At 38.2% G+C, this 72,089-nt stretch overlaps 1 protein-coding gene across 2 annotated transcripts; it reads left to right on the forward strand.

The window, feature by feature from the left end:
• Positions 1 to 10,869: 10,869 nt before the first annotated feature.
• AGTR1 (angiotensin II receptor type 1) lies at positions 10,870 to 54,892 on the forward strand. 2 transcript variants are annotated; one of them, XM_032631679.1, is made up of 4 exons: positions 10,870 to 11,043; positions 20,244 to 20,328; positions 39,515 to 39,661; positions 53,744 to 54,892. In XM_032631679.1, the coding sequence occupies exon 4, from the start codon at positions 53,790 to 53,792 to the stop codon at positions 54,867 to 54,869; it is 1,080 nt and encodes a 359-aa protein (XP_032487570.1). In that variant the 5' UTR covers positions 10,870 to 11,043; positions 20,244 to 20,328; positions 39,515 to 39,661; positions 53,744 to 53,789; the 3' UTR covers positions 54,870 to 54,892. The 2 variants fall into 2 exon arrangements, with proteins under 2 accessions (XP_032487570.1, XP_032487572.1); XM_032631681.1 differs by lacking the exon at positions 39,515 to 39,661.
• Positions 54,893 to 72,089: the final 17,197 nt, after the last annotated feature.

The following is a 72,089-nucleotide window of genomic DNA, read 5'->3' on the forward strand; positions in this document are numbered from 1 at the left end:
CATTTTGTTTCTGAAACCTCTTTGGAAAAGACATCTTAGGTGTTTCTCTATTGATGAAGACAATTTGTGCCAGAACACATGTCAAGCGTCTGCCTTTAGCAGGAAACACAGCATAGAAAATATAACTGCAGGATTTGAGCTCAAAAGAGAAAAATTAGTGTATGGAAACATCATTAAATAATAATTAAAATAATATTAGTGTGCCAAAATATATATATAAAGTTGGATTCTGGGTGACTTTGGACTCAGGGATTTATCAGGGTAAGGGTCAAGGTTAGTGATTAGAAAGTGATGTCCTCAGGGATGCAGCTGGAGAAGTAGAAAGAAAGCAAGTCTAGGGCAGGAGGGAACAGGCCTAATGAAATTAAATGTAACTTAAAATAGAATCCTAATTAGAACTGAGAAATAATTCAGTCAAAGGATAATCCAGTCTTAATATAACATATTTGATTTCTATTACTTGAAATTTAGAAAAGTTCCATTATACCTTGGCATTATTTTTCTTTCATATGCAAGCACGTCAGAGACATCACTTATCTTAAGTAATGAGAAATGTTTAAAGCTTAGTGGGTTTGAGTATTATCCTTTTCTGCCAATTTTCTTTAACTTTTTTCTATTTTTAAATGAAAATGTGTTCTGAAGCTATACGAAGACTTCCTTTCTCTGTCAAACTCCTTTTCCCAACATATTTTTCTCATGACCTAAAATGTTTCCACATGCATTGTTTTTATGCTTGTTCATTTTTCCTTTTAAATGACTTTCCCTGGAGCCTCCTTGCCCTTCCTGGTTAGCACACATTAAGGACTCATAGAGGTGAAGGGTTTAGGAATTGTTCCATTGGTGGGGAAGAGGGGGAGGGGCTAGCCAAAGGAAACAGTTACTTCTTTGTCAGGTGAGGTAGCATTGTCTCCAAACTGCTGTGGATCTATGGAGGCCCTAGCAAAATTCAAACTGCAGGTAGAATTTAGTTTTTAAACATCCCTGCTTGTGCTCCCTCACTATTTTTAGATTATATCTCCACAACATTCCTCAATTATTTTGAAAGTAGAGGAAAAAAGGATGGAAAAAAGAATGTGGTGAATATTAAAATTATTTCAGCATAGGTTAAATAAACTCTCTCCATTATTTTTCAACTATTTACAAACATCCCTAAGTTTCTGGCAAATTTTTTTCACCCTCAGGAATTATCCATTTGCCTGCTATCTGTCTCATGGCTAGAAAGAACTGAGGGATAGCCATGCCAGGTTAACTGTCCTCCCAATGATGTCAGCAGAGCTGGTCCCTATGCATATATATAGGAATTACCTAATTACAATTATGTAGCTATGAGTTATAATTCAAGTTTCCTAAAAGATCTTAACAACTAGAATCCAAAACTAAAACTCTAATCTTAAAAGAAATCAATACTCATTTACGTCAGACTTCCAGAATAGAAAACTACAGGTATATGACTCCATTTTAACATAAGCCCTTAAATCAAAAGATCTCTAAATACCGGCAAATAGATGAATGTTTCATTCAAATCTTATTTAAAATACCACCACTAAACTCTCTTGTAGGTTGCAAATTCGCTTAGAAGTCGGAAAGGAAGCAGAATACAATGGAAAGAGAATTGGAGGAAGAATTAGCATGTCTAGGTTCTAATCAGCCATCTGTGAGCTAGATGTCTCTGGATACATTTACCTCTCGATCCTTGGGTTCTTCATGTGTAAAATGTAGAATGTAACGCCAGATTTATATGTCACACAGGATTATTTTAAGGATCAAACAGAATTCCTCTTAGCCTTCGTAGAAGCTGTTTTAAAAAACACCATTCAGAACAGGGATCACAGAAACGGATATGATGGCTTAGCCCAACTTCAACCGGAGGTAATCTTCCACCTGTGCACAGAACCCTATGTCCTCCTGTCTTCCACAGGATGTTTCTCTGCCAATGATCTCTTCTCTCCTAAACCAATAATCTCTCTTCTTTTTCACCTGGCTCCTTTACATTCAAAAAATGATCAAAGTTCCTAAATCCTAAAATAAGGAAACAAAACAAAAAAAACCTCTCTAGACATTGCCTTTCCCTTTAAAAATCACCTTAATTCTATCTTTTCTTGCCAAATTTTTTAAAAAGTCTCTATACTTACTCAATCAACCTCCTAATTATTCCCCAACCTATTTCAATAGGGTTTTTGCCCCTCCACCCTACTAAAACCATTTCTGCTGGGTCATTAACTAGCCCGCTCTTTGCAAGATTCAGTGGTATTTTTAGGGCTCATATGTCTACATCTGACACTTAACACCCTCTTTTTCTTTAAACCAAGGGATGGCAAACCACAGCCCACTCCCTGTTTTTAATGTAGCCCATGAGCTTAGATTAGTTTTCCAACTTTTAAATGGTTAAAAAAGTCAAAAAAGAATATTTTTGACACACAAAAATTATATGAAATTCAAATGTCAGTGTCCATAAATAAAGGTTTGTTAGAACATAGCCACATCTATTTGCTTGTCTATGGCTGCTTTTTGGCCTCAGAGGCAGAATTGAGTAGTTACCACAGAGACAGCATAGCCCTAAAAGCCTAAAATATTTACTACCTGGCCCTTTACAGAAAAATTTCACACATACCTACTTAAACTCCCTCCAGCCAAGGTTTCAGGATGCCTTTCCTGGAAAAGCTCCTTCTTCTCCAATAAGGCCCCCCAAGAGTTGTTGTGAAGATCACACAAGACAACATACTCGGAGTACCTAAGACAGCATCTCTCACAGTTTGTGTTCGAATCAGTGTGAACTGTCTTGTCTGCTGACTCCTTCCCCTCTATCTATCCCTTAGATGTGTGTTCCTCAAGATTCAGCTTTACTTTTTGCCTCTCTTTTCTCTTCACACTCTTTCTTATAAACCTCATTTCCTTCCATGGCCTCAGGCATCATCTCCATACTCATGACTCCCAAAACTACAAATCCCAGCCCAGCTCTTGCTTCACTTGGATGCCCTTCAAGAAAGCAAGCTGAGTACATCCAAAATTAAATTCACCTTTCCTCTGAAAATATGTTCCCTTTTTGTATTCCTGACCTCAGTTAATAGCACTGCCATCTACCCAGTCTCCCAACCCAGAAATCTCATCCTTTCCTTTCTATTTCTCTCTCAGCCTTCATTTCCAACTAGTCAATGAATCCTTTCCACTGCATTTCAGAAGCTTGTCCCACCATTCACAGATCCATCACTTTAGTTTAAGTCTTCTTTCTTCCTTTCTTGTCTGGAATTTCTAACTCAAATCAGCTTGCAGTCTGGTCCCATTTGGATTTATCCTGTACATTTCCACCAGAATCACTTTTCATCTTCTTACATAACAAATGGGATCCCTGCTCAATGACGCCTGTAGCTCTTATTACTCACAGGATGAATCCAAACACTTGAACTTGGCCTTTCACAATCTTGCCCTTACCTCCATTCATTCCTTCTACAAATATTCATTGAGCTTATACTATGTCCCAAGTGTTATGCCAGACTATGGACACAGCAGTGAATAAGATCAGCATGGTCTCTGCTTGCTGGGTGATTCCAATCCAGCAAAAGAAATCAAAATTAAACAAAGTACCACTGCATGTCTCTTATACCGATACCGGAAAAGGCACACTGTCATAGTGTCGTGACCTCTGTTTAGAATACCCTAACTTTCAAGGCAAGGCTCAAATACCTTCTCTGAGATGGGAACTTTAGGCAACTTGTGGCTCTCAGATTAATTCTGTCCTTCTTTTTATTATCTGAGCATATCTCTCTTATTTAAACACAATATTATACATCCCTGCTACTCTTACCTCATTGGATTGTGGACATCTTATATTCAGGGGTTGTGTCTTATTGATGTCCCCATGCCTAATTCAGTAGTCATTATCGGTGATTTGATTAGTTAGTTGTCTCTCTTCTGTGACTCAAGGCCAAAAACTGGCTTATATCTACACTATAATAATAAGCAATATTTGAAAAAATTAAATAGTAAAAAATATTTAAAGACACAACATATGTTGCTCATGTATAAATAATATGAATAAAATAGTACTTTATTTGCATATTTGAGTTATAAATTTTTAAAATTTGACTTTTATGCTTTGTTCATTCAGGAAAAGCCAATTTGCCAACAAAGTCATCCTTAGTTGTTAATGCTTATTTTATCCTCTAAATTGTTTCTTATTTTAGTGTGTTTGAAGTATATTTTAGTGAAATATAAATCTCTTTGCTAAGAAATATTTGAGAATATTATCCTCACAATAAGATATTTGCTTTATATGAATAATGTATGTACATCCTGTAAACCTTCAAGTCATAAACAATGCAGAAAATAGAAAATGATGGATGGGCTGCAAAAGATTCAAGAAAACAATTATAATAATAACTATTCTAATCTTTAAGATGTGCCAAAGGGGAGATCCAGGAAATTACCAAGAAGTTAACATCAATACTGGGAAAGAAAAGAACAAATAATAATAAAATTGATCAGGAAGTACTTAGGCAAGAACAATTTAATGAGCAACTGGCAGCATGAGTTCATGTAGAAAGAGCGTGGAATACAAACCAAACAGAAAGTGACTACAAGCAGAGTCAGCCAGAGAAACCTGAATTTGTCTATTTAAAATTATACCAATAGCCATGTGAAAAACTGGTTTCAATTAAAATAATCCTATAAGAATTAGTATAAAATTAACTTTTGACTGATATATTAGAAAAGACAGCACTTAATTTAAAAAACTTGCTGTTCAGAAGATCTCTTCAACTCAACCACGCCTCCACCACTGAACTCCAAATGATGCATAGGATTACCAGTGGCATTACTTCAACATTCACACTTCATCTCCCAAAAAACAATTGATCAAACCTTGCTAATAAGTGGTTTGCAAGCCAGCGAAATATGGACGGCTTTGTGAATGCCTCCAGCATGAAAACTAGTGTAGATGAAATCCTGACAAGATGACAGCTGTTAGCAATCAAGGCGTTGCATGTGAGTGAATACAGTTTGACTTTTTAAAACATAATTTACTTATGCGTAAGGAAGTATTTGGACTGCAGGGTTAACCTGAAGATTCTAAATGGGCCAGGAGAAGTTTATACATTAGTTGCCTCTAACCAAAGGAGCTCAGATCAGCTATAAACATCTCCGCTCTGTCAAAGACATGCCTTTCACTGATCAGGGAGGAGCCTTCTGCCTGGACCAGGAGGAATCACGCAGCTCAATCAGCAGGGCAGGAGTCTGCCCTCAGCCAGCAGGGGTGTCCTCAAGGTGGCCGGGTGCCAGAGAAGCGTCAGCCAAAGTGGACAGCTTGTTATCATGACCTCTGTAGTGAGTAAAGGACTGCCAGCATGATTGTGTGAATGAACTATTTGACAGTAAAGAAGGGACCACCCACCAAAATTGAACCAAAATAAGAAATATGGTGGAAAATATTTGGATTGTATTCTGAAGACAATGGGAATTTAAATAAAGCTGGGACAACCTCATCTCCTTATCTTTCCTCAGCCAGTTAAATTCAAACACAATTTTGCAAATGTCACCCATTTTTCTAGAATTTTTAATCTGAAAGTCTGCTGAGTTCTTTATATGGGTCAAAATATACCCCCTTTGCCATCCTAAATACCTACCCTTGTTCTTCCCAGATACTTTATTTCTCAGCACCTCCATTTTTTAGCATTTACCATATAAAACTTCCTTCTCTTAAAGTTAAGTGTTTATGAAATTATACAACTCTTAGTATATCAGTCCCTATATAGAGCATGATGTATTTATTCAATGTTTATTAACAATGATGTTCACAGATTTGAAACACTCACATATTACCACTTTCCAGTTGGGAATTATATTTGTGTGGTAAATAAAATGTTTCATACTTTCCTATTATCTATCAACATTTTATTGGTGAATACAGTAACTTTGCTTTTTTTAGAAAGTGAAATTAATTCTATACGAAATTGATCCATCTTCATTTACTACATCTGACTTCATTTCTATCGTTAACAATAGCTTTATTCCTACTAGTTTTCTCCTCTTTCCTCATAAGCATTGAAATAATATTAAAATATATAACTCATAGTTAAAGCAAAATATAACTTGAATAAATGTTTTATTCTTTTAGAGTCTTCCAAGCCTCTACAAATTTTATCACATTCACCAGCTTATTGGACAATATCTATTGAATAATATCCTTATGCGCTGGTGAGTTACAGAACCTTGCAAATATTCATTCTCCATCTTTATAAAGGGGGTGATAAGAAATAGTAGAAATCCTGTCTGATTAATGATCTATGAAGTTTAGAACTGTTTTTTAAAAATCAGTTAGGTTTGTAAAACAGAAAATAAGAGGGGTAAAGCAGCTGTTTACTCACTCTACATACTAGTTTCTGCAGTATACTATATGGACAACTGAAATAAATCACCTGAGATATAGACCCTCATTATAATACATGGCATTGTAAAACTCAGTTACACTTAATGAGGCGATGTACATGCCCCAGTCAAGAATGCTCGACAATTGTTGTTTGGTTGTCATATTCATCTCTTTATATTCCTGTAAAACTATTTAAAGCAGGGATACCAATTTTGGTAAAGTATATTGAGTAAGACAAATCCCTGTCTTATTAAAAGCATTTCTTAGAATAGTGACTGTATTTGAATATTTTGACATCATACATATGTAGAATTATTAGGGTTAATTTTTTTTAAAAAAAAGATAAAATGTATTGAGTACTAACTACAGACCAGGCACTGTTCTATTTGCTTTACATTAATTAATTTGTTTAACCCTCATCTACACTGAATTAAGTGCTATTCATACCCACATTTTGCTGATAAGTAAGCTAAAAGATAGGAGATTAAATAACTTGCCCAAATTCACACAGCTAGTAAACAGGATATTGGAAAACCCTTATTTTAAGGAAAGATCTAGATGTCAGCTGTCTTGGCCAAGCTCCACTGATGTCTCTAGAGATAATGGAAAATGGGCTCCGGTCTCTGAATTCCTAGTTAACATATCTTCCCATAAAATCATGCTACTTCATATATTCAAAAACAGTACAGGTATAGGTGCACTCACAGTGTTGAAGCCATGGGGACTTCAAGTTTAGTGTCAGCAAAAACTGTCCACAAAAGGTGCCCCCTGATGTTCCCTGATCTCCAAACAGTTCCTGTGCTAAGTTCCCCGCCTTCTTGTTCATTCTGCTAACTTTTTAATGGTGATTTAATTGTTATGTAAAATTTGGATAATAGAGACAAACATAAAATATAATTTAAAAGTATCCATAAAAGGGCTTCCCTGGTGGCGCAGTGGTTGAGAGTCCGCCTGCCGATGCAGGGGACACGGGTTCGTGCCCCGGTCTGGGAGGATCCCACATGCCGCGGAGCGGCTGGGCCCGTGAGCCATGGCCGCTGAGCCTGCGCGTCCGGAGCCTGTCCTCCGCAACGGGAGAGGCCACAACAGTGAGAGGCCCGCGTAACGCATAAAAAAAAAAAAAAAAAAAAAGTATCCATAATCACTACATTTTTTTTTTTTTTTTTTTTTTGCGGTATGTGGGCCTCTCACTGTTGTGGCCTCTCCCGTTGCGGAGCACAGGCTCTGGACACGCAGGCACAGCAGCCATGGCTCACGGGCCCAGCCGCTCCGCGACATGTGGGATCTTCCCGGACCGGGGCACGAACCCGTGTCCCCTGCATCGGCAGGCGGACTCTCAACCACTGCGCCACCAGTGAAGCCCCAACATTCTTCATTTAGAAGAAACCACTGTATACATTTTGGTGAATATACATCTAATTTTTTTTCTACGCATATGCATGTGAATGTGTGTGTATACATGTGTGTGTAAGTGTATGTTTTAGTTAATTTGGATAATAGTGTACATATTGTTCAATAAGCTGATTTTCGCTAATTTACATATCATGAATATTTTCCATATCACTAAATATCCTTCCACATTACTGTCAATGGCTAAGTTCTATTCTAGATGTGCCATAATTTATTTAACTAACCCTTTATTTAGGGGACATTAAAATTTTTTCCAATTATGTACTATCATGCTTAACAATGTAAATAACATCCTTGTACATAAAGCTTTGACTATACCCACGATTATTACTTAGAATAAATTCCTGGTTGATGAGGGTACGCAACAATCCTACAGTATCAAATATATATTTTTTTCTGCTTCTGAGAGTACCAACTTACCTACTACCTTGCAAAAATTGAATTCCGGTGTTATCTTTTTTCTTTAATCTCTGGTGATATTATAGGTGAAAAATTGCACCTTGTTGCTTTAAATTTCATTTTTCTTACTTTGAAGACTAAACATTTGTTTCATGTTTATTGGGCACTGCACTTCTTTTCCATGTCCTGTCGAATTTTTATTCCAGACTGATATTCAGAGTTGAGTCTTTCTTAGATGATCTAGAATCCGACATGAGCCAAGCCCTGGCCTCAGCAGCAGTGAGGCTCTGCATTCCGCCTTTGCTCACCTAGCGTTTCAACAGCCCACTGCCCTTTCCTTCTGTGTTCCCACTTCCAGCTTCAATGGTGATGGCTCACTCTGATTCTGCCTCACATGACGCATACAGAGAGGAAAGAGAGAAAAAAAGCCTACACCTTGGTCCACTGTATCAGAAGACTTCATTTATATCAAAATTTCAAATTTTAAATACCAGAGACAAATTTAATCCTTAGAAAGATATCAAGGAGTTTATCTCTTTTTTCAAAGCATCAAAAAGCCAATACATCCCTGACCAGTATGGAAAACTGCCAGTTCCTCACTAAAAATGACTGCCAATTACTAAGCACTTTACTATGTACCAGGCACAATAATAATGATGCCATTAATTTCTTGGAAACTTGTCCTTCTCATCTGATTGTGTCTGATGATGTAACATCCCAAGGAACGAACCCCACCCTTTTGAGAAATTTCGCCCAAAACAACTGACTTTGTAACAAACTTCCAGTCTTCAAAACTATTATTTCTAAAATCAAGGTGAAATTTAGTACAGGTGTGACTATGGTTAATGATTTCTAGCACTAAATAGGTTTAAAAATATAAAACTCTCCTGATTCTTAAATAATAATCACAGGAGCATTTCCTAATATCACTCACAGACTCTGGAATTTGTCACCTACTTTTGGCTTTTCTACACAAAGTCTTGTGATAAATGATTCCAAATATCTGATACTATGAGGCAAGTCCTCCAACTTTGTTCTTTTTCAAGATTGTTTTGGCTCTTCTGGGTCCCTTGCACTTCCACATGAATTTTAGGACCACCTTGTTAATTTCTTCAAAAGCAGCCTGTTGGGATTTTGATATGGATTGTGTTTGCTCTGTATAATACTTGGAGATTATTGCTATTTTAACAATACTAAATCTTCCAATCCATGAACATGGAATGTCATTCCGTTTGTTTAGGTCTAATTTAATTTCTTTCAACAATGTTTTCTGTTGTCAGAGTACAAGTTTTGCACCCTTTTGTTAAATTTATTCCCAAGTATTTTAATATTTTTGATCTATGGTAAATGCAGTTTTTTCTTAATTTCATTTTTGGATTGCTCATTGCTGATGTATAGAAATACGACTGATTTTGTATACTCTTCTTGTATCATGAAGACTTTCTGAACTCATTTATTAGCGCTAATAGCTTTTTATTGATTTCTCAGGATTTTCTAAATACAAGATCATGTCATCTGCACATAAAAATAGTTTCACTTCCTTTCTAATCTGGATGCCTTTCATTTCTTTTTCTTGCCCAATTGCCCCAGCTAGAACCTCTAGTACAATGTTTGATAGATGCGTTGAAAGCAAATAACTTTGTCTTTTTCCTGATCTTAGATGCAAAAACATTATCTTTCAACATTAAGTATGATGTTAGTGAGTTTTCATAGATAGACTATACAGTTTGAAGAAGTTCCTTTCTTCTTCCTAGTTTGCTGAATGATTTTATCATGAAAAAGTGTCAGATTTTGTCAAATCCTTTTCTGATTTATTAAGATGATCCTGTGGGTTTTGTCCTTTATGAATATGGTATATTACATCAATTGATTTTTGGTAAACTAATCTTGCATCACTTGGATAAATCTCACTTGGTCATAGTGTATTATCCTTTTAATATGTTACTGGATTTGATTTGTTAATATTTTGCTGAGGATTTTTATCTACACTCATATGGAAGATCTGTAGTTTTCTTTTCTCCTGACGTCTCATCTGGTTTTGGAATAAGGGTGATACTCGCTTCATAGTGTGAGTTGGAAAGTGATACTTCCTCCTTTGTTTTTTTGGAAGAATTTATAAAGAATTTATATTAATTCCTCCTTAAATATTTGGTCATACTTTGTTTTTTAACTTTTTCTATTTTTACATTAAAAAAAAATGTAACTCCAATAGCATGTCCGATAGGAGGAAATGAATGTCCACCCATTCACTCTGTAACAACCCTGAGGTTAATCTATGGATCTATGATCCACAATGGTATTGTCAAAGTTTGAGTCACTCCCAGGGAAGAGAAAGAAGTCCCCTAATTAGTCCTTAGAAGTTTCCCAAGTTTTAAAAAAAAAAAGTAGAGGAATGATCTCGGTGTGAAAAGCTGCTCCTGCAACCGCAGCTCTCTTCCATTTCTCCACTCCCTCCCCCAATGCCGGGTTCTGGGCCTGGCACTCAGATCTAATAAGTGACAGTGGGGTGACTGTGGCATCATCCCGCTTCCGTCAGCATCTGGAGAGGAAAGGGGGTTGGGCCGAGAGGGTCTCTCGGGAGGGGCGGAGGAGGAGGGAGTTCAAAACACAGCCTCGCCCCTGGAACCCTCGAAGCAGCAACGCCCCTCGCTATAAATTTGTAGCTGCCTTCGTAGAGAATGATTCCAGCGCCTGTCAGCCAAGGGCCCCAGGCAGTGGGCTACTGAGCGCCTGGGCGGACGCAAGACTAGCAGCTCTGCCGGCCCGAGGCGGCGATCCCTGGGGAGGAACCCGAGCGGACCCCGAGAGTGAGGGCGCACCCCGCACCAGCGCCACCAGCTCGGCCGGACGTGGGCGCAGCGTCCCGAGTGGCGGTGAGTGGCGCGGACTGCCCTGCCAGGCTTGGGGGCTGGGGGCGAGGGTAGTCAGTTTCCTGCCGAGGTGTGAACTGCGGGCGCTGGGCCGGGAGGCTCCCGGGGACGAAGGCGAGAGCGAGCTTAGTTCCAACCGGCGCCCACCCCGAGCTGGAGGCCCTTCCCCAAATCAGAGGAGGGGCGTCTGAGTTGGGAAGAAACAATTTGAGCTTGTTTGCCGCATGCCCCAGAAATTTCACTCCGATTTGACACAACTCTATCGAGTACAAGCAAGGAATCTGCAGAAATGGGATGCAGCCAAGTAAACTTTCTTCCCGACGCTTTTAGCTAACTCTTGTCTTTTAAATGTGACCTGAGTGTATGAGTCCGCGGGGCGTCCATTTAAAAGTTGTGCCACTTCTAAAAGTGAAGTTGAGTGTCCGTCCCCTGCCTTCCCAGGCCTCGCACCAACAAAGCTCACCTCCCCCATACCCCTCTCTGCAAACCGTATCGGGGGGTCCTTGGCACAGGATGCCGTGCCCACATCGAATTAATTGGGGAGGGGAAAACCCGGGGCTTCTCCACACCCCAATCCCCACAGCTTTGGCCAGGGCACGTTTGTAACTGAGGGGAATTCTAGGAGAAGCTCTTCTGCTTCCAAGACTGAACAGAACCTCTTGCTGGCCCCTTCCCTGCATCCACCTCTCTACCTAGCACCCCATTCTCCAATTCTCTTAAATATCCAGCCCAATCTCTCCAAAGTGCCAGATGCTTCGTCTCCAGAAGCATCTCCTGCCCTGACTTTGGGCCCCCATTAGAGACCTGGCTATTGAACCCATCTGGGGCCTCTGTACCTAATCTTTGTTTGCTGATGGCTTCATTAAGAATCAAACACTCACTAGCGGCCCTCTGGAGCCCTCTCTTCCTGGTGAACGTTTGGGTGCTCACTTTCCGCTGGGATCACATTTTCGACCTGCTGCATTTACTTCCAGTGTCATTCCTGGAGGAGAAAGTAACAATGAGGCAGGGAGGAAATCTGGCACCCTGCTTCTCTGTTTTATAACTTTTTTGAGCAACTTCTATCTCCTCTTAAAGGTGCCTCATCACCAACATGATTCTCTTGGTAGTTACCACCCAAGGATCCTGGGTCTCCAAGGTTTATTCTCCTTAGCATAAGCAGTAACACCTTTATAATTCTTCTCAAAAAAGGAAACTGTCTGTTTCCCTTGTCCCCTGCAGTGTTTCCCTAGCTCTAAAGGCCCCACCGCGTGGATAATCTTTCCTCAGGCTGTGGTGGAGTCCACCACCCTTTTGGAAGACAGTGCAGGAGCAGGGAAGCACAGAGAGCTGGGGATGGAGACTCCCACTTAACTGGCCATGTGCTGTTAGAGTTATTTCACAACTCTGAACCTCAAGCCCCCGCCTGTAAGTTTCCCTCCAGTGATAAAATTCCTTGATTCCTTTTGTTTCCTAGTTATTGCTTAAAAAAATAAAAGCCTAAAATAATTACCCTTTTATAGCCCATGTCTGTGGTCCTCAAAACTGTCTAAATAGCTCTCCTGGTAAATTGTCTGGAAAATCATTAGGTCCAAGTGTCCATCCCCCAAATTAGAGTTGGCAATTCCTACAACCTGGCTTAAGGCTCAGGGAGTGGCCCCAAGTTGCTAGATCTCAACATTTGTTAAAGTTTCATGATTGTTAGTGTCAAGTCTGTTATCCTACTCTTTTTCCCCCTTTTTTTCCCCTGACTTCATTGTTCTTTGTGCCCATAATGAGGCCTTGATTTCTAGCTCGGTTCTTCTTTGATCTTAAACTGAATAAACTGCTCCACCATCCAGCTCGGAAGAAAACTGGTTTTCTTCCACTGATGCCAAAGGAAGACTTGTCTTCCTTGAGTTTTATAAAGTGTCTTTCAGTCACTGTTGCTTTGGCAACGCTCTGCATCCCAAGAGCTCTGAGCTTCAATCTCTCCTATCACTCTCTCGCCCTGCTTCAGTGTTCAAATTGTGACTTTGTGAATTGTTCAGGTTTCTTACTTCTTCGTTTTTTCTTTTCCTACTTTGGGTAAGAACTGTGTGTGTATACCTGTATATGATTTGGGGTGATTTTGCTGCTGCTGCTTATAACTGTTGTTGCTGTTACTATGACTAATTGCTTGCCCTATGCTAGAGGGAAAATAATGAAAGAAAATTTAGTCTGCTCCTTACCCAAAGCCCAGGTAAAATACTTAGCTGAGAAGGAGTTTGAAACTCACAGTTAAAATGCGTGATGCACGTCTCCCATAGTTTTATCTGTGCTGTCACACTGTCCTTTTCATGCAGCTGGTAGTTGCTGTATTTTGCTCTCAAATTTGTTACAGGGACCAAGATCAAGTCCCATCACACTTAGATGTTTTCGCTGCCTGACACAGGCTCCTGGTCTTCAGCCCCAAGCTCGCTAGTTGACTTGGTCCTTTTCCTGCTCAGTCATGACTGAGCAATGCCAGAGATTCTCCCAAGTGGGCTAGCAAATTAAGAAATTTATTTAGAAGTTTGATGTAAATCCAAGTGTTGTGAAAATTAAAAAGCTGTCTTGAAGACAGCCTGTGGCAATAAACAAATATAGAGCCAGAGCAACAAAATATGACAAAGTATCCAAGGCTGGGTTAGGAACACTCTTCTCCCACGTTATCTAGCAAATTGGAAAAATCAGCTTTCCAACTCATCACCACTGGAAAGTACTATTATTTTCTTCAAAATGCTTATAAGCTTTCTCTTTCAAAATTGCCTGAAGTCATTGGATTACATGTGTTTCTCTTCATGTAAGTGTTTATTAAAACAGTATACTAAAGCTCCCATAAACAAAAGTAAATTTTGTTCCATTTCCAGCCTTAATTTAGCTATCACTTTACATTTTCTATTCTTCATCATGATATGAATTTTAGCTACTAAGACTCAACTTTTCAGTGGCTTAATACACAAAGCCATCTTAAATCTAGGAGTATCTATAGAGATTTAAGGTACTATTCAAATGATTTGGCAAATGACTACCATTATCCTATTAAAGCTCTAAAATACATCTAAAATAAATCACAGCAAAAAAATTATATAAAGAGCTATAAATTTGCCAGATGTTTTGTTCGTTGGTAGTTAATGACAAATTTGACGATTAGAAAATGAAATATATAACAATCATAAAAATGATAAGTGAATTTTAACTGTGGTTGTATTAACATTGAAAGTTTTTCTATCTGATTTTGATTCTTTCTCTTGATAGTAGATGATCACAGAGGGAAAAAAATTCCCTTGAATATGAAAACCAAAATTTCTTTCAAAATATTTTACTAACGAAGTATGCACTATATACTGTAAATGCTGTACAGCTGCTTTATACTATTGATATATTATTTTTATAGCTCAATTTAGAAGAGTTTATTTTTGTTTGTCTGGTTCCTAAATAGGTGCATCATCTAAATGTCTTAAGTAGAAATAAGTGTCTAGAATCTGCCCATTATGGTTTGATTTTTCTTCCCATACTCAAAAATATTTTAAATTGTGTTGCCAATCTCATATTTAATTACTTTTCTAACACAAGTTGGAAAAATGGGTAAGAAATAGACATGCTTTATTTTTCATAATCTCATTGTGCCTTCACATTCCAAGTCCCAATTCCAGGTGTCCTTAAAACTTAAAATCATAGAATTAATAATCATTCAGTTTGGGTCAACTTTTATGGGATTTCTTGTTCATTTTATATACATAAACGCTGCTTTGTTCCTCAAATGATGTTAAAATCTCATTTAGATCAATGAATTAAAGTACTTTGACTAGTGAACTTCAGACTAAGAATAGTAGAGAATACACATTTGGTTCTGCACTTTTAAAGAGAGTTAATGATTGCTAATTTCCCCTCTAAGTTTTCTTTGGCTATTTCCCATTTTATATTAATCAGGGCTCCTCTTATCTACCTTGGAAAATGAAGAATTATATCTACGAAATATATCAACAGTAGTAGAAGATACTTAGAGGGAATTCAATGGATCTGATATTAGGCCCTGAGGACACACCAAAGTATAAAAATGGTCTTTGCCCTAGAGAGATGTTGGTCAAGCTAAGTACATATTTAGATATGGGTCTCTTTAATCATCTCAATGCCACTGGGGTGGGAAGCCATTTAGAAACAACCCTCCTCCCTCCTACCTTTCAGACTAGGTGGAATGTCTAATGTGGTTACATTGTTTGATTCTAGCCATTTCCATAATAACCACTACAACTTTCCTTTCCCCATGGGGTTATAACTCCTTTGATTGTATGCACCACACCCAATTGCATCCTTGTATTCTGTTACTAAATGCTCCACAAGTCACTTTCTTGCCTGTTTGTTCTTGGCTAAAGCTATGGAAAACATAAAATACATTTTCAGATCCCTATATTGTAGAAGAGAAATGTTAGAGAGAAACCACTTCCTACTACACACAATAAAATGACTTAAAATTGATGCTTTAGTCTTACTAATTGAGGAACTAAGTATTAATACCATTCTTTTAGTCTAAAGCTGTAATGGCAAGGGCAATGTAGAGAAAAGAGTAAGAAAAGGAGAAATGAAAAAGAATAAAAGGTTGAAATATCAAATCAGTGGTTCTTCAGGCTTTAGAGAGCAGGTAAGGCAAGCATATGACAATCACCTGGGGAGCGTTTTAAATCTGTACATATTGTCTACACTTCCCTTTTTCCTCCTTTCCCCATTTCCCCCTATTGAGAACCACCACATCTATTACAAATTAGAACCAATCTTCCATAATTACCTCAAGTGTCCAGGTCCAGAGACTAGCATCATGGGCATCACCTGGAAGCTTATCAGAAATGCACACTTTCAGACCCCACCCAGACTCACTGAATTAGAATCTGCATTTTAACAGGATCCCCACGTGATTCAAACGCACATTAAAGCTAGAGAAGCACAAGTGGACAGTACCTCTGGCTTGTTCAGAATGATTACCTAGAGGTTCTTTCCTTGGCTTTTTAATAAACAATTTTAATAAAGCTAACATTTATTGAGCACATACAATGTGCCAAACAATATTCAGCCTTTAAATACTGTGTTTTATTTAATCCTCACAACATCCCTATATAATAGTCACTGCCTTATCCCCATCTTATAGATTGGGATACTGAGTAATAATGAGATAAGTAGCTTACCCAGATGTGGTAACTGGTAGAGTCAAGATTTAAACATAAATGTTGATTACTGTGCTCTGAGCCACCACCCACACTGTCTGCTCTACACTAGGCTGCCTGCTTTTGAAGGCCAATTAATTATTTGATAATTTATTTAAAGTTATAACTGGAAATCAAGTTCTGTTTCCCTCATAGCAAAAAACAAGATGTCCTCCATTTTGGTTAACATTTGCCTGTCATCTTACCTTTAACTGCAATAATGAAGAATTCTAGAAATTCCTTCTTTAGTTGGGAAAAAAAAAATGAAAACTATGACAGCCCATTATTTAAAACTTAAGGTTTGATATCTCTATTTTCCCATAACTTAACCTGAAATTTACTTTTTTTCCTTACCTTTTTGTGTTCTGATGAACTTTTTTTTTAAAGTACTTGAATTAAACAAGCCATTTCCTACATATATAAACTGTTCATCTTTCCAACTCAAATTATATATCACTCTTTCAGCTTTTAATATAAACACTTACTTACCTATAGGCATAGTTTACAAAACTTTAGCTGAATATAGTTACTAATCAGTCAGTCTGCAAACAAGGGTGACTTATTTTAAGCCAACGACTCTCCAAATGATTTAGTCTCTGAAAGATTTCTCCCAATACATATAGATTGAGAGTTGTCAGTTGGATCTGGTCAAATGTCTGTTGCTTTGACAGGGCCTCACTGATGTTGGTCAAAAGATTGAGGTGATGGGCTTCCCTGGTGGCGCAGTGGTTGAGAGTCTGCCTGCCGATGCAGGGGACACAGGTTCGTGCCCTGGTCGGGGAAGATCCCACATGCCGCGGAGCGGCTGGGCCCGTGGGCCATGGCCGCTAAGCCTGCGCGTCCAGAGCCTGTGCTCCACAACGGGAGAGGCCACAACAGTGAGAGGCCCGCGTACCGCAAAAAAAAAAAAAAAAAAAAAAAAAAAAAAGATTGAGGTGAGTCTGGGCTCCCTGTGATCATGTTTGAGAGGAGAGGTGTGTCAACGGGACTGAGCAGCCATGATTTTCTCCGTGATAAAGGGACATCCTTAGGAGACAGAATTTCACCAGCTGCTGCTTAGATCTAGAACTTTCGGCAGTGCTAACAGTACAGCGTCTACCTTGTAAGTTATGGCTGAGGGCGAAATCAACCCAGCGGTGCCATAAAGCCAAGTAGCAAGGGAACTCGTGCCCAGGAGACATCCTGCATGTTAGCAGGCAGAGTTTAAGTGCTAATAAATGATAACGTACTAGTGATTCTCTTATGACCCTTTAGAGTCCTGCTTGTCTCACTAACCCCAAATATCTGTGACTGTGGCTGAATATAATCTGCACCAGGTATTTTCCTAAATAAATTGAAAAAAAATCTCACAGCATTTCTTCTAGTAAACTTCATTCGTTTACAATTTTATTATCACACACACTTTTCTTCACTTTTTGACCCAAACTCTTCTTGTTATACAATTCAAATGCATCTTACATGCTTCTGAATTATGTGGGTTGCTGCTAGAACAAGAATGGTCCATTAACCCAGCTTTAATAATCTAATTTTCTTTCCATTCAAATGATGTCATGTCACATAAAACACACTGTACCATGATGTCTTCCAGCACTTAACCTTCACACAGTTAATTACTGCCACTTTATCAGGAATGGAAAAGAATCTGATGTGATTCCTACGTAATGATCTCCTGAATGTGTCCTAGTGTTTGATCTACTGGGTTAACAGAATGGATTTTTGAGAGAAATACAAATCTACTCTTTTAATTCCCATTACATTAAGCCATATGATGAAACATTATATAGTCATTATATATTTTTATATAAATATATTTTAGAACATTTAGTGACAAGGAAAGATAATCACAAGTAAATATAGCAACATATAAAACATAAATCGAGTGAGAGCCTGTGTGTGTGTATGTGTTTGATAGATTCTTGTCAAGGTGCCATTAAGGTCTTACTTGGGTCACTGGTATTCTAATGAAAATAGTTTAGTTATATTAGCACTGATTTGTGAGTAAATCACTGATATATTTTTTAAATGCCTGCATATTTGCGGAACAGATAAAAAATACCAGGAAAAATATATAACAAATCTTAAATGCTTTTGAGGATTATTAAGATCAAGGCTAAGATCAAAGGTGACTTTTTTCTTTCCCCCTTTTTTTTTTGCATGTGCTTTCAAAATTTCCTATAATGAACCTCTATTATACTTCATACTTGCTGTTTATCTTGGAATTTCTTTTCCTTTCCTTCCAACTCACTCTAGATTTCAGATTGTAGATGCTACTGTTAACCCTCTGGAGAATGATACTGGCAAGTCAGCCCTGTCTCTGTTTTTTTTTTTTTTGTCCCTAAGGTACACTAGAGCCTTACAAGAATCCACAGATTTTACACCAGAGTGGTATTTTATAGGAAGAATCATCTAATGGGAAAATCTTTGCTATAACACCAAAAAATTGGGATAAAAATAGATACTTCTAATGCCAAAATTCTCCTATATCTCCTGTTATCACAATGTGATAGTAAAGCTGGTGTACATTGTTGTTTAAAAAAAAAAAAAAGCAACCTCTACACAGTCTTCTTGAATAACTCTTTAACTTTAAAAAATTTCCTACTTAAAAAAGTCCCCAAATCTATAATGAAAAATATTGATGAATTTGGCTACATTAAAAAGAATTGAAATGGTTGTATATTAAAAAGCACCATAAACAAAGTCAAAAGATAAACAAGAACTTGGGAAAGCTATTTGCCACACATTACATGTAAAACGCCCATTTTCAACATGAGCTCTTTAAAATGAGAAACAATGAACAACCCAATGGAAAAATGAGCAAAGGCCAAGACTGGGCAAACTAGTAGAAAAATGACTACAAAAAATAAGAAAACAAAAAGCAGCTCAACCTCATTCATAACTAAAAAAATGCAAACCAAAACGAATATATACTTTTCACTTATCAGACAGAAAAAAATTTAAGATTTGATACAAGCCAGATTTTTGGTTTCATAAATTCATGTAACCTTTATAGAGGACATTTTGTAAGTATCTTTCAAAAACTTAGAGTGTATAAACAATTTGCATCAACAACTATATTTGGAACTTATTCTACTGATATAATCATATAAGTACAAAAATGCGTATGTATAAATATGATCATTGGGCTTTTTTTTAAGCATCCAAAAAGGGAAATTGGAAAAAAAAAAAACAACCTTACAGCCCATAATAGGGGCTGGTTAAATAAATTATCATATTTCAGTGCAATGAATGGAATACTATATAGCTATTAAAATGAATGAGTTAGATTTATGTATACTGATGTAGAAAGTTCTGCTAGCATATTATTAAGTTTAAAAAAAAGGAAGCAAGGCACAGAACATATAATGTATAAAATGAAAAAACACGGATATACACATTTATATGCATGTACATACATTTTTTAAAGTACTAGAGGGGTACATAAGAAACTATTAGTAGTAAGTATCTCTGGGAAGTCAATCTGGAGAGACAGAGTTAAGAGATGTGTACTTTTGTTTTATATGCTTCTGTAAGTTGTCACTTATATCACATGCATCTATTACTGCAATGAAAGATTACAACTGAAAACATCTTTTTAAAAGATCCTTTTTCAAAATTATGGTAAAATAACACTTGTATAAGCTCTAGAATCATAGCAAAGTTTAAATGTAAATTCACAAGTAAAAATCTAATCTATTAGGATATTTCTTATATTTAGTAGTTATGTCTACAGAAATGCCTTAGAAGATTGCACTGTTTTTGACCCAGAAACAGTCTTTTTCTCCTTCTCTAGCGTTCATGTAAAAGGGTGTGAGGGAAGATGTCGACTATAAGCAGGAACAGGACCAGGTCAGCCACTCAGCAGAGCCCAAGTCTATATAAGGAAGAATATGTTCTTGATGTCAACCAGATGGCTTCATTACCTTCAAAAACTTCCTTAAGATGTAGCGTTAATGCTTATTTTATAAATTAGAAAATTAAAACCTGACCATATTCAGTGAATCTCATTAATCTTTTTTTTCTTTCCAGATTTGATACATGTTAAATTGGTCTAAAATGGCTGAGGTTTTATCTGAATAAGTCACTGAAGCCATCCCAGAAGGTCTACATCCAGGTAAATGTCTTACACCTATAATGCTGTGTCTGTCAGTAGTTTTCTCTAACGTGTCAACAGTGAAGGTAGCACAAAAAGCCACATATGCCATTGTCAGGTGACAGAAACAGAGGAGGCAGAAAAGAATGAAGTGCCAGTCTCACCCCATCCCTTCCAATATACAGCTGAAGAACATATATATTAATATGATTTTCAATATAAACAGTCTCAGAATTACCAAGATATTCATGTATTGATGATAAACCATGTGAGAGATGTGCAAACCCTTGGCGAGGATCTCCTCATGGTCATAGGCGATTGCTCTGAGCAGTGCGTTCCATGCTACGTAGGGCTTTAGTAGGGCCAGGAGGGAAATGACTGTGCTCTCTCATCGGCCACCAAATGGGGAATCGGGGCTCTGTGATGCCCCAGCACTCACTTCTAGAGGCGGGCATATATCTAAACACCATAAACCTTGAAACTACCTGCTCACCTTCAGAAAACCCGAAAGTCTCAGAGTCTCATTCTTACAAAAGTCTCCCTTACGCCAGTAAGATATAGGAAAAGGGGCTCTGAAATTGGATATAGAGGTACCCTTTAATTCCCATGCAGGTTAGCCCTCTGGTAGATGTGAGTCCTGTGGAGTCACACGGCAGGGCATTACACTCAGAACCTCAGAGGGCAGCTAGAGACTGCTCTGTTGGTCCAACTCCCATCACATAGGCCTGAATGATATTTTTCATAAAAAGACTCCTGGATTTACCCGGCTAGCAGGACTTTTTTCTCCTGACGTAAATTCAGCTCAAAGAACAAGCCCTCAGCTTCCCAAACTAACAGGGGAGACACTCCCTAGTTCCTCCAAGGAGAATGAAAAGAGTAGCTTGTCCCATTCTGAGTATGTTGTGATTGCATTTTATCAGAGTAGAAGGTAGATAAGATAGGTGGTGGGTTACATATGTTAGAGGCGACTAGTCTTTTTGATTGACAAGTAGGAAACCCTTGCTGGAAGGCACTCCACAGTGGTGTTAGGAAACTATTTAGGACTGCTTTAATCTTGGAGACAAAAATAGTAACATTCTACAGAGTTCTGACACTGGAAATCTTTAGGGGTTTTTTTGTGAGGTGTAGTTAAACCTAGGAAGCATAGCTGTGCATGTTTTCAGCAAAAATCCAGCTCTGGAAAACGTACATTAAAATCTATTGAATCAGTTAGGAAGACACCAAGACTGGAAGCTTTCTTTTGCATCCTAAGAGTACGGATCAGAAGGAACTCTTTGTCTGTAACACCCCATCAGCCTTAGGGCAGAAGAATCAGGACAGCAATACGGGGGGCTCCTACTGGAAATGATTCTTAGACCATCCTCTCTTCTCTTGTATTTTCGAAGCCCCTCGGGTTCTGATTAACATTCCCATATTTGTAGCAAAATTTTCCAAATAACTGTGACATTTTGCTTACAAATAAGAAAACACTGAACAAAAACATTGTGTAAAATTTTAAACTTTTTCAAACCTTTAAGGTTCAAATGAATGAGCAAAACATACTTAATTCTAAGACTTTTTTGTTGTTGTTAAAGAACTAATGCCATACCAATTCTGCCACTAACTAGCAACTTTGCCTTTGGTTTCCTGTGAAAGAATCTTCGAGGCCCCATCCCAATCCATGGTCACTATACTGAAATACAAATAGTGTTTTCCAAGGGCCTTCTGAACTTTGTATTGTCACTTTAAAACTTTCACCAACTTACAACTACAGAACTTTGATCTCTTATTGATTTAAACCAGTAATGTGTAAACAGCATTTCAGAGCTTGTTTTATTGAACCAAAAATATTTAGGTTGAAATCTACTTATGAAAAATGGGAAAACCTGGTTCGGACATAGAATAAAGAACATGTTCAGTAGCTTAAAATCTTTGGTAACCATTTGCCCCATGTGGCTATTTAAATTAATTACAACAAATGAAATTAAAAACCGAGTTCCTCAGTTGTACTAGCCACATTTCAAGTTCTCAATAGACACATGTAGTTAATGGCTACTGTATTGAATGGCACAGATATAGAACATTTCTATCACTATGGAAAGTTCTATTAGACAATACTATCATAAACAAACTATTAATAATGCAGTGGACTTCCACTGCTACTTGGCAAGAAAGTTTTGTGCTCTTTTATACTTATTTGGAAATTTTAAAGTATTTTTTAAATTCCAGTTTTCTCAGTTGTAGGTTATCTGGTGTATAGTTAGTTCTCACAAGCCCCTTTTCCTTTTTCCTATTTATTTGCCTGTTAAAATATGTGGAATTAAATGTTTTACTTAAATATTTATTTAAATATTTTATGTACTCTTCTAAAGTTAGAGGTTTTCATTTCCTTAAAAATTGTGAAAAGTGGTACACACAATTATGTTGAGCTAATACATGGTTGTTGGCTTTTTTTACCTGAATCATTGACATCTCCAAGTAAGAAAAAACTAGAAAAGATGTAGGATCATTTTTAAGGCCAATATTTTTTCTTTATTGTTGATATTCTGTAAGATTTTATTTTTCCTACAATGATAGATGTGTCTCAATGATACTGACTTTAAACTAAAGTTGATTTACATTTTTTCAGCAATTGGAGAGCCAAGCAAAATAACTATTAGATCATTTATTTCTTTTTATCTTTTTTTATGGAAATGTGTAGTATTTTGATTTCAAAATTGTATGTATCCCAGATAACAATATTTTGTTTATCATTTTAATTAATATAATCACCCCCTTTTACAGTGTATTCTTAAACTTCTTAGTCACGATTTTTCCACTAATACGATCCTGTTATTTAACATCAGTCTCAATTACTTTCCAGTCACTTATACCTAGTAATTCAATTAAATTTGGTTCCTGGACTAACGGTTGTACATTACACAAGGCAAGAAATTTAAAACAAATTTATCTTTGAGTTATTGAAGTATCAAGGATTTGAGATAGCTATATAACTAGCTGTGAAAAAGGCATATAAATATCCAGCCAATATTCCCTTTACAGATTTAATAGTATCATTTTTCAGTGAAAGCATAAATAATGGAAGTTTGGACCCAGTTTGGAACTGTTAAATATGAATCTGAGTCTTACCAATGAAAAAAAGGCAAAGTAAAGGTTAGCCACTTGTGGAGCTTTTTTTTTTTTCTTCAATAAACCAAAAAATAGCTTTCTTTATAGAATAACAGGTTTACTCCAAGTAACCTATTATTCACACAGTTTATCTACAGTAACATTGTTCCTAGGTTTAAATAATATAGATAGATATGCTCAACATACAACTATTAATACTTTTAACAATTAAAAGAGCTCAGAGAATTACCCTCTAAATTTAGAGGTTCTGTTTTGCCAGCAGGAAGAACTTTTCACTAGTACCAAAAGTGCTGTCCTCCTCTCCCTTCAACTAGCTAGTCATTCCTTTTAAGACTCTTGAGATGATTTGGATATATAGGAGTCATTTCTTTTAATTCTAGGAAGATCTAAGATATCTCAGAAATGTAATAGTACAGTACAGACCTGGCAGAAGGTAACCAGTTATCTGGAACTAGGTCTTTGGCATCTTTCCAGATTTGGAACAAAATACTGGACTCTCCCTGGGCATCCATGAGACAACAGGAGCAATGTCATACCGCAAGTCCAAAATCCAATCAGGAGCAGACTTCCTTCTCCTCTTATCCAGGCGAAGCCAAAATACTTCTGCATACAGCATGGGCCACCATAAAAAGCAAACAAAGCCACTGTAGATAAAACCAAGCAGTGGGTAAGGCTGTCTTTTGACCTAGAGTCTGAACCCTGGCTCCTCAGTGATGCTCCAGGCCAAAGAGCAAGAACACGATGGGCATTTTGCTGCCTCTTGGTCCCTCCAGTGCGGTCAGTGTACAGAGCAGGAGGATAAAACAACTCAGTATCTTCCTGAACAATGCAGAGAAGGAAATCCAACCTGCTTTGGCAGTGTGAAAGCAATGCAAATTTGAGTCATTGATGACCATAGCTTCTTATGTGATATAGAAGTTTATTCTGTAACACTAATGGCCCAGCCATATTTTATTCAACTCTAAACCATTAATGAATGCTCATCTTCATTTTACATAGAACGTATTTATCTATACACAACTGAACAAATAGGGAATGTTGGAAATGGCCCTGTGAGAAGTACTGGCCCACAATGCATCTGCTTGATTTGGGGCATTTGAAGTAGTTAGTATAGGTCCCTCTGGATTTCTGCTAGAATGTTGATTTAACTAGATCAATGAACTAGACACATAGCATCTGAATTAAAGAGTGAGAAATACAATATGAACCAATTAAGTGAAGGAAAAATTTACTATGAATAAAATAATAAATGTCAATAAATTTAAAAATTGACTTCAGTTTCCTTTATATGACAAATGTAACAGGTCTAATTTGACATCTTAAAATGAAGAGATCTATGTGTAATCTATTTTGTGATTTTTATCTTCTTAGGAGTATGTTTTGATATCTTTAACCTTCATATTTAATTTTTTTTCTTTTATCAGTTTCTATGGTGTAAACATCCATCAATCCATATTGGTTGACACACACACATATATATATATATATATATATATATATATATCTCAAGAGAAAGTAATGCTGCAATCCTTCTCAGCAATTTATTCTAACAATTAAGAACCCTTGGGGCTTCCCTGGTGGTGCAGTGGTTGAGAGTCCGCCTGCTGATGCGAGGGACACGGATTCATGCCCTGATCCGGGAAGATCCCACATGCCGCAGAGCGGCTGGGCCCGTGAGCCATGGCTGCTGAGCCTGCGCGTCCGGAGCCTGTGCTCTGCAACGGGAGGGGCCACAACAGTGAGAGGCCCACATACCGCAAAAAAAAAAAAAAAAAAGAACCCTTAAGCTAAATAGAATAATTCATTTCACAGGAAACTCTTATTCAATATGTATAATTAGTTTTAGTTAACTTTATTAATGAAATGCTGCAAATCAATTAGGTTTGCAATAATCAGATCCCAAGGACCCAAGAGGGGCCGTTTCCCTCACAAGAGGGGAAGGTGATATACAATTTGGTTGGGAAGCAAATGTAATTAGATTTGATCAGTTGAATATTCCTGTCCTGATGTGGAATTAGGCACATACCCAAGCCTGAGTTTATAGTTGGAAAGAGGTAGAAAAAGCAGCATGACTTAGAAAATGTCTTCATGGTCCTACTGACCACAAACTAACAGCCAAAGTGGGCCTTTGAAACCACAGGTAGACAGGTTTTCTTCCGACAGGGCTATGTTTACATTTGTTTTTCAAATCTGAATGTCTTTAAGTAGAAGAGCACATGAACTCAACTATTTGTCACTCCTTAATGGCACTTCACGCATTTATCTAACTGCCTAAATCCTGATGGCATTTCAGTTTGCAACTATTGTGACCTAGAAGTTTATTACTGAACAGGTGTGGGGTAACTCTAAAGTTCCTTTCTTCTGACTCTAAAATAAGAATATCAAAGAAATGTCATGGCAGTAAAAAAGTCTTCTGAATGAAAGTTATATTAAACACAAGGTATTCCTATTTAGGGCTGCAGTTTGCAACAGATTCTGCTGTTATTCACTCAATAAGTATTTTTATTGGACACCTACATGCCAGTCACTATTTTCAGCATTAAGGACAAAGTGTGAGCAAAGCAGACAAAAATCCCTACCCTCATAGAACTTACATTCTAGTGCATGTAGACAGAAAAACAAGTAAAGTGTATATGTTGGATGGCATGAATAATGGAAATAGAATGTGGAAGCAGTGAGGGAGAAGGGCACAGTTTGTAAAGGGAGTTTAGGGAAAGCCTGCTTAGTAAGAAGGAAGGAACTATGTGGACATCTGGAGGAAGATGGCTGTATGGAGAGAGCAGAGCAAATGCAAAGGCCCTGAGGCAGCACTATACTGGCATATTCGAGACACAGCAAATAGGCCAGTATCCAAAAAGCCAGTATTCAAGGGTATAAACTGACAGGTAGACTAGAGACATATTTAGAATGGATGCTAGAAGAGGGGAACAAATGAAATTTTTAAACTGAAATGGTTTAAATATTTAAAATGCTTTGAAATATAGTGAAATATTTTCACACAAGAGATTTTAAAAAGAAGTCAGGTCCATGATTCAATCCCCAATGACTGGTTCAGTAGCCATCATGGTCAGGGGCTACGTCTAGAACTCTAATCACTAAAAATCTGCATTTGATGTCAGTTCCTCCTGGACAACCAAATGACTTGTTTGTCACCTTTGGTAATACCCCAAAAACACTTTGCCTATCACTGACCTGTAATCCCATGTCTCTGGGCCTGAAAATAAAGCTCCCTGCAACAGAGTTAGTGGTGCATGACATTGCCATTAGATTATTTTCAGTGAAAGCTTTGCCTCCTGACACAAATGCACTGATGAACTTAATAATTCCTGGGGCTACCACTGAATGCAAAATGACTTCATATACTGGTTATTCCATTTAAATTATTTTATCTTCAAGTCCAACAAAAAGAAAATTCTAAATAAAAAGATACATTTGGGATTGCATATGTGGCATCCATCCACATAAATCTGAAATAAAATTATTTAATGGAAAATTTCAAATTCAGCCACCTCTAAATATGTAAGATAGTCTGAATGAGAAGGAACAATTCTGACTTTGTATTTTTTTTTTAGTGGTACTGTTTTCTCATAATCCCATGCCTTTTTCCTGTCCTGCTATTCTTCAAGATTTCCTAATGAGAATTAGAGAACAGGCATATTTAACAATCTGTATTTGCAGGTTGTAAACAAGAAAATGAAGACTAATAGTTTCTCTCCTGCTAATTTGATTTTCGACAGCTCCTCTCCTACCAGCTTAGGCAAAGGACTTAGTTACTATTTCCAGCAGATGGGGCCAAGGAAAAGACAATCATCTGTGATGTCATGCTTCCCCCAAATAGGCCAGCTGCCTTTCAGGCCTCGGTTAGAGACTTCTAACCGAAGAAATGAGAAGTGATCATGAACAGAACGAGGAAAAAATGCAATTTTCTTTATTCTAGAAAAACAATACGCAGTGGCTGGTTCACAATGCTACAGTAAAACATTTTCATACATTTCTCCTGCACATGTGGAGAATTATAAGGTATGCACTTAGAAGTAGAAATGCTGATTTGATTTCCAAAGTGGTAGTGATAGAAGGAGGCTTCTGGAAACGGGGTTGTGCTGAGTTGACAGAAAGGTAAAGGATTCAGTCCTTAACTGGTAATATGTGACTGGCTCTCTAAACTGAAATATAACCCCAAAAGAACTTCTTCTGGTACAATTCCAGGTCCCAGGGCTAGTTAATGGTACAAATATTTATATACAACTATACAGGAATGTATTTCCCAGGACCCCTCTTATAAAATCAGACATCTCATAAAATCAGCCCTGCAAAAGAACTAGAACATTCTGAGAACATACAACACGTAACTTTAAATGAGGAAATTTCCTTTTCTCATGCAAAAGCATGAAAGTTGGTTTGAATTGACATGGACTTCTGTCCAGGCCAGGGCCTGTGATTTCAGGAAGCATGTATCTCTTTTGAAACTCTAGTGTGTCCTTGGAAATGGCTGCGTAGAGGCCAAACTGCCAAAGTCTATTCCTTCTCCTCTGAGTAAAATCTTTTAGTTGTATGTCAGTAGCTGGTCTTCGTTCTCCTCAGTGCTTGTTGCAAAATACCACAATTTTCATTCTAAACCCCAATAGTATTAGGAAGACAAGTTGAGTTAAAATAATGCCTGTAATTTAATAAGTATTCTGTCCCTAATAAAAAGCTAGTTGGTCACAGCTTCGTTCAAATCCCTCTCCCCCAGATTTTTCTCCTGAAAGGAGATACTAGACAGCATTTTAGGTAAAACAAACTTTCGTCAATCGCTAAGGATAAGGTAATAAAAGGGTTGAAAATAGCATTTTAAGCATCATGTTTTTTCTTTAAATTCCCTGAGGTTGAACAGATTCTTAAACTTCATTTCTTTAACTGCCCTGAAAATAGTTTGTCTCTAGTTGACTCTTATTCAGGGCAATGTTATATCTTCTTAATCTAGTAGGGTCACAAATTTAAGTCATCAACCTGAGCAAGTAATTGAAATGGTACAATCTTCTCACTCAAAAAAAATAAAAAATCCAGGAATGAATCATCCTTAAAACTCTCCCAACTTGCAGTCTAGTTTCATGGGTGAAAACTTTGGGAGACCAGTTTGGGAAGCAACCAGAGCCTGGTAGTTTCATACACTTGATCTTATCACCTTCTCACAACAACACTTAAAAGTAACTAGGATTAAAAAAATAAACTTGTTATTTAATATGGTAATAAAGTGTTTTTATGTGGAAAAATAAATAAATAAAATAAAGTATACCTCAGTAAACCTGGAAAAAAAAAGTAACTAGGACTATTGCCATTGTATTATATTGCTATTTTTTTATTTTATTTTTTTTTTATATTGCTATTTTTTTAAATGCAGACACAAAGAGAATGTAATAGTTAACATCTATTAATTGGACACTTAGTTGGTCAGGCACTGGTTTAGTCACTTTATCTCCATTTTCTTAATTCACAAAAACAAAACAAAACTGCAAGCTAGGTTTTCTTACTGGCTTCATTTTTTCACAGACAGTGAGTCTAAGGGGCCCATCTTGCTAACCAATACCAGAGCAATAACTGAAATTTTGGACTGACTCCAAAGCCCTAGTTCTCATTTCTCTCCCAGATGTCACCCATCAAATTCTTCAAAGCCTGAGATCTTCCTTTTTTCAATTAACTGCTACACTAGCAGCATTTTTTTATGTATATGTATACAAGCGAACACTGTGCTAATATTTAATTATAGGTTTATACTGATGTTGGATGCAAGTATAAGCTAGCATCATCTTGAATGATAGTAGAAGAGTCAGGAGCTCTGAAAGTAATGTTCAGGATTAGGTAAAGCAGGTATTTTTCTGTCACATTTCAGTGAGAAAATTAATTCATATGCCACCAGCCATATGCAGAAATGCAACAGGAAATGAAAAACTTAACTACTTTAAATAATGTGGTCTGCAATACAAATTGTTGCACTGTGAATTCGTTTCCTTCTGCTGTAGAATTGATCATTTGGATTATATAGGCAAGCGGTGTAAGACATTACTAAAATTATCCTTGAATCCTAGCTTTGAGATCTATATAAAACACTAGGCAGTTTCCCTGAGAACACATAGAAAACACTTTTTTAAAGGATTGGGATGGGTTATTTTCCCTTCTGTTAAATATTAGCCTTTGAAATGAACTCAGATGATCTGCTAAATAACATTTGCAAGTTGTGTTTTAATAAAGTGACAGACTGAGAGAGAAGCCACACTAGACCTGCTTATGCTTCTGGAGGCGTTACAGACCAGGAACATTATGCAATAATGCCTTTTAAAAGAAGGGAGCCACTTAGCTTTACACCTTGCCTGGCAACAAATGTAGACACTTACTCCAAACTTGGGGGTAATTAGAATCTATGAAAACCCAGCATCTAAATCCCAAACCCCTGGTGCAATACATACTCAGTAAATTACCGTTTTTTACCTCTAGTATTTTCAACACTTTCATTTAAGTATGTGAATATATGAGTGTGCGGTGTTTTAGGAGGCCTGCTCTATAATGCTATGGAAAGGTTTCATCACTATTAATCAGGTATGCAGTAAATGGGACACCTCATTTTTTCCGTTTCTGGAAGGCTCAGAGCCTTTGCTGCTGCTGGCAGAAGGCAGACCCCAATGCATTATGCTAGTGAAAAATCCCCGGCAAACATGGAACCCAGTGAAAATGTGGGAGACACAACTTGCAGTCGCTACCACTGGCAATCATCGCCACTATTACAGCTTTAATCAGGCAAGCCAAGGCTCATGCATTTGTTTATAAAGTTGCAGCAAAGCCTTATAAATTAAGCCTGAAAGAACATTAAGATTTGGTCTAATCTTGGATCAACAAGAAATTCTTATTTAAAAGCCTTCATAAAAGTAGTCAGATTGGTGTTTTAAGAACTAAACCGAATTACACTGCTTTAACGTTTCTTTTGTTGCAATAGGAAAATAAATGCTTTAAGAATTAAAGTTAAAACACAGAGATCTTAAAATGTGTTGGAGGAAAAACTACAGAAGATAAATTTGTTCCCTGGACTTGTAACTGGCTGTTGATTTCCGGGTTTCTGAGTGTGAAGGTGTACTGTCTCCTGGACAGTGCAGGGAAGACTTGGTACCCTTCTGAATGAAAGGGTGCCTATTAGCTTTTCTCCTTCACTTCCTAAAGTGTTGTGATTTTTATTCCCTGGTGTTATGTTTTTAAAAGATTTTAAAACATAGAAATAGGTGTTGAAATTGAGAGCTGAAAGTCTCAACCAGTTGGGTATGATTTTTTTAAATAGGTAATACAGACCTCTAGTGGTTGAACAGTTTGAAAGCCTCTGCAAGAAGAGGAAATTGTGCATCAGGTGCTTGCATTTTTTTTTTTTTTTTTTTTTTGAATTTTTGCGGTACGCGGGCCTCGCCCGTTGCAGAGCACAGGCTCCGGATGCGCAGGCTCTGCAGCCATGGCTCACGGGCCCAGCCGCTCCGTGGCATGTGGGATCTTCCCGGACCGGGGCACGAACCCGTGTCCCCTGCATCGGCAGGCGGACTCTCAACCACTGCGCCACCAGGGAAGCCCAGGTGCTTGCATTTTAAAGAGGCAAAACTGTTGCTAGTTACAATTACAATGCAAAATTCACATAGTTCATACAAATCAAAAAAAGGTAATACTGGGCAGCAAGGGAAGATGGAGCACTTCCCATCCTTTTAGGTGCTCTCAATTCTCCCAAGACAAAAGCAAGGACCCCTCCCATCAAAGTCCCAGCGAGAAGTCTGGATCTGTACTGGTTTTCCTCTGAAAGATTAATGTCCAATTCACTTGTTATATGAATGGAGCTGGCAGATATCTGCGTTATGTAAAAATAGATTTTATTTTCCTTGGCACACAGTTTTGCCTCCATGAGACTCTTCTTCCTCTAAACTCTAAACTCCAACTCCCCGTGAAAATGCAAGAGAATCTCACACAGCCACTGCTTGCCTGTCCTTTCCCAGGTTCTCTCCATGGGGACAGCCACACTCCACTGGACTGGGGCTCAGTGTCTGGGGTGTTTCTCCATCTCTATGAGGTGCAAACTATTGGATCCGTGCACAAGCTTCGGTGATTATTAAATGTCTCTCTAGACCAGCGCTTCTCAAACATGAATAGCTACACAAACTACCTGGAGAATCTTGTTGACATTCAGATTCTGACTCAATAGGTGTGGAATGGGGCCTGAGATGGCTTTACTAGAAAGTTCCCAGGTGATGCTAACGCTGGCATCCAGGATCACAGCCGGGAGGAGCGAGGAGACGCTCTAACATCTCTAATTTTTTATTACACTTTGTGTTTCACTGATTTCTTCATCTTTCTCTTCTTTTTTACTTCAATGGCATCTCAAAATTTAATTTTTGACTTTATATAACTTTTAAAGTTCTCTTTCACTTGACTATGTACAAAAATCTCTGGGAACCTGTTATTCAAGTATTGTAAAGTTGACCTTACATTTTAAGAATGGATTCAGTGTCATCTGTTTAGTTTGGTGAGTTCAAGGTGGTTGTGAGCACCTCTCTAGCACTTGAAGTAATTAGGCATTTGTAACCACAATTAAATACCTGATTAGCCATACTGGGAGAGTGTCTGAGATTGGGTTTTGTGCGTGCTGAAAAACTACTAAGGGCCCAAGGTAACATCCGCATCATAAAATCAGGCAGAATAAAAAGCACAAGCTGAAACCCTTAAGAGTCAACAGATCAGAGTAAAATATGGGAAAAACATTTCTCAGACAAAATCCATCATCCAAATAAGTTCCTATCATGGCATGTTATCAAGCTTAATTTTGAAATCCATAATTTTAGAACTTATGTCATGGGGTAGTCTTGAAAAGCCTCCTGCAAACTTTTAACATCCAGTTTCAAATCAAAAATAGTATATTAACAGGCTGCAGCATGGAGGGAGTACATAAATTATCATCATTGCCCTGCATGAACAGTAATTCACAGATCTGGCTCAGACACGACTTAGATGAAATAATTAACTATGTATAGTACTTAACAGTATAAAAGTAATTAATCTAGCCGCCTCATACTGGTTTGGCCTAAATAAACATGTAATAAAAAAAAGCCACAGATTTTAGTATTTTTTCACTCAATGTTACTACTTTAGTAAGTTGGAATTTTAATATGGCAGAAGAAAGATATCTTTCCCTTAAAAAAATAACACTTTCTTTTCAAATGTTAAAGTACTAAACTATAAGCTGAATGAGTTCTGTTTATAACTGTGCACAGATGTTCTCAATTAATAGTATTATGCATTCTGCTTCACAGGAATTTGGCGAACATGATTATTTTAAATTATGGTGTAAATAAGAAAAAAAATCGATTTTTTTAACCACAAGTCACATAGACTCTGTTGAGGTACTGCAGTTGTGTGGCGGTGTAGCTTTGGCAAAATGTTTCAGATAAACTTGTTTTTTGCCCCATGGGTTCTGAGAGGAGACAAGTGGCCTTTGGCTTATAGACCCTTCATCAGCAGGTCTACAAGGTAAAGGGCAGGGTCATTAGTTGGTATGAGGGCAAACAAATAAGGCAAGTATCCCTGTTTGGGCAAGAGAAAAGAGCTCGGGTGATTTCTGCGAGGGAGAAAGAGGTGCACCCCATGCAGGTCTTTTTTTAAAGTCCACTTTCAACGTATGGCTGCTCCTTTGCCTATTTTTTTTTTTTTTTAATGTTTATCTATTTATTTGGCTGCTCTGGGTCTTAGTTGCAGCACACGGGATCTTCATTGTGGCACATGGGATCTTTAGTTGCCGCATGTGAACTCCTGGCTGCAGCATGTGGGATCTAGTTCCCTGACCAGGGATAGAGCCCAGGCCCCCTGCACTGGGAGCGCAGAGTCTTAGCCACTGGACCACCAGGGAAGGCCCTCCTTTGCCTAATCTTATAGACCACAACATGTTCTATATGACCCCATTGCCTAATCATTATATTATTATCCCTATTTCATAAATAGACAAAGAAGACGAGGAAGCTAAGTAATTCTTCCAAAATTAAATAGCACACAAGATGTAGGTCAAACTCAAACCCAGAGACTTCTACTTCTAGCCAAGATGGAGTGAGAGAGATTTACTGTCTCACCAAAAACAACTACTAAAATATTATATATATATATATATGAATATACATATGAATATATATATAAATATGAATATATAAGAATATATATGTGTATATATATATATATATATATATATATATATATATGAGAAACAATGATTTTCAAGACAGTGGACACCAGGCAACAAAGGACAGTAGTCTCTGAGGGATAGGAGACAAATGAAGTGAGCCCCAGATCACACTGCCTGCAGAAAGCTCCAAGCCAGGGCTCAGAAAGGATAATTCAGAAGGAGCTCCCAGGTCTCCTAGAGCTGTGGAGACGGAGCTGGGGTCCAGAGACGCAAGGAGCTAGAGATCACAGAGCAGAGTACCAGACGCTAGAGAGCTTTACAAAGAAAGAGCGTGGAAATCTGAAAGGTCCCCCCTGTGTTTCAGTGCATGTGAGTGAGTTATCACCCAGAAGGATTAGAGGGCACACTCGGCAGAGATCAAGCAGAGCCAGAAAATAGTTGTTGTTCCCACGAGCCTGAGGGGTAAAACTCATAATTCATGGGACATCAGGTAGCATATTCACAAGGGTTTTGCCTCAAGAATAGGAAAAAATTAGACTAAATGCTTCTCTGGCCCCACCTAACAAAGCTTAAAAGCCAGATCTGAAGGAATCAAACTGTTTGCAAGTAATGTAACTGCTTCCCAGAACAGAGCTGGAGAATTTATGTAGGAATACAAAAACATTCAATAGCCAACAAGGTGAAGTTCACAGCGCTTAGCATCCATTCAAAAATTACCAGGCATGCAGAGAAGCAGGAAAATAAAATCCATAAATAGAAAAGAAATCAATTAATAGAAACAGACCTAGTAATGACACAGATGATAGAATTCCATATGTTCAAGAAGCTAGGCGAAAGTCTGAACATATTGAAGAGACATGGACAATATTCAAATGTCTGAAATAGAATTTCTGGAGCTGAAAACTCAAACCAAGACTTCAGACATTATGACCATGTTCCTTCCACTGCCCCCACCATATTCTTCCCTGGATCATGAGTTTGATCCCAGTGGCCTCATACTTACTACTTGCTTAATACTGAAATTCCCGGATGAATACTTCCTTTTAAGAGGGGTTTAGCAGCTGAAGACAACAGACTTCCCAAAGGGCTCCACATGGGCCCTTTCCCAACCCACTTTGACTCCCCCAGCCCCGAGGCCCTTCTCTGGCTCGTGGAGCAGATGGCACCACTGTCCATGGACTGACACTCCACTCTGGCATGGACTCCTCATTAGAGTCGCTACTAGCAGTCCTTAACATGGCACCTTCCTAATTATAAGAAAGTTTACATTATCAGACCACCATGTTCCATCTCGATCTTCCATCTCACATGAAAACTCTATAGTTTGAAACAGCATGAAATTTGTTCTCTTCACCCAAAATACAATTAAAATGGAAGTTAGTATTGATACTTTTGAAGCTTCCCACCCTTCCCATCCAAGGCACTATGTATAAAACCATGAACTGTGTTCTTCCAGCCAATGAGGCAATTAACCAAAATGTACATGTTGTCCTTTTACAGAATTCAAAATACGCTCATGAGAATTAAACTATCTTTCCAACCAAGCTAAAAAAATCAATTTACTTGTCTAGGAAGTTTTATTAGGGCTAGAATTCCAAGAAATGTATATGCTAGCCAAATATTACTGTTCATCAGAAATGCTCCATATGCATCCAGTATTAATCCTGTGTAATTCCCTCCGTCAGTGTACCCACTTAACAGCAGATATATTCTCTCTATGTATTTTGTGTGTGTGCGTGTTCCTAAACTTGCAGTGAATGAATTTAGAAAAAAAGTATCGAAAACACAAACGTAGCCTTGCAACACAAATATGTAGATAATTTCATGCTTGGAGCACCACAGTTCACTTTAGAAACACTTTACTCGACAATGAAGCTTTCAAGAATAAGTATTTTTCAGCACCTACTGAAAATGTTTTAAAATCTCACCTCATCACCAGTTATATAACCAGGGCCATGTGGTCGTTGTGGCTCTATGAAATGGCATCAGGCCCCTTCACTACTGATCGTCTTTTGGGCACTAGATGATACTTTTTGAGTAGATGTTGAAATGATGTGCAAGAACCAAGTATCACAGATTGTGTGCTGTGTTCACCCACATGGAGACATCACTTTAGTGAAATGCAACAACAGCTCTAGAAAACCTAACAGTACCTTTACCAACATATAAAAAGGAAAAAGGAAAGGCAAGTTGCTGGCAAGATCAAAGAAGCGGGGAGGTGCAGTACCGGCTGCCATTCTGAGACGGTTCTCAGACTGCACCAGGCTAGTCTTATGAGAGCAGGGGTGGGTAATACCTCATCTCATCATATCTCTTTGTTTCCCCACTACCTGCTACTCCTTGGTCATGGATTATTGTTGAATGTGGAAGTGGAATGGGGGATGTCTAACAACAGCACACTTCAAGTATTTAGTGTATTATAAAAACACTGGAATGGGGGTTTGCAGCATCTTGCTGGGGCTTAAAGTCTCTTTTCTTTTTTTTTTTTTTTTTTTTTTTTTTTGCGATACGCGGGCCTCTCATTGTTGTGGCCTCCCCCATTGCGGAGCACAGGCTCCGGACGCGCAGGCTCAGCGGCCATGGCTCACGGGCCCAGCCGCTCCGCGGCATGTGGGATCTTCCCGGACCGGGGCACGAACCCGTGTACCCTGCATCGGCAGGCGGACTCTCAACCACTGCGCCACCAGGGAAGCCCGAAGTCTGTTTTCTTAATTGGAAAATTAGGTGGTTGGCCTGGATCCTGAGTTGTAAATTGGCAGCTCTTGGACCAAATTTGGTCTGCAAAAGAGTTCTGTTTACTTCCACGCAGTGTTGATTTTTTCTCATTTGCTTTAGTTGAAAATATTTCAAAATAGGATATTCCATGTAAAATTTGAAATTTCCAGCTTATCTTAAAAAATCAGCCTGCATCTTCCCCTGATCACCACTGGCACAATCAAGAATCCCCATCCCCACCTCCTCTGAGAAAGGGGAAGTGTCCACCACCATGGTCCACTGCCATACCCACTTCACCCATCTCTGTTGCTCCCAGCCCCTATAAGTATTTAAACATTTGAACCCTGAAGCATGTAATTCCTAGGGCCCATTCCAGCAGCAAAATGTTATGAATCTCTGACTCAAGTTGTCTCAATAAAAGCAAAAAACTATAGAGAATAATATTTCAACTACATTCTAGGTTAAAACAGACTTTGCTTGGGTAGCCTGACAACCAAGACCCCATTTGGAATATCGTAATTGTGTATGTTTACAGGGACAAAGGGCATACATATAGTTTGTAGGTCACCCACCCGGCAGATATGGAATTTGATTGTATCGCGAACGTGCCCCTCCTACAGTCTCGTTATGGCTTCTTCTTTGTCTTTGGATGTAGAATATCTTTTTTGGTAGGTTCCAGTCTTTTTTGTCAATGGTTATTCAGCAGTTTGTTGTGATCTTGGTGTTTTCGTGAGAAGAGGTGGGCTCAAGTCCTTCCTGTCCACCATCTTGTCTCTGCCTCCCCTGGTGTCTCTAAGGGCGTACATATATATTCCTGTATTTCTCTCAAGAAGAATAGCAATAAATATGACCCCTAAATTTCCTTCTATAGCAGAAATTTCTGTGACTTCCTGATCTACACTGAGACAAAACTACACTCCAAACCTAAATCGAAAGTCCATAGTTACAGAATGACTTTTTCCTGTAAAGAGAACATCTTAATTTGTTGATGTAACATGAAGCTTGTTATTTATCTAGAGAATGGCTTTTAAGCGGATCGTTGGCATGCATATAACAATGCCTACTGAAACAGACTGATTCCTAGACATATTTTCTCTGTATCAGAACCTCTTCATATCCAAAATTATTAGCATATTATGTTATTCTCACAAAGTTCTAATGAACTGCACAAATCTGCCTGCTCTATTCTGAGTACAAAAATATTTAGCCTAATTTGTTTTTCCATTATTTTATATAGTAATAAAGTAATATCAAAAATGTTATTACCAGGGGCTTCCCTGGTGGCACAGTGGTTGGGAGTCCACCTGCCGATGCAGGGGACACGGGTTCGTGCCCCGGTCCAGGAAGATCCCACATGCCGTGGAGGGGCTGGGCCCGTGAGCCATGGCCGCTGAGCCTGCGCGTCCGGAGCCTGTGCTCCGCAACGGGAGAGGTCACAACAGGGAGAGGCCCAAGTACCGCAAAAACAAAAAAATGTTATTACCAGAACTAATACAGTGTTTTATAATTATTAGAAAGTGAATCTCATGAAGTCATATTAAAAAACAACAATTACCACATGCTAAGTCAGATAATTCAAGGAAGAGACATATGAATACTAGGGGGGCTGTTGGCAAAGATATTTTTTTCTCTCAATCCTACACTTTGAAGGAAATTTTTGCCATTTAATTAGTTTAAGTATGCTTCATCAACCAAAGGTCTATAGCATGGTATTTTCCCCCCTCCAGCTTAAAGTACTCTTAAAATCATCTACACTTTAGGTGTTCATACTTTCACTTCTTTTAAAAATGGATCCTTCCTGGATCCTTTACATTGCTTTATGGGATTAACAACAAATTGTATCACCATACTGTATTGTATTGACAGAGCTCTAACATCATGCCAATCTGTTTCTTAGCCATGTGTAATAATGTGACAACTTATACATATATATAAATTTATGGGGTAATTCACTTAGTATTTGGTGGGGACATATGAATATATATTGAGAATATATAAAATGATAGTAAAAAGATATTTATTGAGTGTTTAATATATGGCAATCTTTTTTCCCCCATGTTGTATCTAACCCTCATGTTAACAGCAAGTTTTTATCCTGTTTTAAAAGATGAGGACACTAAGGCTCAATGAGGATGAATAAATTAGCCAGTTACAAGATTAGTCAGAGGTTGAGCCAGGATCTTACCTTTGTGACTGCAAAGCTTACGGTTTGTTTCCCATGATGCCTGCCAGCCACCAGACTCTGCTAACGTTAATTAAATTAATGTTCCCTTTTAAAATTCTAAGTACTGGATATATACCTCTTGATATATAGATTAGCTTTCCACTTCAGCCATATATTAAACTTGTTTTTATGGTATATAGTCTGTTCACACTGAATGAGTATAATAAATTATCTTTTGAGGAAATTATTTTAAACATAGAATCTTACAACATTCTTACAAGGGAGAGGTAGAGGCTTTATCATCTCATTCCCATTGGTCAGAGCAAGGTCCAATGAAGGTTTAATGATTTGCCTAAGGTCTCAATTTCTAGAACGGCAAAGAAAAAGCCACCAAGTCCTCCACCCCCCAGTTCCAGACTACTGTTTGTTCTCAGTCTTTTTTTTCCCTCTGTTAAACCCTGCAATCAACTGATTTCTACTCTTCAACTTCTTAAATTATGTTGCTTTTTTACTCACCACTATTGGTTTTATATATTAAGATTCAGCATCAGCATTTACCACATCTTTTGACTTCCTAATTCTGAGTGTTTCCATCTGATTGCTTATTTTTGAACCTTATGGGCTTTTTCTTTATTTCAGTTTTATCCCAATTATCCAGGAAAGGCTGCCTGAGTCTTCTGAAAGCTCTGATGTTCTCAATGAAAAGACCTTCTCAATGACCTTGTTTGTCTCCCATGGAGTTGCATATCACAACTTCAAATGTCCCACTAAAATGTTACCCATTTGGCATCAGTATACAGAAAAGGCTGCATTCTGTGATAAGAAGTACAGCAGTGTTTTCCTAGTGAGAGAACAGAGTCCTCAATGGTTTGGGGGAAGTATAATTTCCTCAGATTTAGCTGGTATTTCAAACACAATGGTGCTTTTCTTCTAGAACTAGTCAATAAGAAATCTGTAGGGAAAGATACCACAGGAACCAATAAACAATTAAAATTTTGGTCATAGAACTCTATTAATATTGGTCCTTTAGAAACCCTTTTATTTTTTTTCAGAAATGTTCTTCGGCTACAAAAACAACTACTCATTGCCCTTATGGATCAGTAAAGCAGTTGGGCAGAAGAGACAAGTAACAGAGACTCAAACTAAGTAACTGAAACTCTTTGGTTGACAAACTTGGAGAGATAATCATTTGTAACTAGGTATGTTTATCCCTCTCTAACTAGGTATGCTTACCCCTCTCTTACTTTTCTCTACTTGGTTTAATTCTCATTAGAGCCTTGATGACAGGCTACATTCAATGTGTAGAGAAAAAAAGCCTAATGTGAATGCAAAGATGAATTTACATTCAAATATTGTACAGTCAGTTTAGACACTAATGACTCAGATTGACACAGCAGTTGCCTATGGCAGTGACGCCACCAGAGGGCAGGGTTTGACTTCCAGACCTGGTGGCTGCCTTCCTCCAGAGGCAACCTTGGAGTTACTGTAAGAGCCATCAAATCCTTAGAAGCCCTTATAATGAATCTAAGCTCAAATTCTCTCTTCCATTGTTTTTGTATACAGAATCCTAGAATTCTGGAAAATACTTAGAGAGGATAATTTCTAGAATGATCTGACACAACAGATATTTAGTCAACTCACAATTTTAGAGCCCCTACTAAGTATTCAGCATGACCTTGAACATTTAAAGGCTACCTGACCGAATTTTATCTTTTGAGGGATCTATAGTTTCCCTGGGAAGATATGAATATAATACCACCAATAAAACAGACTGTATAGTTAACTTATTCCACGAAAGGTAAGAACTACAGGTCATCAAGAATTGAAAGGGGAAAAAACAAAGTCCAGACCAGAAAGATTTCTCAACGTCAGTACCACTGACATCTTGGACTAGATAATTCTTTGCTGCAGGGGTCTATCCTGTGCCTTGTAAGATGATTAGCAGTATCTTTGGTCTCTACCCACTAGATGCTAGTAACACTCCCTCCTCCCTTTCCCCCTGTTTTCGGAACCAAAAATGTCTCCAGACATTGCAAAATGTCCCTGGAGGGCAAAATTACCTGATAGAGAAGCACTTAACCAGAGTATATAGAGATGACCTTACAAAAAAAAAAAAAAAGAACTGAACCTCGAAACTTTAGAATGTCAGAAATGTAAGGACCTGCTCTCTAAGCCTCCGTCTCCTCATCTGAAGAGTGGGAATAATGGTGCCTTCCCTCATAGGTCTTGTATTACTTTGCTAGGACTGCCACAACAAAATAACAATAGAAATTTATTTGCTCCCAGTTCTGGAGGCTAGAAATTCAAGATCAAGTTGCCAGCAGGGTTAGTGTCTGGTGAGACCTTTCTTTTTCACTCGAAGACAGCCACCTTCTCACTGTCTTCACATGTTTTTTTCCCTCTGTGCAAGCACATTCCTGGTGTGTCTTCCTTTAATAAGGACACCAATCTTACTGGATTAGGGGCCCAACCCTGAGACCTCATTTAACCTTAATTACCTCTTTAAAGGCCCTATCTCCAAATATAGTCACATTGAGGATTTAGGCTTCAATGTATGAATCTGGGGTTGGGGGGACACAATTCAGTTCATAACAGGGCTCTTACAGAGATGAAAGCAATTAGCACAATACTTGGCATATAGTAAGCATTCAACTAATCATAAATGTTCCTATTGTTAATATTAAGCCACTATTATTATAAGTCCCCCATGTGAATCAGATACCAGCTGAAGCACAGAAGAGTATTAAACAATAAGTTTATTTGAACACTTGTGTGTAACTTTGTGCTGAAGTTATGCAGTTAAAAAGTTTAAATTGACATTTTCCCCATTGATGTAGCTAATTATTTCAAAGATGTTCTGGCTTCCTTTATGCGAAGGTCAAAGGGCAGTAGATCCTGCATCCCCAGCATCTGATGAGTAGTAAATGACCCAGAAATAAGCTTTTAAGTGCTTTGGGGAATTTCTTTGTGTAAAGAAATTCTGTGTAAATATTTCTTGGGAGTGAGGGTGATTAAGTTCACCCTCTTAATTTGATTTATGTTTCACCTATCTCACAGGAGATAAGAACAAAAATAAACTAGGGAGGAAAAGAAATAAACAGTTTTGAACAGTCGTGGTCTTTAGCTGGAACCAAAAAACCATGGAGATTTTGAAATTGCAAAGGAACATGGGCCTTCTTCTGCCAAAAAACTTGTTTATAAAAACTAGAGAGTGTTAGATATTTCTACCACACTGGCTTATCATTTGAAATTTCTGCTGGCTCAAGTGAAAGTGTACTGTCCGATATCCTGCTGTGGGATTTCCTCCTTAACCACAGTTGCTTTCCGATCAGAGGCTTGTGACTTTGAGGACCAGAACGCAGTCGGCTTAGCCAGCCAGAAGAACAAGAGGAGAGGTTTCATATCTCATGAAAAAAAGGAAGCACTAACGGGGGAAAAATGGAGTCAATGCTGACAGTTGCTGAGTTGAACAGCTTTACTGTTGGTAATAAAAGCAGAAATTGCTTGCTGAAAGAGAAGGTGACAAAAGACAGAAATTGCTATACCAAAGTTAAAAACAAGAGGAGATGGTGGTCTTGGTGTGGTACAGAATGTTTGAAAACATTCACCTTGTCCTTAAAGAGCTGCTGCCGTATGAGTAATGTGCCACTTCACTGCCTAACCTTGTATGCAGAAATGCTATATTTCCCCTGTACAAACCAAGGGATGCATTTATTCTACGTTTAGAGGAGAAACAAACAATCGAAGGCAAAGAGGTGCAGCATCTTATGCAGCTCTCTTGGAAACAGTTCATTTTTTTTGTCCTGCTCAGACTGCACACAAATACTGGGAATATATTTTAATTTCAAATCTGATAGGTGACATCTGGTAACTCATTTATTGCTAATGAAGTTTTCACAGGAAGCAGCAGTCACCGGTATCTCATCGTATTTTTCAGTTGGCAAAGTGTTGTTTACCTTTTATTGGCCCAGCATCCGTGCCTCTTATCACAGGGTGATTAATTAGAGAACACAAGTAGCCCCACATAGAAATGAATGGAGAGGTAAATAATGGGAGATAGAATGGTCTAAACTTTTTTTTATTAAAATCAGTGGTGTAGTATCACTGTAATTTATATTTTAAAATTATATAGGTATTCAAGAACATGATTAGAGCTGGAAAAACTGGTCAAGAAACTCATTAGCAGTGCCTTCAAGCCCCTCTCTGAGCCTTTCCACCCCTTTCTGGTCCTTTAGCTTCTTCTCCTTCCAGAATCACACGCAGTTTTCCAATCCTTCTTATCCATATTCGCTTGCAAGGGAAAAATTGGTCATTTACACCACAGTGGATTTTAATAACACTAACAAAAGTCTTAAAGCTACAGGATCTCATAGCATCTCCACATACATGATCTCATTTGATGTTCACAATGGTATTGTGAGCCAGACTGGACAGATATTTTTTCACTTCATCATTATCATGAACTTCATTATCATTATTTTCCAGATGAATAAGATGAGTCGTAGGTTTGGTGAAAAGCTAAAAACTTCATAGCTCGTAAGAGGTAAATCGTGTACTTGATTCAGGTCTTTGGTTCCCAGCACCACGCTCTTCCATGACCTTAACTCTGGCTCTCACCTGAGTCAGCGTGTCTTCTCCTGCAGGTAGATCTTGGTTCTAATGGGGGCATAGATGTGGGTATCATCCACCCCACCCCAGTTAAAGAAATTTCAGACATCTAGGAGTAGGTGCAAGGGTTATTTGACTAGATGACTCCTGTTCGGCTCCCCTTAGCTACTCCAATCCTGAAATACAGAGTTTAATGTGTAATTCTCAAGCTGCATTTAGGAATTTGCCCTATTTCTTCAGGTTTTAATGTCTCAAAGGGGCCAAATGAAAACATTTTAGCTGATGGCACTTTTGTTGTTTGTTGTATTTGGTTTTGCCTATGAGTCATGACAGGCACAGAGCACATAAGCAAGGGTTACAAATGAAGATGCCAGTAGGACAGTGGTTTTTAAATGTTAGCATGCATCAGAATCACCTGGAGGGCTCATTAAAATTTTGTGGGACCTCACCCACAGGGTTTCTAATTCAGTAGGTCTGCGGTGAGGCCTAAGATTTGCATTCCCAAGGGATTCCCAGGTGATGGTGACGCCGCTGTTCCAGGGACCACATTTTCAGGACCATTGCTAGAAGGGCTAGGTAGGTGACTTACGTGAGGGAAGCACATATGCTGTGCTGTCCAGTTCAGTGGCCTGCCCCAAGTGGTGACTGAGCACTTGAAGTGTGGCTAGTTTCAACTAAGAGGTGCTAGAAACAAACTATACTCTGGCTTTTGAAGACTTGGTACCAAAAAAAAAAGTAAAATATCTCAATAATTGTTATATTGATTACATGTTGAAATGACAGTATTTTGGGTATATTGGGTTAAATAAAATATATTACCAAAATTAATGTCACCTGTTCCTTTTTATTTTTTAATGTGGCTACTAGAAAATGTTCAATTACATATGTGGCTCACATTGTATTTCTTTTGAGTAGCACTGACCTAAAGAATCAGAAAATAGAGAATGGTGGGGATTAGTGAACCACAGAGTATTCAAATCCCAAAAGCTATAAACACTTTGGGGGCCAAAGAAAATATATCTGTCAATCAGATTTAGCCTGAGGGTCCCACGTTGTACACAAACATTTGCTGCTACAATGTAAATGTAGAAGCTATACAATATCTTATCATTTTACCTTTCAGCATTAATCAAGTACCTTGTTATAATTCTTGAAGTAAAAGCATTAGATTACAATAATCAAAAATATTTCTGCTGAATTTCTGAATGAAAAAAATTCCATGAATCTTTTGAAGTTCTGAGTTTTCTTTCATGAAGTTCATTTCATTTATCCTTGCATTATAGAAAGCTTATATTTTCAAAGTGTCTCCATACCTTCCAAAGACCTTACTTTTTAACAATCTATGAAACAGAGGTGAGAACAGGTATTGGTATTCCCATTCCAAATACTTTGTAATATTTAAGGGATAACAAAGTAAGAGATTAAGTTACCTATGTATGATTTTAGTGACAAAACAAGCCATTGGACAGGACTCTATTCCAGTGCTTTCTCTGTCAAACCATTCTAATATCTCTCCGTTTTTATGACATTTTAATGTAAAAAATAAAATTAAAAGTAGCATATGAAACTGTATTTGAAAAAAAATGTAACTCTGTGATAAAAATCAAATGGACATAACCCTTACAGAATTCATTTTCTTGGCACAAAAGTCCATTTAGCTCATCAAAACACCAACAATATAATACTTTGAAGTATTATTCTAAATAGTATATTACTGTGAGGTTCCTCTGCCCTCACCTCTATGTTTTATCTGGGCAACTGAACCACTCTGAGTATATGCTAAACTTTAAAAAGTTGTATTTTCCCCACAGAGAATCTGAGAATAGGTTCATTTTGAATAAGTTATTTTAACAATAACATATTGTGCCACCTTTTTCATAGGATGATATAATCTTGACTCCCTAACTGCAGGGCATACTTTTAATTTTGACTTGCAGCCATGAATCAATCTGTCTTTACCCTTTCACCTGGAATTGCCAGTGAATAACACAAGGGATGCCTGAGAGGCTCATAGTCTTTGACCATAAATGGAGTGAAAACAGCTAGTCTAGATGGCGCCCAAACCTATAATCTTGACCTCATCCTGGAGTCACAACCAGCTATCTAAATGCTCTGCTGGGGAAACATTTCTTTGGGTTAATAGTTAATCTAAAAAATGGGGTGGGGGGGGGAACGCACTGCCACTGTAACATAAGGAGCTTAAGTAGAGTTTCTTTATTCATCTTCAGTAAAAGGTAAAATTCTTTTCATTTTAAATAAAAAAGAGTTTTTATATTTAATTACAGAATGTTATTAACTCATCGTGACACTAATAATATCTGTATCAAGAGACAAATAGCTGGCTGATTTAATTATTTATTGGGTAATTTCTACTTGTCCAGCCATTATTGTATACCTTTTGTATATCTACCTAATATATATCTTTTGTAGATTGTATACAAAAGATGTATACCTATTCAGGAGAGAGATTATGAAATTTCAGTGTTTCAGGAGATTTTCTGAAGCATGTACCAGCTCCCCAATGACACAGAAACCTAGAGAAGCTAAGTGACTGGTTCAAGGTCACCTTGCTAGTGAGTGGGAAAGCCAAAATTAGAACCCAAGTCTCCTTACACATTGTGCAGGACCAATTTGTAGACTATCATCCAAAGAATATTTCTGCTTCAATTAGGACACTGGGTAATCTGGGGAAACATGTACAATATACTGACTATTTAATCCTTCTAGCTTCATTTAAAATTTATGGTTATCTGATTTGCATAACATTAAAAACTTTAATCTGAAATGAACTGCCATGTCATATGCCATATATGGTTATATGCCATAACCTCTAACATAAAACTCATAATACAAATGCTATAATATTATCATCCTTTCTTAAGGGTATAAATTAATTAGTGCATCCTTTCCTTCCCAATAACTTTCCTTATACCCCTTAAAGTGGAATTTGAAATGAAATAAGCAGTGTCTGCTCCCGATTTAAAGTCTCAAAGAAGCAAATGTGGAGTGGCTCCACAGATGAAATCCGGGCTTTTGTTCACAAGTTGGATAAAGGAGCTGTTGTTGACTGAGATGCCCACCTAGGAGCTGCCTTTTTCATCTTTAGAAAAAGAAAAGCTTGTAAGCAGTCTCCAAAAGCCATATATTAAAAATGAGGTTTCCTCCACCTTGATGGCCAAGATACTGATCTTTCGAAATGTGGTTATGATTCCCTCAGGGAGATTCTATGAGTCCATAAATTTGAGGAAGTTGGAAGTAGTAAAGGACAGGGGTTCATGTATGTACAAGCTTTCTTCCAAGTTAGATGTTATTTTCCTTTTCTCCTAATCTCTGGAACACTACTCTTTCTAAGCTCACTGAAAAACCTTCCATTGCTTTCTATATTTAACATAAGAAGAATATTTTCTACTAACACCAGTGTGTCAAAGGAAGATTATTAAGCACCTGATTAGACTTAATCACATATCTTTCATCCCTATCTTTCCTTTCTGAAATTAAAAAAAAAAAATCATACTACAGAAATAGCCAAGAGTTTAAGATAGACAAGAGTGGGAGGAAATAGCATAGGAATGAAGAGAGTTGTTTGGGGAGCTTGGGATATTCATCACAACCGACTTGTTTAAACTATAATCTATGATAAATTGGAGCTTCTCGAGTGGAGAGAAATTTAATTGTAGTTTAGTGTTATATTATTAGATATTAAAGTATTGAATAATTTCCAAGAGGCAAAAATTTAGTATTAACATTTTACTTTCCTTGACATTTATACCCTAACTTGGAAGGAACTTCTGAATTTCCTTTCTTAAATAAAGCTGAGTTCTTTAGGTTCTTGGGCTGTTTTGGACAAAGCAAAGGGGAGGACTGGTTGAGGACGACAGAATATTTAACCACCGTCACTACAGTTGGTTACATATGGTATGAGCAGAAATAAAAATGTAGCTTGCACTGTTTTCATTTCTTGTGAGGGCAGGCCACAGTGGATGACATTGACTTAGGAAGAGGGCCAGACACCACTACTTACCACGTAGACATACCACACTTGCATTCATTAAGTTTGAAGAGATTGAATCTTAAGTATGTAATTAGTATGGCATTAATAATTTTAATAAAGTATCTTTTGTGTTAAGAGAAAGATTAATCTGGGAATTGCAGGGGCAAACAGAATCATCTCCAAGAAAAGTATTTAACATAGAGAAGTTGGGCTGGGATTGCTGACCAAAAGCACTGCATTCTCCTGTGGATCTGACTTGAGAGTAATTCTGGTCACTTGCCTTATGATGCAGGCTCTTTGCCACGTTCCCTTCTTCATGGCTGCCAGGATTACCAGCCTGGAGGAGAGTGTCACCCAAAAAGGCTGGATGCTTCATCAAAGGTCAGGATGGGGCAGGGAGCGCAAGAAGAGGGACAGGACTATACTTCAAAGCTTACTGGATCCAAGCAACTTAACCATTATCACCAAATAATGTGTAGGGCAACTTGCAGTCAAGATGAAGATAATGGATTAAGCAATCATGGATATTACCTTTTTTCTCTAAATACATAAAATATCCTATTACAGCTCCATATAAGAATTGAGACCACAGGGGCCAGAGAAGAACCAACACCAGATACACAGCTGAGATAAAGTTCTAATGACTTTACCAGAATGGAAGTAAAGGCCATTAAGCTCATGTACTGAAGGCCACGTACACTGGGTTTCCTGGTTAAAGCCAGGACTGGAAAATTACTTCCCATTGTGACCAAAGACTAAGAGAACTTCTGCAGACTGGCAAAAATTTGAGAATGGGTAGAGGGCCTAATCTGCTGCAAAGTAAGGGGTTGGAAACTAGGCTGAGAATTGGCATTAAAAGCTTTTCCAGATCAAGTGAGTGTTGTATGCCCAAGCAGAAATTTTACCACCACTGCCATCCACTCAGGCCTACTAAAGAAGTTAATTCCTACTAGAGATAACTCGCAAAGATTATGAAACCTAAAATAAAGGCCAATGCCAAGAAAGAGCGTCTACAGATGAAACAAATAGAATTTATACCTGAAGAACTACAAATAGTAAAGCAATTGGATAGGGGCTCTTCACATACAGATGTTCAGAACAGTTAAGGAGATAAGGGTAGAAATAGACCCCATAAAATAAGAACAGAAGGTTAAGAAATAAGAACAAGTGGATTTGAAAAAGAAACAAGTAGAAACCCTAAAAATTTGAATGCCAACTTCTATGATTCAGTGAATTCACAAATGGATACTAACAGTTGTTCCCTGTAGAATGCCTCATTCATTACTAGGGGAAGAACACACAGGAGCAGAAACAGTTGCTATCTGATGTCTGAATTATAAGATAGGAGCAATAAAGAGAATGCCTTTTGAACAGGATGGTGTACTGAACTGTCCAGCACTACAGGCAAATAACAAACACTGGCCTACTCTTTTTGATATTTAAGAAAGATACTTTGGGGCACAGTGGTTAAGACTCCATGCTCCCAATGCAGGGGGCCTGGGTTCGATCCCTGGGCAGGGAACTAGATCCCACGTGCATGCCGCAACTGAGAGTTCACATGCCACAACTAAGGAGCCCTCCTGCTGCAACTAAGACCCGGCGCAACCAAATAAATAAATATTTTTAAAAAATAAATAAAAGGAGATAACAAAATTAAATAGAATTTTTTTAAAAAGAAAGATACTCTGATAGATTATCCTAAAATATAATTATTTGGTCGTTTAGTTCTCTCTTTATTATCACAGGAAACTTCGGGGTATTTTTTTTTTTTTCTTCAGATTGCAAACTCATTAAAAAAGGAGCTTGTAATGAACAATTTAATTAGATTGGTTTCGGCTTGCCTAAAAGCTTAAGGAGGTATTAATATTCTAATCAAAAGTCTTGGGGAAATATTCTTAGAATTAAAAAAGAAAGAAAATCTTCTTTCTTAGGTTCCTTTTTAAGAACCAGGGAAGCTGTCAAGGAATGAAAGGTAACTCCTGGGCTTCCCTGGTGGTGCAGTGGTTGAGAGTCCGCCTGCCAATGCAGGGGACATGGGTTCGTGCCCTAGTCCGGGAAGATCCCACATGCCGCGGAGCGGCTGGGCCCGTGAGCCATGGCCTCTGGGCCTGCATGTCCGGGGCCTGTGCTCCGCAACAGGAGAGGCCACAGCAGTGAGAGGCCCGTGTAGTGCAAAAAAAAAGAAAGGTAACTCCTACTAAAGCAAGCAGTAGATAACTGTGGTGTGGCCACCATGAACTAACCTTGTGTTTGTAGCAGACTGAAAGTTCCCACCTGACTCATGTCATATTTATTCATCTGCTTAAGATTATTTTTTACTCATACTTTGAAAGAAAAACAGCATGGTATTTTTAGCCTTTTAATGGCAAAAGCTTACCAATGATAAACCTTTTTTTTAAATCTCTCATGCTTTTTTGATCCATGGCTGAGTCAGCACTTGCCTTGCATTCAAAAAAATAATAGTAAAGATTCAAATAAAACATTTATTAAACACTTACTATTTGAAAGATAGGCCCAGTACTTTCAAGTTATTGCATTTAATTACTACAATAATTAAGTGCAGTAAGAATCATTGCTCCCATTTCTTACAGATGAGGAAACTGAGGCTTATGTTCAGAGAAAAATTGGGTGACTTATCCAGAGTCACACAGATTTGTAAGTGGTAAAGGAAGTTTCCATTACAAGCATTTTGACTCCAAATTCCATCTTGTTTTACCCCAAGAGGAAATGATGTTGTGGAATTCATGTAAACCACAGAACCTGAGTAAAAGCTACAGTGAGACCCAGAAATAAAGAGAGGTGGATCCTCCTGTGTTTTTAATCAGTATCCTACCTGCCTATAACCCTGCTGGAAGAAGCAGCAGGATGAAACAGAAAAGTAGCTGCTTTCTGGGACTCAAAAGTTTGGTGTCCTAGGAGATCACATCTCTCTCTCCTTCAGCTGCTCACCAAAGTAGCATACTTTCAAGCTTCAAAGAGAAAAACACCCTACTCTTTACCACTTGTTTATCATCAGTCTAAGGTGACTCCAATCATAAGCGTTCCATTTTCTCTCTTTCTCAAGAACCAGGTTTCTCGAGGGAAGCCTATGAGTGGCAACAGTGCAGACTAAGAGAACAATATTTCTTACCTACCAGCATGGCCTGTGTCACCCTCCCATCCAGTACACATTCAGAACCCACACCCCTGCCTGGAAGGTTGTACAATATCTGTAAATTTACAAGAGCAGTTTCCCACAGATGAAGCTTCAGACATTTATAAGGAGGGAAAAGTTCAAGCAATAACGAAATCTCTACTCCACCTTAGCTGGCCAGGTGGTTGCCTTTAACTTCTAACCACTCTGTTTCCCATACATCCTCCAAAGTCCAAGTGCCATCTCTGGGAAATGTACCTGATAACTCCTGGACATTCCCACCATCAAGCTGGGTCAGTGAAAAATACAGAACTTTCCACATGCCTCTGGTATGGTATAGTATTCAACACAGTGGAGATAATTTTGGCGTTAAGGCTCCTGTCCCCCCAGTTAGACTCAAATCATCCAAAGCAGGAGAAGGACTGTGACTTTATTCACTTTGCATCCCTGACCCCAGCACACAGTAGGTGTTTAGTGAATATGGAACGAATGGATGACTGCCTGCTGAATACACTGTTTGCATTTCTGCTTTCTTGTACTTGTTCCTGCTATTTTCATCCCCTGAAATTCCTCTCCCCGACGCCTTACTAGATAGGAAGTTTTGGTCATTACTTATATAAACATTTATATAAAATGTCCTTCCAGTTAGTATATTCAACGCTATGCCCAGAGTTTCTCAAATAATATACTCATTAAAATAATATATACCTCATTCAAACTTCCAGGGATGTTTCCCTAGGTGTTCAGAACAACCTTTTACATTTTAAATATTAGTCAATATGGATCGATGGAAACTTAAGAAAAGGCTGACCTCAGAATGTGAAGGAACTGGAGTCCAAAACCACGTTTATAAATTGGTCCTTTCAAATGCAAATTTTTCCACTGAAATTCTTTTATAAATGATGGTTATAGTTCTAGCCTAGTCAATAAAGTTCTACCCCCTCTAGACAAAAAATGGGACCAGCAAGAGTTGTGTGCCCTCAAAGTGAGGTCAAGAGAGGAAAGAGAGTTTCCTCCCTACCCTTGTGCACCCAAGCTCAGGGCACCCAAGGAATCCTAATGAATCCAGTTTATTCCTTCCTAACATTTAGTGCCCTTATGCCCAAACTGAAACAAATATTTAACTCTGCCCTATTTTCAGTTCAACCCAGGCTACTTTTAATCTTTGAGATTCTTTAACCTTGACATTTCCAATTTTTTCCTAGGCAAAATCCAACTTATCACGACTAGATGTTAGAAGGAGAGCAAATAAGTAAATTGATCCACTTTAAGGTATAAATGACTACTAGCTCATAGACTTTTTAAGAAGCATTTAATTTTTAATAGAGAATATTTGTTTACCTAAATGAATTTATACTTTTAAATTGGCATAATTTCAGTAATTATGACTTTTTTAAAAACTGAAAAAATCAGGGAAGTGTAGAGAAATCCTTCTGGGTAAGGAAGAAGTAGGTCAAACCTTCCTGAGAGCCTAGCCCTAGTTTCTACTAAGCAATTCCTTATTTTTATCTTCTTCTGTTTTGTAAACTACAGATTTCTAAAAGTGCCAAGGGTTTTTTTTTTTTTTTTTTTTTTTTTTTTTTTTTTTGTCAGTTTGGTTTGGTTTGGTTTGGGATTAGATTTGGGTTTGGGTTTTGGCTTGTTATCCAAGGTGAAGCCCAGGTTGACACTGAGTATTTTCTGTCAGATTCTTTGGGAGCAGAATGTAAATTGATTTCATTAGCCCCTAGAAATTAGTCTCAATACTCTCTACTTGTAGCTTTAAGTTATATAATATTCACTCATTCATTTGTCCACTTGCTCTCTTATTTATCAGACATTTATCATCTGCTTCCAGGAAGGTGTCAGGGCCTATACTAATGAACAAGATGCTTCCAACAGGCCTTACCCTCAAGCCACTGACAAACCAGTGGAGAAGACAGATATGTCAACATACCATTGTAATATATAGGTCAAAACCTACATCAAGAGTGCCAAAGCAGCACAAAAAATGAACAGCCAGTTGCCCAGACAAGTCAGGAAGGCTCCACAGATGATGTGACACCTGCCTGTTGGGGGATGCTGATGCCCCCATGAATGAAAAGAGAAGAAAGGGATTTCGATTATATAGTCTTGAGTACAAGACGAGGGCATAGAGCCAAAAACTTGGGTAGCGAGAATAACCACCGCCTTGGGGGAGGCAAAGAGGCCACTTAAGAACCTCTCTTTCCCAGTGTTACCTCTTAAAATCTGGCTACTTGAGGCACATCCTTTTCATAGCACCACTTTGCACCAAGATGGACACCACCTTAAGTGCGCGAGTTCATCCAGCTCTCCTGGATGCCAAGCGCAGCTATCCTGGGCAGACTATTAATGTCTTATTCCTGCTCCTCTCCTTACCCAGGATCATCTGCTACAAGTGGAAAGCACGCCCATGCTCATCTAGGGACCCACTCCTGGTGGAGCAATAGGGTCTTTACCCAACACCACTACCCTGCCTGGCCAGCCTCGCCTGTGCCTAGGGCTGGCCTTCACCTCGGAGCCTGCCTGTGCCACACCCTGCCGTGTTATCCTCACAGCATCTTCAGCTTCCCTTCCAAGGGTTTTTTGTTAGACTCTTGTCTAGGGCAGAATATGATGCTTTTCTAAATCACATAAATGAATGGCTTGATTGTTGATTATGTAAAATATTGGAGCAAATATTTGCAAAAGTCTCTACGGAGCTCATTCCTGAGCATCTGATTCTTCCTAAAATCCTAAAGAACTGCTGCTATCTTGAGCCCCCCCAAAACACATGTTTTATTGATAATCCTGACCTAATCTATTTGTTTGACATCCTTGTTAGACAACCGGGTAACCTCAGAGTTAACTACAGAAATGGATTGTGGGCACAAAAGTTAGGAGATTCGGGCCCTTTTGCTAGCTGGGGTGGAAGTTAAAGAGTAAGTGGTAACTACCTGTAGTGACCTGGAAAACCATGGAAAGAATGCTGTTCCCCAAAGCCTTGAGCCCTCCCTTGTATCCCCTCTTAAATCAATTCCTCAGAACCTAGAGGCAGCTATTCAGACCACTTAAGGGAGGATGCTAATAATTTTTATACCTAAGACTGTGATATGAAAGAAATGGTTCAAAGAATAAGATACGGATGTGTCACATTTCTGAGGTTAAAGACAAATTAGTTAGCCTCAGGAAAAACTCAAGTCTTTCTGAATAACTAATTTAATTCAGTAGTATTTTCTGAGATTTAGATTATGTTTTTCTAATCAATTTGGAAGCTAGGATTTACTCCTAGAAAAAAGGCAAAGGACCTAGATAAGTATTCACATAGGACCCCACATCTACTTGTCTGCAGGATCTTTATCATTTCCTAGAAAAGCAATATGTTCTAAAACTGAATTTAAATGTGCAATCTTAGGTTTTATCAGTTCACAGCTTTTCTCCAGAAAATATGATCTAATTTTTTTCCTAAAAACTAAAGTTGAGTTACTGTATTAATGACTGAGAAAGAAAACCATTCATTTACAACTGGAAGTTAAAAATTTTTTACCTTTTCATTTGTATTTTTTCTAGGTGCATTTGGCATAGTGTCTGAGACCAGCTAACCCAGGAGATCAAAATGATCCTCAACTCTTCCACCGAATATGGTATTAAAAGAATCCAAGAGGACTGTCCCAAAGCTGGAAGGCACAATTACATATTTGTCATGATCCCCACTTTATATAGTATTATCTTTGTGGTGGGAATATTTGGAAACAGCTTGGTGGTGATTGTCATTTACTTTTACATGAAACTGAAGACTGTGGCCAGTGTTTTTCTTTTGAATTTAGCACTGGCTGACTTATGCTTTTTACTGACTTTGCCACTATGGGCTGTCTACACTGCTATGGAATACCACTGGCCCTTTGGCAATTACCTATGTAAGATCGCTTCAGCCAGCGTCAGTTTCAACCTCTATGCCAGTGTGTTTCTACTCACATGTCTAAGCATTGATCGCTACCTGGCTATTGTGCACCCAATGAAGTCCCGCCTTCGGCGCACAATGCTTGTGGCCAAAGTCACCTGCATCATTATTTGGCTGCTGGCTGGCTTGGCCAGTTTGCCAACTATAATCCACCGCAATGTATTTTTCATCGAGAATATCAATATCACGGTTTGTGCTTTCCATTACGAATCCCAAAATTCAACCCTCCCCGTAGGGCTGGGCCTAACCAAGAATATACTGGGTTTCTTGTTTCCTTTTCTGATCATTCTTACAAGTTATACTCTTATTTGGAAGACCCTAAAGAAGGCTTATGAAATTCAGAAGAACAAACCAAGAAAAGATGATATTTTCAAGATAATTATGGCAATTGTGCTTTTCTTTTTCTTTTCCTGGGTTCCCCACCAAATATTCACTTTTCTGGATGTATTGATTCAGTTGGGCATCATACATGACTGTAAAATTTCAGATATTGTCGACACCGCCATGCCCATCACTATTTGCTTAGCTTATTTTAACAATTGCCTGAATCCTCTCTTTTATGGCTTCCTGGGGAAAAAATTTAAAAAACATTTTCTCCAGCTTCTGAAATACATTCCCCCAAAGGCCAAATCCCACTCAACCCTGTCCACAAAAATGAGCACACTTTCCTACCGCCCCTCAGAAAATGGAAGCTCATCTACCAAGAAGCCTGTCCCATGTATTGAGGTTGAGTGACACACTTGAAACCTGTCTGTGAAGTCATCTTGTTGAAGAAGGAGCAAGAGAAACATTCCTCTACAGCACTTCACTACCAAATGAGCATGAGCTACTTCTCAGAATTAAAGAAGAAAGTCGATTATGTGTACTGAACTGACTTTTCTAAACAAAAGCTGAACAAAAGCTTTCCTCTCCCTTTGCAACTAAACAAAGCAAAGCCACATTCTGCATTAGATAGACGATGTCCACTCAAAGAATGATGTCGGAAACTGGATGAGTGTGTTGATTTGGAAAATTTTACTGGTAGAAATGCCATCTCCCCAGTCTGCTCTTGTTCCGTTATTTTTGATTTCCACATAAAGGTACTTAGAATATGTTAAAACTTGAGAGGAGCAACAGGAGATCAGAGCTCAAGATTGCTCTGCCCAACTTCCAAAGGGCAGCAAAGCTTTTGTGCCTATTTACCTATTAGCAACTGGGGCCCACTTGTACCTGCTACTGCACACTTTATGCAAAGACTTGCTAAGCAGTAGTTGTCAGGTTGCAGGAGTTTATGTGAAATTCAACCAGTGTCTTATAGATTCACACTGCCAAAACATGCCTGCTAAATGGCTTATCTGTATAATGATGTTACTAAAGTCATGTATAAAAATTAAACTACTTGTCAAGGTGTTATTCTGGTCCCAGGTAGTAGTGTCTTCCTAGCCATATTAGTTTTATTTCGTATCTGAGAAGCATATGTATTTTGTGGTAAAAAGATTATATATCATAAAATATGCCTTACCATTTTAAAAAGTATATATTCTACCTATATATGTATATCTCTAAACTGTTGTTATTTTATTAAAATCTGGCAAAGTTATATTCACATTAAAATAATGTTACTGTAATGTATTTAATCTTCATTACTTAAAATAGATGATTTATTTTTAAAACAACTGTGAATAAGTACAAACATATTTCTATTTAAATTTTGATACAACTGATAGTTTAACACTGTTGGTTTTAGATTTTATATCCTGCCATGAAAAGATAAAGAACACACTTTATTCCACTGCACAACACGGAGTAAATACACCATTTTGAATTTTCCAAAGTTTTTCATGCAACAAAGAAAAAACTCATTCCTTTTAACACTAAAATAATATATTATTTTACACAGAATTTTTTAATAATAGGATTTTTCTATTTACATACATGATTATTGTAAGAAATATAGGAAAGCAGTTAAAAAAAAGTCATATTTAGTTCTCCTGCTCAAAAATTACCATTTTTAACATTTAGGTGCAATGTTCTACTTTTCTCTTATTAATTATACACATGTACATGTATAAATCATGATACTAGAGTCATAAAGTATATAGTATTTTGTATACACATTTTTCACTTAATGTCATAGCACAGTAGTTTGCTACTCCATTAAATGTTTCTCTAAACATTTTAATAATTGTATAACATTACAAAATACAGACATATCATGATACAGTTAGCTAATATTCAAATTGGAACATTTAGCTTTTTTCTGATTTTTCAGTATCATAAATTGCATTGTACATGAATATTCAAGTGCATGAATCTGATAAATCCCTCATGATACACTCCTAGAAGTGGTACAAGTGCATATACAGATATGAATGTTTTTAATATTCTTAATACGTATTGCCAAATATTTTCCAGAACACATAACAATTTACAATACTACCAACTATGTATGACATCTCACCACAGCCTCAGCAGCATGGAATATATACTAGATTTAAGCAGAAAAGGAAAATTTACTGTATGAATTCAGGGGCCACATGCAAGAGCAAGGATGCAACTGCACTGAAGAAAGTGCTGTTGCGTTCCTGCTCCCCTTGGAGCATCCTAGAGGCCTCTGCTGCTTTGCTCTGCACAGAGCAGGCAAAGGTACTCATCTGACTCCATAAACAGTGGCCAAGGATTGGGGTGATGTACAAAGGAGCTGATGGGAGGCGTGAGGGAGGGGGAGCATTCAGAGAGGCCTTGGTAAGCTGGACAGAATCTCCACAAAGCAGCCTACTATCGTTCACATTTCCAAGGACAGAGTTATTTTGTGAATAAATATGGTTACATGTGCCTCGTTTTCCTTTTATATTATTTTGAATTCCACTGACATAAAATGCCAGCCACTAACTCCAAAGGTCCTTTACTATTTTCACAATCACCTCCAAAAAATAAATTCTAGCTTGTCTCAAATTATAGTGTAAACTTACCCTATTTGAAATCCCTCCGAGTCAGCTGTATAACAATTCGTTTTTTTATTCAGTAATCATCTTAAGCCAAGTGATTACAAGTACTTCAAACTTGTTGAAACAATAAGTTATAGCTGTTAAGATTTCTGGTAGACAATTGTACTTAGATACCCTCTATCTCATGTATTTATTAACTGGTATGAATAACAAGCTCCAAGCCTCGTTTTCATTTTAATTTCATCAAATTATCCCATTTTGTGAAATAGATACTGATAACTTCATGATTAATCTTGCTTTATCAGTGAGACCAACTTAATACTGAAGTTGAGACTCTACTTACCAAAATGTTAGGATGGTATGCCATGATTTATTTGTTATTCTGTTATTCTGTTATGTTATTCTTCATGAACATATTTAGAGGTTAGGTGGATTCCTTATTTTTTGGAATATTTTTAAAATTAATCAGAAAGGAATATTTACCATGAGGATCTGGGTGCCCAACAGAACTCAAGGTCCATATATATATATATATATATATATATATATATATTAAATTTTTTTACATTCCAATCCTGTTTCCCCCATGAAAGATTCATCTTTTCAGTCAATAATTCATTAATTCATGGATTCAATAAATTTTGTATTGCTTACCTATTCTGTGCTGGAGGCCTAGAGTTATGTAACAAACAGCTTAAAATGCACAGTAAACTTTTCAACCAGCTGCTGTGGGGAGTATGAAAGCAAGCCAAGTGAGAAATAGCTTGACTGCCAATCCACGGAAAGGCTCACAAAGGTTTGACGCCACAGGTTCTCAGTTTTATAACTCTGTATACCAGGCCAATTTTTTTCCAACAATACATGCCAACCTGGAGGACCAAAGGTGGGAAAGTAGATTCAGACAGGTCACAAAAGTGAGGCGAAGTGAGTGAAGAAAAGGAGTCCCAAGGAATTTTGAATACTGGTATGAAGGGTGATTTCCCTGAGAGCAGTGAAGAAAATAAATCAGGAGCAGATGAGATACAGAAGACTGAGGAGTGGTAGAGGCTGGGGGACAGCCACACACTGCCTCAAATGTCAGGGTGCAAACCCCCAGGAGAGCTGCATACAGATGTTTAGGCCCCCAGGGCCATGTTGGATCCACTAGACCCAGACCAACCTGAGGAAGAAAGAACCTAAATCTCAGGAAGGGAAGCAAGTAATAAACAGTAGATGATGGTATGCGGCAAAACTCAGCAATTTTTATATATTTCAGGTTGCATTTTGGGAAAGAAAAAGTCCTCTGAAGAACTATCCACACTGGAGGTTTTGATGAGACTGCGCCACCAGGGAAGCCTGACCATCCTTTTTTCACATGTCTCCTTATCAAAGGGCAAGGACCAAGACATCTAGGATTATGTGTGATAGAGTGGAAGAGGTGTGCTGATAGCAAAGGACCCAATTTAGATGAGACTGAAAGTACTACAGTACCTACTATTGTAAATTATTATAAACTGAGATCTTCCCCTGAAGTGGCACACTGGTAAAACACTCTTCTGTTGCCCAGGAAATGATGATAAGTATTATCTGAACCATTAAATATAAGTAAAGAGAGGTAAATGAGCACCCTGCACCCCCTGAGAGTTCAAATACATGGTCCACATGCTGTCTGGACCCTCCCCTCTCTCCATGACCTGGATGTTCTCTAGATCTCACAGACCTTGTGAACACTGCATCCTACCCTGCCCAAATACAACAGAAAAGGCCTTCATTCAACAAGTCCATCCACCTTACTTGAGAAATGATATAAATGAATTTTCACAATCAGAAAGAGTCAGAATTGGATTATTGTCTTTTTTTTTTCAAATGACAATAACTTAGAATGAGAGAATTTAGCTTTATTATTTAATTCTGTCACTCATATACAAAGAAACTTTGTATAATAACCTCTAAGAGCTTAAATACCCTGAGGTTTGCCCTTCAAACAGCATGATAGGAAAATATTTATCTATGTGTACAAGAGATGTAAATTTGATAAATAAATGATGTTAATTTTGAAACTATTAAAGACCAGTTTGCTATTATGATTACTTTGCTTCAAATATCAAAATGATGATGAGCCATATATGTCCTGGGGCCCATTTCTTGATTCGTTTCATGTATTACAAAGGTTCTTTTGAAAAACTAAACAAGAGAAATAGGAATCCTGGCTGAACATTCCAATGAGTTGGGCTATATCTCACAGAACTTCTTTTCCAAGCCTGATAAAGTTCTGCTATGCCATATTGGCACACAGAGTTGCTAAACGATAACGTGCAGAAAATAAGATGCACCTCAATTTCAGTCTCTGGAGATATGCAACAACAACAAAAAGAGAGAGAGAAAAAGGACCCCGAAGCACATAATCTGATGCCCTTACAAATAAGTAACTGTTATTTTCATTCATTCATGTAGTAAATGGATAATAGGAAAAAAAACTTTTCACTGATACCACCTTTATAGTTGTTCCTTGAGTACCCATATCTGTTTCACCTTCCTCCAGAAATAGCCCCCTATTTCCATTTTGATGCCCTCTCTGTCCCACATTTAGTGTAGAGTCTGGATAGGGCTCTACCCCCATTCCAAACACATGCAATGAGGGATGTGAGGAGACCTAAGCAAATGAGCCCATATATTCCCCTGACTGTAATGGAATAGGCACATAACCTAAAAGGACCCAATCAAGGTGAATTTCCTAATTTTGCCAGGAGCCACCAGACAAAATGCTTATTCTTTCTCATCATATAGAACTTAAGTAAATGTGAGAAGCAGATGCAGCATTTGGTCACTCCAGAGGGAGAGGCAGAAATTTCCTGGAGTTTTCACAGAAAACATAAGAGTAAAGTCAACATATGAAACTAAAATAATGAAAGGGTAGACCAAGAATTGGAGAAGAACCAAGCCTTTATGATATCATTCAAGAAGTGACTTTCTGTGCCAGACTTCTCTTTTTTCTTTAGCTGGCTGAGGATGAGTTTCCTGTCAAAATTATCCACTAAAGGGAAGGCTTCCCTGGTGGCACAGTGGTTGAGAGTCCGCCTGCCGATGCAGGGGACACGGGTTCGTGCCCCCGTCCGGGAAGATCCCACATGCCGCGGAGTGGCTGGGCCTGTGAGCCATGGCCGCTGAGCCTGCGCGTCCGGAGCCTGAGCTCCGTAACAGGAGAGGCCACAACAGTGAGAGGCCCACATACCGAAAAAAAAAAAAAAAATTATCCACTAAAACCCAATCTTCAGCAAAATCATTAGAGCCACCATTTATCAAATTCTTAATATAGGACAGAGTTCTATGCTTATATGCATTATATTATGTAATCCTCACAACAACCAATCTTATCAGTTCTATTATCATCCAATGAGACAAAATGAGGCTTAGAGATGTATAAACTGGTCCAAGGCAACGTGACTGACAAATGCTAGAGCTGAAATCTGAACCCAGACGTTTTGAATCCAGAATCTGTGCTCTAATTTACTAAACTATGTTGCCCCCTTCCAAAAAACAGCATCACAAAATGTGAATCAGGGGCTTCCCTGGTGGCGCAGTGGTTAAGAATCTGCCTGCCAATGCAGGGGACACAGGTTCGAGCCCTGGTCCAGGAAGATCCCACATGCCACGGAGCAACTAAGCCCATGTGCCACAACTACTGAGCCTGTGCTCTAGATCCTGCAAGCCACGACTACTGAGCCTGTGCGCCACAGTAATGAAGAGTAGCCCTGGCTCACCACAACTAGAGAAAGCCCACACACAGCAACGAAGACCCAACACAGACAAAAATAAAATAAATTAATTAAAAAAAGAGAGAACCCCATTAAAAATATATATATATGAATCATGTAGGTACCTTCCAAAATATTGCCCAAGTCTATTTATTCAAAATCAACATGACTATTATTTTGGATGAGCTTATATTGGGTCTAGCAAATAAACAGGCTATGACTGCTAACTATCACAGTAATTAGTTCAATGCTCTGGTCTTTTCTGCAGCCAAGAATTTAGACAGTATTTACTAAATTGGAGAGGGAAAGAAATTCCTAAATTAATTTTTTTCATGTCAAATTTTCTTCTTACAACTTAATGGAATGATGTTCTTTGGAGAAAACATTGTGGAGAAACTATATTACGTTTGAGAGATTTCCTTTTAAGTTATACAGTTCAGATTTGGCAATAAATTTAGTTGAAGAATATACCTAGAATAATGAAAACAAAAGTGTGATTTATCTCAACCGTGTCCAGTGACCAAAAGAATAAAGCAATAAGATCACAGCCATGAGACCTGAGGAAAGTTCTAGCAGCATCATTGAAAAATCACCTCAAAATGGATACTATTTGAAACAGTGAGAGCTAAGAAGAGAGTTGCAACAGATCAGGCAAAACATGCTCACCGCTTGACCTTTGCTTCAGGGTGCCGAAGACGTAGAAAGGAGTGGTTACACAGGAAACACTTAAAAACACGGTGATTCAGCCATGGGCTGAGAGGATGACCACGACATGATAGAAATTCCAACAACTAATGTGAATCAGAAAGTAGTAATGGAGGAGATCAATAGAGATGGCAGAGCAGGAGGACATGGAACTCACCTCCCCCCCATGAACACGTCAAAAATACATCTACATATGGAACAATTCTAACTGAAAACTAAATAGAAACTAGCAGAAAGACTCCTGTACAGCCAAGGCTGTAAGAAAGATCCACAAGGAATTGGGCAGGAAGGGAGGAGAAACAATCAGGTCAGGACCTGTGCCCCTGAGAGGGGACTCAGAGAAAAAAGGGAAATTATCAATACATGGGCAAAGGCACACCCTGGGGAGTAAGCAGTTTTAGCCACAGACTGGGCGCCCCAGTTCTGGGGCCCTACACAGGGAGATGAGCCCCCTTGGCTGATTTAAGGACTGCTGAGACTAACAGGAGGGCTAAGAGAATCCTGGACTCCACTTATGTGGAGTGCACACACACTGGTGTGGCCCCAAGGCAGGGCAGAGACAGCAGATAGGAGATGGCTCCAATGGCTGCCAGGTTTCCCACAACCAACTCAGGGAGCACCACAGCTCAAGCTGAGGGAACGCTCCAGCCCCGCTTACTCTATGTCACAACATGGCAATGGATCTACGGCTGCCACCACCAGGAAGAAAGCTCAGATGCCGGACACAGAGGCGACTCGGTCCTGGGGCAGCACTTGAGTAGGGCAATCAATGGTAGCCACTGCTGGCGCTTACTCAAGCAGCACGTCAGAAGCAGCCCAGGGCTCTGACAGCTACCAGTCCAAGACTCCATGCAGGACCCCTGCCCTGCAGTGTGGCTCCACAACAAGGCAGGGGTGTCAGAGGCTGGGGGAGTGATTGGCTATGAGGGACAAAGGGGCTTGGACTCGAAGCTACAGTTCAGCAGAGTGAGGTAAACAATTGCTGGCACCAGCACAGGCAGTGTACTGGAGACAGCTTTGACCTCTGTCTGTTACCAACACGAGCTGAGAGCCCACACAGCCTCCCCTTGTGTCAGCACTCTGCCACTTTGGAGCAAGGGTCTCAGTGCTTGGTGAAGGGAAAGCACACACTCAGAGGGAACAAAGCCAGCTAGGGCCCGACCCTCAGGGCTCCTCCATTAACTTGGGATCAGACCCCACTCCTGATAGGGCAGTGATGTCCACTGAGCAGAGGGGAAGCCCCGCCTCACACCTGGCTCCAGCTCTAGCCCCTCCATCTCCAGTCCCACCTCCTACCAAGATGATAGCTGAGTACAACCTGAGGAAAGACATGTCTTGTGTCCACGTCAAATCCGTCTCTCCCACCAAAGGCACTGGGCTCACACAGTCTGTATAGGGACACTCCCACATAAGGTCACACCTTCAAGACCACAATAGGTAAATGTTTCACCTAAATTCATAGAGGCAGAAAAAGTTAAATAAAATAAAAAGGCAGAAGAACTGGTCTCAACTGAAACACAGCAAAAGAAAACTCCTGAAAATATAAATAATGAAAAAGAAATAAACAACTTACCAGATAAATAATTTAAAGCATTAGTAATAAGAATGATCACTGAATTAGGGATAGCAATAGATGAACACAGTGAGAATTTTAACAAGGAACTAGAAAATATAAAAAAGACCCAATCAGAAATGAAGAATTCAATAACTGAAATAAAAATCACACTAGAAGGAGTGAATAGCAGACTAACTGATATAAGAGAATGAATAAGTTATCTGGAAGATAGAATAATGGAAAATCACTCAATCAGAACAGCAAAAAGAAAAACAAATTGTAAAAAATGGAAAGTGTTTAAGAGATCTCTAGAATAACATTAAGCATACCAACACTGATATTACATGGATCCCAGCAGGAGAAAAAAGACAGAAGGGGATCACAAATGTATCTGATGAAATTAGAGCTGTTCTAATTTAGGCAGTGTTCTAATTTCATTCTTTTAGATGTAACTGTTCAGTTTTCCCAGCACCACTTATTGAAGAGGTTGTCTTTTCTCCATTGTACATTCTTGCCTCCTTTATCAAAAATAAGGTGACCATAAGTGCATGGGTTTATCTCTGGGCTTTCTATCCTGTTCCATTGATCTATATTTCTGTTTTTGTGCCAGTACCATACTGTCTTGATTACTGTAGTTTTGTGGTATAGACTGAAGTCAGGGAGTCTAATTCCTCCAGCTCCATTTTTCTTTCTCAAGATTGCTTTGGTTATTCGAGGTCTTTTAAGTCTCCATGCAAATTTAAAGATTTTTTGTTCTAGTTCTGTGAAAAATGCCATTGGTAGTTTGATAGGGACTGCATTGAATCTGTAGATTGCTTTGGGGTAGTATAGTCATTTTCACAATGTTGATTCTTCCAATCCAAGAACATGGTATATCTCTCCATCTGTTTGTATCATCTTTAATTTCTTTCATCACTGTCTTACAGTTTTCGGCATACAGGTCTTTTGTCTCCTTAGGTAGGTTTATTCCTAGGTACTTTATTCTTTTTGTTGCAGTGGTAAATGGGAGTGTTTCCTTAATTTCTCTTTCGGATTTTTCATCATTAGTGTATAGGAATGCAAGAGATTTCTGTGCATTAATTTTGCATCCTGCTACCTTACCAAATTCATTGATTAGCTCTAGTAGTTTTCTGGTAGCATCTTTAGGATTCTCTATGTACAGTATGATGTCACCTGCAAACAGTGACAGCTTTACTTCTTCTTTTCCGATTTGGATTCCTTTTATTTCTTTTTCTTCTCTTATTGCTGTGGCTAAATCCAACACTATGTTGAATAATAGTGGTGAGAGTGGACAACCTTGTCTTGTTCCTGATCTTAGAGGAAATGATTTCAGTTTTTCAACATTGAGGATGATGTTGGCTGTGGGTTTGTCATATATGGCCTTTATTATGTTGAGGTAAGTTTGCTCTATGCCTACTTTCTGAAGGGTTTTTACCATAAATGGGTGTTGAATTTTGTCAAAAGCTTTTTCTGCATCTATTGAGATAATCATATGGTTTTTCTCCTTCGATTGGTTAATATGGTGTATCACATTGATTGATTTCTGTATATTGATGAATCCTTGCATCCCTGGGATAAGTCTCACTTGGTCATGGTGTATGATCTTCTTAATGTGTTGTTGGATTCTGTTTGCTAGTATTTTGTTGAGGATTTTTGCATCTATGTTCATCAGTGATACTGGCCTGTAGTTTTCTTTCTTTGTGAGACGCTAGTCTGGTTATGCTATCAGGGTGATGGTGGCCTCGTAGAATGAGTTTGGGAGTGTTCCTCCCTCTGCTATATTTTGGAAAAGTTTGAGAAGGATAGGTGTTAGCTCTTCTCCAAATGTTTGATAGAATTCACCTGTGAAGCCATCTTGTCCTGGGCTTTTGTTTCTTGGAAGATTTTTAGTCACAGTCTCAATTTCAGTCTTGTGATTGGTCTGTTTATATTTTCTATTTCTTCCTGGTTCAGTCTCAGAACATTGTGCTTTTCTAAGAATTTGTCCATTTCTTCCAGGTCGCCCATTTTATTGGCATATAGTTGCTTGTAGCAATCTCTTGTGATCCTTTGTATTTCTGCAGTGTCAGTTGTTACTTCTCCTTTTGCATTTCTAATTTTGATGATTTGAGTCTTCTCCCTTTTTTTCTTGATGAGTCTGGCTAATGGTTTACCAATTTTGTTTATCTTCTCAAAGAACCAGCTTTTAGTTTTATTGCTCTTTGCTACTGTTTCTTTTCTTTTTCATTTATTTCTGACCTGATCTTTATGATTTCTTTCCTTTTGCTAAGTTTGGGGTTTTCTATTCTTCTTTCTCTAATTGCTTTAGGTTCAAGGTTAGGCTGTTTCTTTGAGATGTTTCCTGTTTCTTGAGGTAGGATTTTATTGCTATAAAGTTCCCTCTTAGAACTGCTTTTGCTGCATCCCATACGTTTTGGGTCGTCGTGTTTTCATTGTCATTTGTTTCTAGGTATTTTTTGATTTCCTCTTTGATTTCTTCAGCGATCTCTTGGTTATTAAGCTGTGTATTGTTTAGCCTCCATGCGTTTGTGTTCTTAACAGATTATTTCCTGTAATCAATATCTAGTCTCATAGCATTGTGATCAGAAAAGATACTTGATATGATTTCAATTTTCCTAAATTTACCAAGGCTTGATTTGTGACCCAAGATATGATCTATCCTGGAGAATGTTCCTTGAGCACTTGAGAAGAAAGTGCATTCTGTTGTTTTTGGATGGAATGTCCTATAAATATCAATTAAGTACATCCTGTTTAATGTATCATTTAAAGCTTGTGTTTCCTTATTTATTTTCATTTTGGATGATATGTCCATTGGTGAAAGTGGGGTGTTAAAAGTCCCCTACTATTATTCCATTACTGTCAATTTCCCCTTTTATGGCTGTTAGCATTTGCCTTATGTATTGAGGTGCTCCTATGTTGGGTGCATAAATATTTACAATTGTTATATCTTCTTCTTGGGTTGATCCCTTGATCATTATGTAGTGTCCTTCTTTGTCTCTTGTAATAGGGTTTATTTTAAAGTCTATTTTGCCTGATATGAGAATTGCTACTCCAGTTTTCTTTCAATTTCCATTTGCATGGAATATCTTTTTCCATTCCCTCACTTTCTGTCTGTATGTGTCTCTAGGTCTGAAGTGGCTCTCTTGTAGACAGCATATATATGGGTCTTTTTTGTGTGTGCATTCAGCCAGTCTATGTCTTTTGGTGGGAGCATTTAATCCATTTACATTTATGGTAATTATCGATATGTATGTTCCTATTACCATTTTCTTAATTGTTCTGGGTTTGTTATTGTAGGTCAAAGGAGACCATAAACAAGACGAAAAGACAACCCTCAGAATGGGGGAAAATATTTGCAAATGAAGGAACTGGCAAAAGATTAATCTCCAAAATATAGAAGCAGCTCATGCAGCTTAGTATCACAAAAAGAAACAACTGGAAACTGTTAAGACTAAAGACAAAAGGAAAGGTGCATAAATACTGTACTTAGATTGATAAAGTTGTTTCATGTGGAGGTTAACAATTCTGAAAGTACTCTACATATATACTGAGATTGAGCAAATAAGTAAAGGCAGGACAGGTGGTGTGGTGGGAGCCAGTTTTCTCCCTGTTGGGAAAGGCGGCTACAGGCTAATAAGAGGGGCAGGCTAGAATGAACCGTGTGGGCTTGGATTAAATTTGGTGACATCAGCATGAACTCATGTTTAGCTTAATATAGATACAGACTGATAGATACATGAATAACTACAGATATGTGTGTATACATATGTGTACATGTATGTTAATACACGTACATATATTTCCTATCTCTGTGCATTGAAAAGGCTTAGGAGCAATTACACTCCCATAGCAACAGGCACAGCAAGGGCCCACCTGTTGCTTTCTGTACATTCTCCAATTAAAGAACCAGTGTTCTCTGGAGAAATGGCTGATTCTAGGGCTGGGGCAGGGAATATACCAGATGAACCTGGAGTGTTTTGTAGTGCCAGAAAATAAGGAAACGCTGAAAAAATAAACGATCTGAGGGACACAGGAGCCAATCTGAAGAGCTTCCAATGGCCAAAGCTGAAATAATTCAAGTAATAAAATAAATAATATGGTATTGGGTTATAGCCCAAAATATAAAATAAATATTCAAGAGTCTGTGCTGATATAAATGAATGATTGAATAAATAAATGGGAGCTCAATATCACAACAACAAACAACCCCAAAATGGACAGAAGACCTAAATAGACATTTCTCCAAAGAAAATATACAGATTGCCAACAAACACATGAAAGGATGCTCAACATCACTAATCATTAGAGAAATGCAAATCAAAGCTACAATGAGGTATCTCCTCACACCAGTCAGAATAGCCATCATCAAAAAATCTACCAACAATAAATGCTGGAGAGGGTGTGGAGAAAAGGAAACCCTCTTGCACTGTTGGTGGGAATGTAAATTGAAACAGCCACTATGGAGAACAGTATGGAGGTTCCTCAAAAAACTAAAAATAGAACTACCATATGACCCAGCAATCCCACTACTGGGCATATACTCTGAGAAAACCATAATTCAAAAAGAGTCATGTACCACAATGTTCATGCATCACTATTTACAATAACCAGGACATGGATGCAACCTAAGTGTCCATCGACAGATGAATGGATAAAGAAGATGTGGCACATGTATACAATGGAATATTACTCAGCCATAAAAAGAAGTGAAATTGAGTTATTTGTAGTGAGGTGGATGGACCTAGAGTCTGTCATACAGAGTGAGGTAGGTCAGAAAGAGAAAAACAAATAATGTATGTTAACACATATGTACGGAATCTAAAAAAAAAAAAAAATTGTTCTGAAGAACCTAGGGGCAGGACAGGAATAAAGACGCAGATGTAGAGAATGGACTTGAGGGCACGGGGAGGGGAAGGGTAAGCTGGGACGAAGTGAGAGAATGGTATTGACATATATACACTACCAAATGTAAAACAGATAGCTAGCTAGTGGGAAACAGCCACATAGCACAGGGAGATCAGCTCGGTGCTTTGTGACTGCACAGAGGGATGGGATAGCGAGGGTGTGAGGGAGGCTCCAGAGGGAGGGGATATGGGGATATATGTATATGTATAGCTGATTCACTTTGTTATACAGCAGAAACTAACACAACAATGTAAAGCAATTATACTCCAATAACGTGGTTAAAAAAAAAGACACACACAGACTGAAAATGAGGGGATAGGAAAAGATATTTAATGCAAAAGGAAACAACAAAAAAGCAGGGGTAGCAATACTCATAACAGACAAAATACACTGTAAAACAAAGGCTCTAACAAAAGACAAGATAGTGCATTATATAATGATAAAAGTATCAATAAAAGAAGAGGATATTTCACTGATTAACATATATGCACCAAATACAGGAGCACCTGTATACAGGTGCAAATATTAACAGAAATAAAGGGAGAAATTTATGATAATACAATAATAGTAGGGGACTTTAACACCACACTTAACATCAATGAACAGATCACCAAGACAGAATATCAATAGGCAACAGTTGTAGGAAATGACACAATAGACCAGTTAGACTTAAGAGATATCTACAGGACATTCCTTCCAAAAACAGCAGAATACGCATTCTTTTCAATCTTAGATGAGATTGACTCAGACTCCCTGAGAAAGTCCAAGGTGTCCAGAAATTTCTGCTGAAGGCTGAGAAGTTTATATTTCCATGGTCTAATTATAACCATCTGCTTCCCCCAGTTCACTTTAGACATCATCTCACTATTCTACACAGACTGTAGGATGTCCCTGTTCCATGGGATATAGACGTGAAACAGCTTCAGTTACTTACACACACACACACACACACACACACACACACACACACACACACACACATCTATAAACACTGAGGGATACCCTTGAACCAAAAAGGCCTCCATCACTTTGGACATTTCTCCCTAGACCTCACGCAGTCCCCACCTTCACCCTATCTCACACATCATCCCCTTCCTTCTCTGCACTCTTTGCTCTTTTATCACCATCTCCCTTGGGGGAAGCAAATCCAGTTTCTCTTATTTTCTCACATAAAACAACCTAGTCATTCATCTCATTAGCTCCCCAGTGCTGAATATCAACCATGCCCGAGGCAGAGACTCATCTTCTCCCCAAAGCAGACTGTCAGAATATGTCCTTAGAGAAATTCCAGCACACACCACTAAGATAAAGAATTGTTCACCCAGTTACTGACAGTCCAATGGTCCTCAAACAGTATTAGTAGTATCAGTCCTATTGGTGGAAAACAGAAAAATTTCTCATGGAATGGAGGATCCCATAATTTTATTTATTCAGGATTCATGTTCCATCAATCCTGTTTTTCTGCCATTCTGATACATCACTTCCTGCTGTTCCTACTTGCCAGGGATTACCCACCGCTTTGTATATGGAAGGGTCCCCATGATTTATGTGGACATCCACTCAAGAAGACACACTCATGGACTTCTTTCAATAAATTTTTAAGTGGTACCACCTTTTCAACCTTTTTTCCCCTTATATCCATTTAACATATCATTGGGCTTAGTTTTTAAGAAGTTCCCATATTCCACAGTTATTTGAAAAATTTTAAACAATATCATCTTTATTTTGAAATATAAATCATTATGTAACTAATACCTAGAAGTACACATTCTAAGTAATCATCTTCTCCATTTACCACATGCAGGCATAAAAATTAGTGATATTGTTAATATAATCTCACATTTTTAAAAATCCTGGGGTGTCTGTGATTAATTTACTGAAGTTAAAGATTAATTTTTGACAGAGGAAGGTTGCCAAAACAACAGCACAAACAGTGGACTAAAGGTCTTAGTCATTTCTTGAGTCAGAAGTTTAGTAGTGCCTGCTATTGCTGCGACCATGGCTCTCCTCTCAGGGCCGAAAGTGTTGTTGCCTGACATTCAGCAAGTGCTTAATGTTGGTTAAACAGAATTAAATAAATGTCCCTTGTACAGGAATCACTGTTGCTATAGCTAGATGGAATGGTTGAGGTTTCCAACCCAGCTGCCTCATTTTGCAGAGAAAGAAATAGAAACTCAATAGGTTAGGTCTCAAATCATATAGGCAGGCAAGAGCAGAGTTTAGACTCCAAATAAATCTGATTCCCAGTTCTATGCTGTTTCACCATGGCATGCATTACCTTTAGCAAATACTGGACTCTATTCTGGAGTCTATTAATAGAAATAGCCTCTCCACTGTCTCTGCATTTGTAAAATGATGAAAGTAACACTGATTTACTTAATAGATCTTGTACAAAGGACTGTAAAATAGCGATGTCAATAAAGTACTTCATAAATTTCATTAAAAAAAAGATTAATTTTTTTCCCTTGAACTATATGTTCTTTTCATAACCTTCTTGACTAATCTCTTACTTACCAAATACCTTACTTTTATAAATTTTTATTCCCCTGCCCCTTATCAAGGCAAGTTTCAGTTCCATCAGAAAGACTAATAAAGTTTCATACGTTATCAATTATAGGAAAGGAAATCTTGTTGGATATGATCTTCTGTAACCTCCTCATTTTAAAGACAATGACACCACAGCCCTGGAAGGTGAACCTAGCCCTCCCAGAGGCTTTTTGCTTTAACACAGGACAATGGCTTACAAGGAGTGGAACTTCAGAAGTAGAATTCCAACTCTTAAATATCAGACAGAGGGGAGAGAACTTTGGAGCAGAAGATGTTTCTAAGACTCTTAAAATCACACCATAGGTCAATCCTGATCATAGAAAAAGGCAATTAGAAGAAATGACAAGTCACTCCCAGGGAATCTGGGAAAGGGGAGAAGGGGAAGGTAGGTTTGCAGGTAATTAGTAAAAAGAAACCTAGTTCCATGCAGAAGTGGCTCTAATAAGTGGAACCCAGTTCAGTAGCAGCTTGTTCTTGTTCACTCCTCATAGTGACAACTTCCACATGCCCCCAGGGTCATGACTCCTAGCTCCTAAGACACTGAACCCACAAAGCAAAGGGCTTGTCTCAGGGAGAAACCCAAAGCAGTGCTTCTCAAACATTAAAGTGAGGATCCAGTACAAGAGTCAGAGTTCAGCCAGAGTCGGAACTCAAATCTCCTACTTCCTAGATATGTAAGCCACATGCTTTCACCCAGGAAGCATTTCCTATATATAAAAGTTGTACTAAAATGAAATTTGGGGAACTTCTGCTCGAAACTTAATTTTTGTTACTTCTGACATAGTAACTATGAAATATCCTTTAGGTTGCTTGAGAACAATAATAACAGAAACTTAAAAGACTAAAAGCATTCAAACCAGAAAGCACTTCCAAACCACAAACCAAGGTTACGACAGCTGCTCCCACAGCAGCTTCTGAGTCCTCAAACATCAAACATCTGAGTCAGCAAACATCTCGGAAGTGTCTATGGCTCTGTCCTTGCCACTTAATTTGGTACTGCTTTGAGGAACAAGTTGCAATTTCTTGCCTGTTAAATGACAATGCTCAGACTTCGTGTAGGTTCTAAGACTCAGTCTGTGTAGCCATGCACAATCTGAGGCTGACCGTCTATTTCAAGATGCTGGGAGAGAACCATTATATCTCTTTCAGAGTTTTATATTCTCTCAAATGCATATGGATACACAGCAAGCAAACAGCAATACCGTACTTCCCTGGTCATTGACTATCCTACAGTGTACTTCTTAATTAAAACCAGCGTCATAACTATGATTGCTTAAGTGCCAAAAACCTGGCCCGCTTAATGGCCAATCAGAGAACCACATGATCATTAAATCCATTTGAAACTACTTTTTTTTTCCTGTGGTGAATACAGCTCTAAATATTCTTATCGTTTTCCATCCAGTGTACTTTTTAAAATACTGCTTCTTTTCTTAGCATCACAACTTCCATTTCACTTTTCTCATCAGATTTAACCCTATGTTACAATAGCTTATAGTTTTTTTGTCTTTTTTAGCTAGAATTTGTAGCAATGCTGGGAATTAAGGAATCATTTGAGTGAACGACATATATGATGTTGCTTAGT

Source organism: Phocoena sinus, chromosome 4, assembly GCF_008692025.1.
Source record: "Phocoena sinus isolate mPhoSin1 chromosome 4, mPhoSin1.pri, whole genome shotgun sequence".
NCBI lineage: Eukaryota > Metazoa > Chordata > Mammalia > Artiodactyla > Phocoenidae > Phocoena > Phocoena sinus.

Excerpts from the sequence above, each read along its gene's own strand:
- AGTR1 (XM_032631679.1), top strand. The coding sequence starts at position 53,790 with ATGATCCTCAACTCTTCCACCGAATATGGTATTAAAAGAATCCAAGAG.